Here is a 70,701-nt window from a genome sequence, read left to right as displayed (position 1 = left end):
TCCAGTCCAAAGGTGCAGCTAGAGGAGCAGAGCCTTCGGAGGAGGCGTTTGGAGGCACCCAAATTGGCATTTGGATGATGATATCGGGGTTACCTGTCCAAACATGAGCTCAGCCTTAGCTTGTTCTGCTGCCTGGTTAGGATTTGGGGTTTAAAACACCTTCATGGGCTCATGAGAACCTCAGGAGAGGGAGGAAGATGAGCAGGGGTGTTTGGGGAGGTTCTAAATGCCAGTGGGAATGGCCAGGGTGAGCTCACTGGATTGCAGGGATCTCTGTGATGAAGCTGGCAGGAGAAGCTGAATGGGATTCCCTGAGAAGAGCAGAGGCACAGAGATCCCCACAGACAGAGCAGTGTTCCTACACTTCACTGAGTGCATGAGGTGATGGAAGGGCTGCTCCAGCACTCACACCTCCCACAGAAGGGTTGGGGAAGCCTGGGCAGTCCCTGCTGCCCTTTACCCACCCCTCAGCTGCCTCCAGAAAATAATAACAATAATCCCCCATGGCTAAAATTCCCTGTGGTGTGCTGAGACTGCTGCTTTCCCACCTCAGGGTCCATCTGATGGGGCTGACACAGCTCCTGGCACAGCAGTGCCTGCTCCTGGCCTCGACTCAGCCTCTCCTTTCCCAGCTGCTCACACTGACAGCTTTTGGGGCTCCCTAAAAACAGAGGCCAGACACAATTAAGGCAATAAAAAGCAGTTCTGTTTACTGAAGGGCCTTCAGGTACATTTAGAGCAGACAAAACCCCTCAGGGGCTGTACCCAAAATGGACAATGGGTCACAGGTTTTCACACTTTTATAATTTTGGTTCATTTGCATATTGGGGGTTAATCTTCCAATTCCAGCTTCAGGTAACGAAGTCATTTACCCCAATTTGCTCCTCCCCAACTCATTTTGTTTAAATCTCTCAGGGCCTGAGGCAGTGAGGTGTCCTTGACCCCCAGGCCTGGAGAGGAATTGCTGTGTCTGACCAGAACTGGGAGCAGCAGCTCACACCATGTGTGGAGTTTAGAATTACACACTGAAGAACTGCAGGATTACAAATACATGAAAAATATAAAAGCTAAAATCCTGGGGCATCAACAGACCTCTCACTGAGGCCTGGTGAGATTTTACCTTTCTGATATCAGGCCCACCCTCTCTGATACCATGTTTTTATCAGGCCCACCTTCTCTGATATCATGTTTTTATCAGGCCCACCTTCTTTGATATCATGTTTTTATCAGGCCCACCTTCTCTGATATCATGTTTTCCCTCTGTGATATCATGTCCCTCTCTCATATCATGTTTTTATCAGGCCCACCCTCTCTCCTATCATGCTTTTATCAGGCCCACCCTCTCTCCTATCATGTTTTCCCTCTCTCCTATCATGTTTTCCCTCTCTGATCCCAAGTGCAGCCTCTGGAACATCAGCAGAGCTCATCCCTGGCAATTCCCCATGACCGTGTGTGCCTCTCTGCCTTAATGTTTGCCAAGTGCCCGGAGATGCCAGCAGGGAAATTGCATTCCAGTGAAATATTAAAGGACACAGATCCCTACAACCTTGCTGGTAATCACTCAGTGACCTGAGAGGGTTTTGCTCCTCCCCAGCCTCCTGGTTTCTCTGTACAAGCCACGGTTCACTGGGCACAGGATCATCTGCAGCTCAGTTGTAAGGAATATCTTACAGGAGGAGAGGGCAGATAATAGAATGTAATGCAAAATCTTTTCATTGCTCTGCTTGTGTTTCTCATCAATTCAACTCCCGTTTACAGATGCAAAGAGGGAACCAAAATGACTCTCTTTAAAAAAATAGATATTGGTGGAAACAATTCTGGGCATTGTTATTGCCACTGCACTCTGCCGTGTTCGTTGTTACCCAAATGTTCCTGTGGAAATCTTCGGGGCTATTTCCACAATTCATTTCTGACACAAATTTGCTGGGTTGCTGCTTTTGCAGTGGATTTTCCTCCCTGCCTTTCCTCCTGGGCGTGGTGTATTGCTTCCTCTGCATTCTCACCATCCCAGGAGAGGTACCTGTCCATCCCTCCTGAGAGCAGAACTTCTGCACATTCCAGGCAGCTGTGGGCTCAGGAATTCTCAATTTATCCTGAGGGACTGCAGCCATTCCTGTGTTGCACCCTAGGTTCTTTCAGGGTTTATTAGATTATGTTTTATTAGGTTATGCTGCATCACAAAACTCTAAAAACCAACATTCTGGGGGGAAAGATTTCTTACATTTTCTAACTAATGAGTTCTACGTGAAGATTTCCAATTGTACATCGCTAAATGAGGTTTGTGGCACTCCTTGGAGATGTATAAATAGAATTATTACCACTTTATGGGTAGGGAATTCAAATTATGAGGGGGAGAGGTGACCAATCTAAGGTCATCTAGAACTACCTTGAAGAGGATAACATGAAATCAGCTATAGCTCTGACCTCCTAAACCTCACTTCATTAATTTTAACCCTGAATGATGCATCCTCCTTATCCAGAGGGCTGTCCATGGATGTACCAGCACTGGAGCTTTTTCCTGTGGATCAGAAAGCCTGTGAGCCACACTGAGCCTGGCTGGAGTTCTGGCTACTTAATGGTTCAAAGCACAGAAATCAGCTTTCTCTGTTTGAAAGTGTGATTTCTCATGTAAAGAACACCGAGTCACCCCGAAAATGCTTCTTTTGTGCATTTAGTGAGATGTGAATGTTGTGTCTGTGCTGCCCTGAGATCTCTGAGAGCTGGGGTTACCTGCTCAGGTAACCCCAGGCTTCTCCTTTGAACCCTGCAGAGCTGAGAGCTTGTTTGTGTCCCCAGAGTGACTCAGTGCACTTTAATTCCAGAGCCATTCCTTTTGTGTCCACCTCTTCCTAACCTTCAATTATGCCTTCATGTTCCCTCTGTAATTGCCCACAAATTCAGTTGTGTGGCCCAAATCAAAGGCAAAGGCAGGAGCTGTGTTAAGGTCAATTATCTCGTGCTGCCATTCTCCTGCAAAGTGAGCAGCTTCTGGTGAACTCTGTTATTAAACAGGGACTTATTCCATGCTAAACTTGCCCTAACTGGGCTTTTTCCTCCAAGGATCACTAACAGGTCATCAGGATCCCAGAGGATTTCAGCCTTGGAGGCAACAATCCCATGGATCAGGGTTGGGAATTCATTAGAAAGGAATAGTTGATGGTTTTATCTGCTTTGCAGCCACTTCTTCTGGAGGGTCTCACATCTGAGCCTATCAAAGCTCTGTAATATTAATTAAACCATCTAATACCCTGTCAAATTAGTCAGCATTTCCCAAATGAAAGCGAAGCTCTCAAAGTCCAGTTTGTCCAAAGCCACTCTGAACATCAGTGGGCAAAGATCATAAAAGCCAAGGGAGGGGAAAAGCCTGTGAGAACATCATTGAGTCACTCCCCTTTTAATGTAGGATTATCCTCCAAGAATAACAGGCTGCACTGTAGGCAGCAGAGGTTTTTAAAACTCCTTCCAACAAAAAATTTAAAAAAAATAAATTAAAAAATAAAATTAAAAGCCTTTGGTTGATTTTTCTGTGCTGCCAAGTGGGAAATTGATCTGCACCCTTGTTTTATATCTAGAAAAATGCCCTAGGAACAAAACCTCCTCATAAAGATGGGGGACTGTGGGGTGATTAGGGAACTTCTAGACAAATCCTCCCTTCTAGACCAGCAGGGGTTTCAGCAGCCAGCAGAGGATTTCTGGGTTGCATTCCTGAACTGCACCAGGTTTCCATGAGAGTCCCAAAGAGGAGCCAAACCAAGACAGATCCTCATATTGACCACAACACCCAACAACCCCAAACCCCTGAGCTGATGGTTTCCATCCCCACCAAGCCCCAGTCGTGAGGAAGTTTGTGGATTTTGGGGGAATGAGTGGTCAGGGAGGTGCTGGACCAGCCAAGTGATGGTTTCTGTCTGAATTTGGGTCAGTTTGCACCTGTCACAGATATTTCTCATCTCTGCTGGGTTTCCAGATGATTTTCCTGAATGTTAGAATCTCTTGCTGTGTGTGGCCAGGCAGTGGGGTTTATTTATCAGCTGGAAGCACCTGCAGGGAGCAGCTGCATTTCCCATTCTGCTGTGCTGGGAAGTATTCCTCAGATTTATTCTTTTTAATAAACATCACACAGATGGGGGGAAATCCACATGGAAAATGCTGCTGTTTTCATTTACACAGCCCAGTGCAGCAACTTCTAAGAGAGAGATAAGGAAATTGTACCACTGTGTCAAAATCTACTTGGTAACGGAATCAGAAAATAATCACAGTTTAAGGAAGAAGTGCATCAAATTCCTGGAATAAAGGGCACCTTTTTATGAGCTGAAGGTCTCTGAATAATCCATTATCTGGAATCTGCAGAGGATTCAATAGGAGAGCCATTGCTGTATTTCCTTTATGCTTACTGGAATTCAATTTCATTTTGTATTCTTCTTTGACATTAAAATATTGATGTTTACATCACTACTACACCTCAGTGCCAGAACTGGGAATGGGAAGACAGTGGACTGCAGATAACATGTAAATTAGGGGGAAAATAAATTCCCTTCTGGGAGATTTATGGCTCCCAGTGGTTTGTACTGCTTAGAAAAGGAATCTCCTGTTTTTACAGCTCAGGATGGGAATCTGTTTAGGATTTCAGACCTTGACTGAAAGAGCCTTGCGCTTTCTTTTTAATTTCCTTGCAGTCAATGTTTCTGGTCAGGATAATCCTTGAATTGACAGGGATAGAAAGTGTCATTTTTCTGACAGAATCATTCAAGTTCTGTGTGATACACATCAAACCTCCCTGCCAGCTCCCCCAGGCACTTCTGAGTGCTCTGAGCCTGGCTTCACATCCCATCTTTCCAAGGGATAACCTGGCAGAGTGGGAGGTGGCCCTGCCCTGGGATGGTTTTTGGGGTCCCTTCCAACCCAAACCATTCTGGGGTTCCCTGAGCTACACCCAGGTCAACAATTCCTGACCCTCAGCCCGAGCTGGGAATACAGCACATCAGTTCACCTCACCCTGATTTAAAACCAGGATTTCCTGACTATCTTAATCACTTGTTGCAATGGCAAAGTGCCCTGATTAAAAAAAAAAAATAAAATTTTATATATATATATATATAATAAAATAAATAAATAAAATATATTTATAAAAATTAATTTATAAAAATAAATAAAAATCATTGATAATTCTATTAATTTTGCTAAATTCAACTGCCTTTGCCTGTTAAAGGATCCTCTTGTATCAAATGTTCTCCCTGTGTAGGTACTCACAAACTGATTAAATTGTCTCTTAATCTTCTCTGAGTGAGTTTAATTGAACATTGTAATATCAGTTGAATCTCCCAAAAAAAAGGCTACCTCTTGATAACTGATTTTCCAAAGAACCTTAAAGCCACAAGGGCAAGGGAACTGTCCAATTCCTCCCTCTTCTTTTTTAATTCTGGCCTCTACCAAATAAAAACAAAATATATGGCAAGGAATTTTTCTTGTTTCCAAGGCAGGTTGATGATCTGAGGAGTCAAAACATTGGAAGTCCCCCAGGGAGCCAAGTTTGGCACCGAAATCAGAATGAATCAGAAAAATGAGATAAATGGAATAAATTCTGAGAAATGTGGATAGGAGATGTCCTCAAAGATCTCTGGGAAGAGCCGTGCAATGCTAACTGTGTCTCTGTTAGCACTTTCACACGCGGTAATTGCTTTTCCCTCTTTGGGGCTGTTTGAAGGGATCTCTGTCTCCCTTTCCCGGTGGCAGGAGAGCTCCTGCCAGGCTCTGTCTCCTCTCTGGAAAATCCTCCCTGGGTCCTGAGCTCCTCTGAATCCCTCCCTGGGATTTCCTGGGCAGGAATCGCTGCTTTGGCAGTGCCAGAGCGGGGCTGAGTCTGCAGCAAACAGAGCTGGAGTCGCAGTTTAATCCCAAATTTTGTGATGTGCCAGGAGCCCACACCTGGTATTTTATGTTCCATTCCCTCAAGGACTCACAGGTGCTTTTTCTTCTTTTTATTTTTTCCCTCTTTTTCCCTCTGAGGTCTTTGCAAAAGTCTCTTTTTTTTCTGTTTGCACTTGTAAGAAACTCCAAGGCATCAAATGCTGGGTGTTGCTGCCTGTGCAGCTCCAGGTTAAACACTCGGTGGGATTGAAGGAAAACACCAGGACAGGTTTTATTCCCCAGAGAGCCAGCAAAGCTCAGGAGAACACAGCTCCCAGACAGTTTTGCCAGGTGTTTTATTGACACCTTACACAGAGGAGCCTCAGCCCAGCATCCTGCTGACCTCTCCCACTGAAACCAATCCCAACCCCAATCCCGCTGCTCAAAGCACGGAATCCCAGGATCCGTGAGGTTGGAAAAGAGCTCCAAGGCCATGGAATTCCACCTGTGCCCCATCCCCAGCACTGAGTGTCACCTCCAGGGATGGGGATCCAACCCTCCCTGGGCACTTCCAGTGCCTGAGCTCCCTTTCCATGGGGAAATTCTTCCTGAGGAAGAAGAATCATCCCTTCAGGAGAGTCCCCAGCCTGGCTGTGGGGCTGCGAGCTCACCGTGCACGAGCACAGCTGCTGCAGACATCTCCCTCCTCTCTTATAAGACTCCTTTTTCAGTTTTAAATTTAAATTTTTTACGATTTTCTATTTCCAGTCTCACAGCAACGCTGTGAAACGCGACCAGCACCGACTAAATCAGGAGCTTGGGAGCAGCGCTGAGCTGAGCCTTCACTGCCAGCTTCGCTTTGCTGCCTCTTCCTCTTTCTCCAGCCGCTCTGCCGAGGTGACAAAAGTGACAACGCCAGTGGATGTGTGAAGTCACACATCCTCACACGGCCCTGGCTGGCTGGGAAGTGACATTTCCCTGGGAATCTGCTTCCCTGCCAATCCCTGCCCTGCTGCCTCAGCCAGCGCAGGGCTTGGAAGTGGGATCACAAGGCAGATGGAGAACTCCTGTCCTTGTCCCTGGTGTTGATCCTCTGTGTTCCCAGGGATTGCTGTCACCAGATTTTCCTGCTCCTTCAGCTCTCGCTGGGTTTGGGGTTCTCAGTTCCACAGAGCATTTCCCGGAGTAGCCAATCCATGGAGTTGTTGGTGTTTTCCCATCTTTGCTCCTCCCTAAACCTCTCACACAAATTCATCTCCCAAAAAAAGCCTCTTGCACTTCCACCCCCACTTCCATGTACCAGCAGCAAAATAAAACTGTTTCTTTATTTCCATGTTTCTCTCTAACTTTATTTGTCTTTAACTCTTTTTTCTAACTTTGGTTCCATTTCATTGGAATGTTCTGAATGCCAGAGCCTTGATGGAAAAGAAGGTGGGAGCTCGTGGAAGTGCAGGTCTTACATCTCTGCAGCCCCAGCTGGCTTTGGGGGCCTTACAGCCGGGAAAAACAGCTGTAAACATTGAAAAACTCAAAGATGTGCTGCTCTGAAAAGTTGGGGGATATTTAGAATAAATTCAGGAACATATCACTGCACACTAGTGTCTGTTTTCCCTTGCTGATATGTTCCTCACTGCCCATTCATTTCTAATTAGTAAATTGGTGGAATAAATCCTTGCTTCCAGCAGCTTGGTGTGTAGTTCTTTGGACAATGGTCTGGAAATGCAGCACAAGGCTGTTTGTCAGCTATTTCCCATTCTCTGGCAGACAAAGAAAGATTCCTGGAGGTGTTCTGTAAAGTTGTTGCCCATTTTTTGGGGATGTTTGAAGCTCTGAATCAGCCCTGCTGTGCCTGACTGGGCTGTTGAGGCTCCACTACTCATCCTTACCTCTGGAAATATTGATTATTTATACCCCAGCTGCCTTAAAACTACATCAGCTGAGAAAGTGAGGGGGAAAAGCAGGATTCCCAAGGGAAGGGCTGAGACAGTTCCTTTACACTGCAAATGTCCTTCAGGAAATGAGGATTTGAATCTGTTGTTCTTGAGGGAAACACTTCATCACAAGCTTAAATGCTTTGCTGGGTTTTCTGACTGAGGGGGGAAAAAATAAGGTGGTAGAAAAGAAAATAGCACCGAGGAGTCCAAAATAATAAAAGGAAAAAAAATAATATCAAGGATGACACACAGAAGAAGTAGAGAGCTGCAAGGAGAAATAAAATGTTAGGTGTTAAATTGGGAGGAGGGAAAGGAGAATTCAGACATAATTGAATGAAAATAAGAGCAGCACAGGCCAAAAAACACTGGGAATCAAAGACAATATATCCTGTCTTAAACATTAATTAATATTCTGGTGAGTGAGAATAAATTATTTGTCCTCCACGGCTCGATTCATGTTCTCCTGATCCGCACCCGGAATGCCCAGGATTGTTTTTGTTATTATTGCCCTTGGTAGGAGGAGTAGCTGCTTTTGGGGTGGGACTGGCACAGCAGAGCTGTCCTGCCCCTTCCTCCTTGGTGCTGTGTCTGAAATGAAGCCAGGGAATGGAAGCAGAGTGTGGATTTCAGTGCCCCTGGTCCCTGCCCTGTGAGGTGTGAGCTCCCCCAGCTCTGCCCCAAACCATTCCCAGCGAGCTGGGGGGCACTGGGAGTGCTGGGGGGCACTGGGAGTGCCACAGAGGGGATGCTCGGGGCTGTGGGGAGGCAGGAGGAGAGAAAACGCCCTGTGAGGGAATTCTAGAATTCATTAGAGAAGTGCAGAGTGGTTTGGGTTGGAAGGGAGCTTAAAGATCTTCTCATTTCCACCCTGCCATGGGCAGGGACAGCTTCTGCTACCCCGGGTGGCTCAGAGCTCCATCCAGCCTGGCCTTGGGCACTGCCAGGGATCCAGGAGCAGCCACAGCTGCTCTGGGCACCTGTGCCAGGGCCTGCCCACCCTCACAGGGAAGGATTTCTTCCCAAAATCCCATCTCAGCCCAGCCTGGCAGCTCCTGGGGAGTTGCCTGTGTTGGAAGGTGAAGCCCATCCAGAGTTTTCTGGGAAACAGGGTCCAGTCCCTCCTCTCTGGGTGCTGTGGGGCAGGAGTGCCCTGTCCTGCAAATGCCATCATTTCAGACACTCCCAGCGTGGTCTGGGTTGGAAGGGAGCTTTAATCTCATCCAGTGCCACCCTCCAGGGACACTTTCCTCTTTTCCAGGGTGCTCCAAACCCCGTCCAGCCTGACTTGGGGCACTTCCAGGGATCCAGGGACAGCCACAGCTTCTCTGGGCACCCTGTGCCAGGGCCTGCCCACCCTGACAGGGAAGGATTTCTTCCCAAAATCTCATCTAACTCTGCCCTCTGTTAATGTGACGCCCTTTTCCCTTGTCCTGTCACTCCATCCCTTGTAAAATCTCTCTCCATCTTTCCTGCAGCTCCTTCAGGCCACAGTTGTGTGACCCCAAAGCTTCTCCTGTCCAGGCTGAACAATCCCAGCTCTCCCAGCCTTTCCTCCCAGCAGAGCTGCTCCATCCCTCTGCTCATCCTGGAGCCTCCTCTGTGCTCTCTGCAGCAGCTCCAGGTGCTCCCTGTGCTGTCCTCGCTCCCAGAGCCAGGAGAAGGGGCTGTGAGAGGATCAGGGGGGATGTGCAGGCTGCAGGTGGGGGAGCAGAGCTGATTCTGGGAGCTGAGCAGGCTCAGGTCAGCACAGGGGGTGAGTGGGGGCAGTGTCCTGTGGAAGGAGAGCTGTCAGTGGAACATTTCCAGGCTGGAAGCTGCGGGATGCAGGTGGTGGAACAGCGAGGGAGCCAAAGCCTTCCTGCAGGACTCCTCAGCTCCCAGGCTGCAGCACCACGGGCAAGGGCAGGCAAGGGCACAGAGCCCTTCATCCCAGCACCAACCTGAACCTCCTGGGCATCCAAACACACCCAGGAGAGCAGCAAACACAGGAGGAGGAGCTGATCCCAAAGTCTGAAGCACCAGCCAGGGCAGACAAATTCACACAGGGCTCTTTGCCCCCAGGGAAGGAGCAGAGAAGGACAAAGGGGAAGGTTCCTCTCAGCCAAGAATTTAATTACATGCCATCTTTTGAGCCTGTCCCATGCCCTGCAGCCTCAGGGGCTCGCTGATTTCTTTCCTCACTGAAGCTAATCCCGAGCACTTTGTTTGGAAGGTTTAACTCCTTGGCTGGTGCTGCCAAAGGGCTGCTGGGCTCTGAAATTCCTGCTCATGACAGAGGAACCCTGGTGATACAGACGATTTTCCTCAACACACAAGAGCAACTGGGAAATAAGGAGGACCCACCAAAAGAAAAGAGCAATGCCAGATGGATTGCAGAGCTGGAGGGCGGACTGCCCATGGATGTCTCTTTGTCCAGAGGGCAAAGCTGGAAGTCAAGCCCAGGGGTGTTTCCCTTCCTCTCCTGGGGATTTGTTCTCGTCCTTGCACAGCTGAACTCCTGCCAACAGCACCAGGAGTGGCTGTGGGATGTGGCCAGAGATTCACAGATAATCTTTGATATGAGGGAGATCCTTGGTGGTGCCTCACAGCCAGAGCCCGGGGCTGTCCCCAAGGAAGGAGGTGCAATTCCAGCTCCTGTGGGAATGCAGGTGATCCCCCTGATCACCTCACTCCTCACAGGGACGCTGTTTTGGTGCAGTTTATGTCCAGCAATCCTCACTGCAAACTCTGCATCACCACAGCTCTGTCCTCGCTTTGGGTTAAAATGCACAAACTTCAGCTCTGCCCAAAGGAAGGAATCACCTGGGGAATTTTCCTTTGGGATCTGTTTGTGAGCCCTTTCCAAGCGATGTTTTGGGTGGATTAGTTCCCAGCTAATGTCCTAATTAGTGTGAGCTGGCTTCCTCTGGCCCTCCCAGCTTGGTCCTGGCTGTCCCTCCGTTCTCCTCTGCTCAGTGCAGAGTTTTCATTACAGTCCTGGCGTGGGCTCCGGCTTTTGCTGGAATATGAGAAGGGAAACACCAAAACTGATATCCAAGGGCCAGGGAACATATGTGACCTCTGCATTTGTCACAGCTGCTTGGAGAAGAGGCTGCTGTTGGCTTCATCACTGTGGCAATCTCCTGCACAGGTGGCCAAAACCTTCCTCCAGCACAGGAGAGAATAATTGGATAGCCCCCTTTTTAAACTGTACGTAACCAACCATATCAAATTTATCACTAAATGTCACATTTTATCATAATATAATCACCAGAGAGCAAGAAAAATGGGCAGACTTGTCTCCATCAATAAACAAATGATTACTCAGACAATAACAAGGTTTATTTTCTTTATTTCTGTAAATGTTTGAAGTCTTATGAAGATGCTCTGGAGAAAGGATTATTATTTATTTTGGCATCCAGACAAAATCCAGTTCAGTGATGGGAGCTTTAAAAAAGCTGAAGATGTTGATTTAGAGAGGATCCTAAAAATCTCACTCATTTTCATTCTGCAGGAGGAATCTGGGACATCAGATTATTTATCAGATTAAAAATGCACTGCCTGTTCCATCCTGCAGCACGCAAGTTCTGTGCAGAATGGCATCCCTGGAAAACCAGGGACAAGGGAAGAGCCAAAATTTCTACTTTAGTTTTTGTTTTTAAGATCACACAGCTGTTCTCTTGCCAACTGGCCCTTCTTCCACGTCCCAGTTTTGGAAGTTAAGTAGCATCAAATGCTGATGTTGCCAAAGGCAACCCCGCCACTCACAGCAGGAAAAAATAGATTTGATCAGCATCAGGAAAAAAAAAAATTGAATTATAAAATATGGCCACAAGTCTTTTAGGATGTTCTAGAGTGAGGAAAGTCCTGGCTTGTCCCCAGAGGGGTGACAAAGTGCAGCTCTGGTGGCTGAGCAGACCTGAGGCCACCTCTGCTGTGGAATTTCACACCCACACACGTCCCCTCTGTTCCCTTCTGGGAAAACAGAGATGTCAGGGAAGGAAAAGCATTTTCCCGGTGATCTGTGTCCCTCAGAGCCATCCCTCACACCCCCAGGCTCCAGGGAACCTCAGGTGGCTCCAGGGCCCTGAGGAGGAAGAGTTTGAGGAAGGATTTTTGTGGCAAAAAGAGCAATTCATCAGCTGGGGTGAGTGACAGGAGATCAAGACTCGCTTTTCTGGCTCAGGTGGAGACACCAGTGACAGGGAAAATTGGCCAAATTTGGCTCCCAGGGTGCTGGCAGGGCATTTCTGCTTAGGGAATCAGGGAATGGCTGGGGTTGGAAGGGACCTTAAAAGTTATTCCTCTTTACCCACAGAGGGTTATGAGTCTGAGAGCATTTATATATATATATATATATATATATATATATATATATATATATATATCTCCCCTCCATGTCCTTGGAAACACAGAGGAAACCCCAGGAGCTTCTCACCCACTCCAGTGCTTCCTTCTCACTTCACAAGTTCTCTCTCTCCTGCCCTGAATTTTGAAGCTTCTTGAGAGGAATGAGAGATTTGTCTTTACAAACAAGCTGCGAAAAAAATAAAATGAAATAAAACAAAGTAAAATAAAATAAAATAAAATAAAATAAAATAAAATAAAATAAAATAAAATAAAATAAAATAAAATAAAATAAAATAAAATAAAATAAAATAAAATAAAATAAAATAAAATAAAATAAAATAAAATAAAATGCTGGTAAATAAAACTAGCACTGAGGGATAAAGGAAACAATGGGAAGGATTCCACTGGTTGATGAATGGAAGAAACATTTTTGCCTTTCCAAACAAACTGCAGGTTTGCTGGTAAATGAAATTGGATATTGAAAGATGAAAGAGACAATGGGGAAAAACCATAAATTCCATAAGAATTAAAAATTAAGAGGGAGGGTTCTACATTAGAGGGGAATCTTAGGTGTCAGGCATTCCGGGGAGTCTGTGCCTCTCAAGTACCTCAGGCAGTGGGGAAAGAGAGAGGGACATGGCCGGGAAATTGGGCTAAAAAGGAGATAAAAATCTGAGAGACCCCAGGGGAATGGTCCATGGCCTCTCCCTTTATTGGAATAAAGTTACAGGACTCCTCTGTCTCCTTTTTGGACATAAACCCCTGGTGTTTGTGGATTCATTTCTCTGACACTCTCTAGACATGAGATCCCAGCCTTAGATGGGGAAGAGCCAAAAAATGACTCCTCCCTGCTCTATTTTTTTCCTATTTCAAATCTAAGAAGTTCTTAGCAACAAAAAATGTCATTTTCAGTGCTGCTCTGCCATAACAAGACTGTTCTGGGTATCTCCTCCTAAGGTTTTCTGGAATTTACCATGATTTTCTCTGGTCTTCCTGGAAGCACTTGAGCTGGAAAAGAGAGCCATTAGTCCTTAAAAAAAGGTTAAATTAAAACTGGGGGCAATTGAAATCTGGGTCTAGAACAGGGTCAAGATTCATGGCTTGGGTCTGTAGCTGCTGGGGATCTTTGAAAATGACTTTTAACCCCTTTAAAATATTCATTTTAAAGCTTCTGGTACCTGACATTTCTGTGATAACATCACTGCAAAATTTCTCCTAAACAGCTGCTGGCTGCTCATGGGTGACCTCAGTGCTGGTTTTGTGCAGCCCTGACCTGCAAACATCAAATGCTCTGGGTTATATTACAGATTATTATTATTATTATTTCCTAGTAATTATTTCCTAGAAGAAGGGAAGGGGAAATGGTGACAGAAGAGGGGACAGGAGGCAGTTCTGTCCCAAGAAGCAGAGTCTGCACCTCACCTGGGCCAGCAGAACAAAGACCAAGAGGGTTTTTGTTTTCCTCTTTTTAATTCCTTCATGCAAAATGAGCTGAATGTCCATTTGATCTTCCCAGGGAACAATGCTTTTTAAAAAAAGCAGACAGTGCTTTCTTCTTGCCTTTTTCAATTAAGTTTACAACTATTTTCTACTGCATTTACAAACTACTTCAAAAGCTTTCTTGGAATTCATTCACCCCAGAGTCGTTTGGCTGTAGTACAAACCAAGAAATCAAGTGAAAAAAGTGCAATGAAAAAATAATTTAAAAAACCCCAACAACTTGCAGGTTAATAAGATTTCAGATGGTAGAAAAAAGCAATAGCTCAGAGCTGCTGTGTGAGAGACTTTGGGCCTATTTATTTCTGTGCTCTCCTTTCTTATTTTAATGCATCAGAGCTGAATTAGCCTTGGCAGAATTTACAGCTCTTTTGGTTTGCTGAGTCTTTAATGGCCCAAGTGATGCTGTGATCTGGTAATTACCTCATGGCAGGAAAAGCTCTCCAGGGCTGCTTCCCTACCAGAATTCTTTGTCAGGACCAGATCCAATCTGGGGTCCCCTTTTCCATGTGGAGTCAAATCCTCTTTCCCTGCCAGGATTCTCTCAGCCCTTTGCAGGGTGGGTGAAGAAAATGTGACCCATTAGAGAAATCCATGCTCCCATCCTTTTAACCACCCGTGCAGGCAAGTGCTTCACATTTTGCATCCCATTTTGACATTCCCTCCCTTTTCCCCTCTTTTAGGGCAGTTCTTGGCGCTTGGCTCTGCAGGGAACAGCCTGGAGCAGCTGAGGCAGTGAAACACCAGAGTGAAACACCTCCTGACACAGAGGGACTGCCACGAGCAAAGGGAGCTTGGGGATGGGGGCTTTTCCCGTAATGGAGAGTTCAGAGAGTTCCTGTGCAGAGACAGTGAAAATGTGAGGGGCTGGAGAGTGTCCAGGGCAGGGAACGGAGCTGGGAAGGGCCTGGAGAGGCTGAGGGAGAAGGGAAAGGGTCTGGAAAAACAGGAGAGGCTGAGGGAGCTGGGAAAGGGTCTGGAAAAACAGGAGAGGCTGAGGGAGCTTCGGAAGGGCCTGGAGAACCAGGAGGGGCTGAGGGAGAAGGGAAAGGGTCTGGAGAACCAGGAGAGGCTGAGGGAGATGGGAAAGGCCTGGAGAACCAGGAGGGGCTGAGGGAGCTTTGGAAGGGACTGGAGAACCAGGAGAGGCTGAGGTAGAAGGGAAAGTGTCTGGGGCACCAGGAGGGGCTGAGGGAGCTGGGAAGGGGCTGGAGAATTCCTGAGGGAGCTGGGAAGGGGCTGGAGAATTGCTGAGGGAGCTGGGAAGGGGCTGGAGAATTCCTGAGGGAGCTGGGAAGGGGCTGGAGAATTCCTGAGGGAGCTGGGAAGGGGCTGGAGAATTCCTGAGGGAGCTGGGAAGGGGCTCAGCCTGGAGAAAAGGAGCTCAGGGGGCCCTTGTGGCTCTGCACAAGTCCCTGGCAGGAGGGGACAGCCGGGGGGGTCGGGCTCTGCTCCCAGGGAACAGGGACAGGAGGAGAGGGAACGGCCTCAGGCTGGGCCAGGGGAGGCTCAGGGTGGACAGCAGCAGGAATTTCCCCATGGAAAGGGAGCTCAGGCACTGGAAGTGCCCAGGGAGGGTTGGATCCCATCCCTGGAGGTGTCCTAGGAAAAGCTGGAGGTGGCACTGTCCCCACCCCAGGCTGTGTCCTGTCCATCCCTCCCCATCAATGGGGTTAAATGGGAGAGACAAGAGGATATTTGGGGCTCCTCCCATTTAAGAGAAGCACAAATGCTTTTTAAATATCCTGGATCTCATCCCGATATTTATCAGGGCTCACACAGACTCCGCCAGGCAGAACAGGCTGGAACAAAAGGCAACCACAAGAAAAAAATAAAAAATAAAATCTCTTTTTCCTACCCCCACCCCGCTGGGAGTGGGTGGAAGTGCTAAACTTTCCGGCACTTGGAAAAAAGGGAGAACGGTGATGTGAAAAGGAGAGTGTCAAAGAAACATCCTCCATCCCCAGCTCCTCCCCCGACTTTGTACCCCCTTCCACCGCCTCCTCCCGCCGTGGAATCGCTGAAAACTTTCAGGCTTTTAAAAAAAAATTAAAAAAAAAAATAAATGAGCTGTTCTTCTAAAAAAGAAGGGGGAAAAAAAAGTAGTGGGAGGTTTTCCCGCAGAATTTCCCTCAAGTGCTGGGACTGCACATCCTGGTTTGCCATGGCTCCATAAATTTGGGATTTTCACAACTCAGTTTGAGGCTCTGGTGGCTGCAGAGAACGGAGCAAGGTTGAGGGAAATGTGTCATTTCAGGCCTCATCAGCAATCCTTTCAGTGCACTTTCCCTCTGGAATGCCAGAGGTTTAACCTTGAACATTAATGCAATTAATATGGGATCAAAGCGTTTGTTCTGCTGCCTTGTGTTGGTATTTTCACAAAATGCAGGTGCTGAGAGCAGAGAATAAAAAGCCTTTAATGAACAGGAGGAATAATTGCTCTTTATTCTAAACCTCTCTAAGTTAAATCATTTCCTTTCAGTTTTCTTAGCTCTCGAGGAGGAAGATTGCAGAAAATGGACAAAACTATTAAAGAGAGTTATAGCTGGCACAAAGGGACCTTGGAGGGCAGAAATGATGGGACTGTATGAGGAAAAAAGATCTGAGTGCAGCCCAGTTTGGGTTTACATTATAATTTGCAAAAGCTGCAGGTGACTGCAGGAATACAGACAGGGGAAAAAATCAATGGTGTGAATTATTAAAAACCAGAGGGCCTGTTCCTCCATTAATATGAATTCACTTGGTCCTCAGCATTGCTAGGATACACAGAGAAATACAAGGGGCTTTAGCAAGACAATTTTGAATGGGAATGCAAGAATGAGACAAAAAATTGTCTCATTGTAATTTGGGGTGAGCACGGAATTTGTTAGCAGGGAAGCTGGGAGTAAATCATCCTGACTCTTACAACAAGCTGAAAATTTCCTTCAGCCACTCTGCTTCATCACATACATTGTGTGTGGCACCAAAAACAAATTTGAAAAATGTTTTATAAAACTAAAAATAAATCCTGGGTGCGATTTGCCACAAAAGCCTGCAGAAAGGAGCCAAAGAAAAGCATTTGAAATGCCTGAAATGACTTAAAAACCTTAATTCTATACCTGAAAAATCAGCCAGGAAGAAATCTGGGGGGTTTTCAGTCAATGGAGGATTTTCTGCTGATCTCAACACACCCAGGGAGAGGTGGGGACCTGGCAGGGGAGCTCCTTGGGGGGCTGAGACTGAAGGGATTCTCTTCCCAAGGGGTTCAGTCCCCCCTGGCAGCAGGACTGGTTGTGGCTGTTCAGGTCTTCTGAGAATCTCAACACCCACTTCAGAACTGTGGGGAAATTGCCTGGAATTATTGTGGGGTTTCTTGGAGAAAATTCCCCGTTTCTCTGGTGAAGGGCTGTTTCTCCCCCACCTGAGTCACCAATCCAGCAAAATTACCAACACCAGGACAAGGGGAAATGGCTTCAAACTGCAACAGAGGGCAGGGCTGGATGGGATTTTGGGAAGGAATTGTTTCCTGGGAACAGGGCAGGCCCTGGCACAGGTGCCCAGAGAAGCTGTGGCTGCTCCTGGATCCCTGGAAGTGTCCAAGGCCAGGCTGGACAGGGCTTGGAGCAGCCTGGGACAGTGGAAGGTGTCTCTGCCATGGCAGGGGATGGAATGAGATGAACTTTGGGGTCCCTCCCAACCCAAACCATTCTGGGATTCTGTCATTAATATGTGCCCACACAAAAATCAACAGCTTCTCTATCATGTAATGCCAAAATTTCACTGGAAATAAAAGGGCTGGAGATCCAGGCATCCCTTTTTCATAGGCAGTCATGGCTGTGCTGTGCAGATTGGGTGCAGCAGGGGAAAGCAATAAACCCGGAGCTGAGTAAGGCACAGAAGAGATTTTTCTCTCCTTCTTTGTTTATTTAGCTTGGGGAGGTTAAAGTGGCATGTCTTAATTGGTTTTTATTTTAAGAAAAAGCTTCATTGGTGTTTTTTTAGGCATGGCCAAGGCACAGGAGGGAGCAGATCATGGGGTGGGCTGCAGGGAGGGGTGACAGCGTGCACAGATTAATGCAATTTGTATGAGCCAAAGACTTTAACATCTTAATTACTCATCTGAAGGTCTCTGTGATTATGCCAATTGATCAAAACCACCAGGAAAATGCCCTCTCAAGGGATGACATGGAGCAAGGAGGGAATGCTGCATCTTTAAACATGAAGTGACGGCAGCACCTCGGTGAACTGAGTCAGCTCAGCCGAGCTGGAGCCCCCCGGGACCCTCTGCTGCTGACAGAGCCTTTTCCTCTGCAAAAATCCCCAACCCCTCCTCTCCCTCTGTTGGGCTCCTCCACACCTTCAGCCTGAGGAGGAGTGGGGAAAAAAAAGAGCCCTCTGGAATATCCTTTACTGGAGGCACTAAAAATCTGCTCCGATGAGTTTGTGCCACCTGGGAGCTGCTGGGAGCCTTTGGCACCTGCCAGCTCAGGCTGTGCTTGAGCCCTGCGTGAATCCCTGTCCCAAATCACAGATTCCCCATGGATCCACCCCAGGGCAGGAATTCAGGAGCAGCCCTGGCACCCCCAGGGTCAGGGCAGCATCACCGTGGGGGGACGTGGCTCCTTTACAGCCCTGGGTGTGTGAGGGAGCTGGAATTTGCTCAGGGTAGAAGGGGAAATGAATGAAGGTTGGGAATGTTGGTGCTTCAAATGTTTTTGGGAAAAGCCACGTTCGGCTTCCCCTTCATATATGAATTTATGGAAACATAACAAAAAACAAAGTGGGTTTTTTCTCACTGTTTGGGTACTTTCATTCCTACCACCATCATTTCAAAATTCCTTTCACCTTCATTATTTTTTTTTCCCCTCAGCATTTTTACTTATAAATTCCTAAAGATTCTTCAGCTCCAGCACAAAAATCCTATTTTTAGCAGGAGAAATCTTCCTCCCCACTGCAACAATTCCTTTTTTTTATTGATGGTAGGCAGAAGTTGTTTTTCCAGCGAGCCAAAACTCCATAATTCACCCACTAATTCTGCTATAAAAGTAGCCCCATCTTCCCAGTGGATTAAGCTCTCTTGCACACCAGACCAGCCAGTCCAGACTGCTGCCAAATGCTATATTTACATTTCCAAACTAAAATCTGTTTCTAATACATTTTTATGGGGAGTTTTGACCCTTTATATTTATTGTTAATGAGCTTTCATCTCTATAATAGCCTTTCATCCCAAAGGATCCTGAAGAGTAATTGTAATAACCTGGCATAGAAAATACACACAGAAATCAATTTACCCAGCACAGAAACGTGGCCACGGCTGGAGGGGCTGGCAGGGAGGGTTGAGCTGGCAGGTTTAGGATTTAGGGAGGTTTTGCTGCTGCCACCCAGGTGCCAGGGACAGCTCCTGGCCTGGGCTGGCTCTGCCCCAGGTGAGCTGAGCCCTGCAGAGTGTGGAGAAGGAATTTGGTGACTGCAAGGTTTGGGAGCTTGGATTTTGGGGCTCCAAGGCCATGGGGAGGCACTGACCCAGCAGGGACACGGCACTGATGGAGCTCCAGGTCCTGCAGGCACTGGGTGCCACCTCTGCCCTCACCAGGGGCTGGGATCTGCTGGAACTGAATCACAGAATCACAGAATCACAGAATCACAGAATCTCAGAATCACAGAATCACAGAATCACAGAATCACAGAATTACAGAATCACAGAACCACAGAATCAGAATCACAGAATCTCAGAATCACACAACTGCCTCTGGCATCCCCCATTTGCCCCATTGTGCTGCCACTGGAGCAGCCTCTGGCACAGAGCTCGGGGCTCCAGGGCTTGCTGGGACTCTCAGCCCCACCAGGGTGGCTCTTGGTAGCCCCAGGGACTGCTGAGGCCTGAAATTTGAGCTGTGTGATTTTCCAGCCTCTGCACTGGTGCAGAACTCTGAACTCCACACAAAGTGGCAGCAGGGTCTCCTCACAGCTCAGGCACACACAACAATCCTTCTCCAGCCCCACAGCCAAGGACACCGCTGCAGCTCCAGGCCCAAAAAGTGCAACCAGCAGCGAATTGAGGAGAGCAAGCTGGGAGGATGGGACTGCATCACCTGCAGCTGGAATTGCACAATTCACCCCAAGGTGGAAATGGAGCAGAACTGATCCAAGAGTGAAACTCCTGAGCCAGGGCCCATCCTGGGTGCAGCCAGGGCCGGGCTCTTGCAGTGCCCAAGGTGCGTCCTTGGAAGGGCTTTTAATAAATCCCTGCTTTATTCCTTTAACCCTGTCCAACCCCTGCTCCAGGAGCCTCTCCAGGCATTACTGTGGGGAGCTGATTCTGGCCACTTGTGCTGGAGGACGCTGTCCTTGCACAGCCTGTGAGGATGGAGGGACAGGGAGCAGTGAGGGACAATGTCACCATCGCTCCCTGATGTCCCTGCACTGGTGATTTGTCCCTGTCTGTGTGGGGTCAGTATTTTCTCTGTTTTCAGGTTCCCACTTGTGCTCACCCCGTGGGGCTCACACTCTGTGTCAGGGCTGCTGTTTCTGCCCTGGGTGGAGGCAGCACATGCAGGACCCAGCTGGGATTGGGATCCTGTTGGGGCAGGGCAGGGCACTGGCTGTGCCAGGATGAACTGTGTATCCTGCTGCTAAGAGGCTTTTCCATGTCCTCTCTGCTTTTCCCCACCACCATCTGCCTGCTGCAGGACAAATCCTGCACTAATCCTGCCCAGCCTTCCCCAGCAACAGCGGTTCAGCCACAACAGAGCTGCACTTCCCACCTTCCCCTGCTTCCTGTGGATTATTTTCCATGAGGAATCAACCCACAGCCTCTCAAATGGCTTGTCATCCACCCTCCCTGGTGAAGTAACATTTTAAATCAAAAGGATTTGACCTCTTTTGCCCCTCAAAGGGCACCAGTGGGGGTGAGAAGGGGAACTGAGTGCCAGAGACCCCGACCCTGCTGGGCACTCCTCCCCCAGTGGGATCCCTGCAGTGCCCCTGCCACTGCTGGTGTTTTTAAAACTCAGAGGCCAAAGAGATGGAAGGAAAGAGCCTTTCCTTCCCCCATCTCCTCCTGTAAGTCATTCTCCCTGGCCTATTTTACAGGAACTGAAAATCTATTAGAGGAATGGCTTAATCCAGTTTGACTGTAATAATTAGGGTGCTTTAAAAACCCCTGACTAATCGTATAAAATGTGATTGTAGACAGCTCAGTGCACGACCCTTACACTTATCACTGGAGGTATTATTACAAACCAGAAACAGCTGGCGAGCACGGGGGAGGATAAAGGGAATAAAAAATCACATGCAAAGGGACAGGGACTGTTCCTTTTCTGATCTCAGGGCAGCGCCTTGAGCTGTGTCTGGAATCCAAAGCACAAAGTCACCTCCAAGACCCTGGGCAGACAGAGCTCAGCTGTTGGTGCCACTGTGCCCTGCCTGCCCTGTGGGCTCCTCTTTTCCTCGCCCTGGCTTTGCAGGGAGTCCAAGAGGATTGGAGTCAGTGCTGGAGTGATTCCCCTCAGGGCACTGCAGATGTTTGGAGAGGCTTTTCCAAAACAAGACAGGCTCCATCAGGCGAGGAGGACGCGGTGGCTCAGGGTCATGGGGTTACAGCAGAAAAGCAGCTCCTGCTTCCACGCCTTGGCTGGTGCCAATCTCCTTTTCTCTTGCTCTCCATCTTTCTCAAGCTCCAACAACCACGGCTTTTTCCTTCCCTTCTCTTTCTGGGGCTCAGCTGAGTTCCTGCCATGCCATCACCACACCTTTGGTGGAGCTGTTTTTTCCCACCTGTTCCCCAGGATTGCTGCCTGTCCAGGATGCCCTGGGCCCTGCTGAGCTCATCCCTGCGCTGCCAGCTCTCCTTCCACCCTTCCCACCACTCCAGCAGGACAGACAAACAGCCCAGGCACCCATCCCTGCAGGACTGACAACTCTTCCAGGCCCAGGGGCACACGAGGGAATTTGGGGGGGGAGTTCAAACTGTAAAGCATCAAAAAGGACCATTAAAGGAGATCACCCAAGGAGATTCCTGCTGCTGCAGGGTAGGGCACAGAGTGGGAAGCTGGAGCTGATGGATTTGGCCATCACAGAAATGTTGGGAGAGGCACAGGGAGAGGGCTCTTGTTCCTCAGGTCACCCAGGGCTGAGCCTGAGCTCTCACCCAGGCACAGCTCAGGAAAACTCTGCTCTCCAGAGCCCCTCCAGAGCTCCAGGCTGCACAGAGAGCCCACAGCCCTGATGAGCCCGGGCTGTCACCAACACACTCTTTAATCAGAGCTGAAAACTCATGATCAGCCTTGAAGGAGGCTTTTAAAGACTGAAATAATAAGATGATGCACTACAATTCCAATTTTCTCCCTGTTCCTGTGGTTAAAATATGTGGCTGAATCTTGGAAGCTCGACTGCAGCTCGTACAGAAGCTGTAATAACAATATTCACAGTGGTGGAACTTGCAGCAGGAGCTGAGTGCTTTGGTTTCTTTTACTTTACCCAAGTCTTTCTTGGTTTGTTTTTTTTTTTATTCTGCTCTACACAGATTTTGATCTTCCCCTTATTAAATAGGAATGGTTATCCCCACTGACTCACTTATCTAGTAATAGCTAGAACCCTTTTAATTCAAGTGATTTGATTCCTGGGTTTTTCTGATTCAAGTAAACACACAGAGTATTACTGGGGAACTGGCAATAGAATTCCATGGTTAAATTATCCTGTGACTCAATCCTGCACAGCACTGGATCCTTTTAATATATTTCACAAGTACTCAGCGCTGACCTCTAACACCAGAGTGGTTTCTCTCCTGTGGTAGCTCAATTTCACAACTCTGAATACACTTTTTTTTTTTTTTTTTTTTTGGAAGGAAAGCTATCCAAAGGTTTTATAAAATGTTCTTTAGCCTTTGGGAATGAGTCAATTTAATGCCAGGCTATCATTCCATTTCAAAGAGCCGAAGGATTTGAGGCAACACAATCTGCTTTCTGAAGCATGTGAGATGAATACAGCTGTGGGTTTGTTACAAATCAAGCTGGAAAGTTTGGGTACAGAGCTCAACTTTCCCAAAGTTCAGCTATGGCCCTTGGTTTGTCAGCTGGATTTCCTTTAACCCCCCATTCCAACAAATGCTTGCATCAGGAAAAGATGGTGAGGGAGACATCGCTGCCAGGAAAGGTTCCTGTAATCCATTGGTTTTAAAATGGGAAGTCCATTGGAAGGAATTCCCATTAAAATGGGAATGGAGGTCTACTGTAAAGCAGGAGAAGATAAGCTGCAGTTTAATTGCTATTAATTAAAGCTACAGTTTAATTACTGTTTTCCTATTGGAAATGGGTGAGAACACGGGGAATAAAATCCAGGCATTAAAAGGGGAGAATGGGAAGCTCTGGAAATGCCTCCTGAAATCCAGAGTCCCCTTGGGGCTGCTGCAAGGTGCAGCCTCTGCCTGGCAGCACCACACAAATCCCACCCAGCATCTCCCAGCCCAGGCCACGAGGTGCCAAGAAAACCCACGGGAGCCACGCTCAGTCACATCGAACTTTATTTTAATCCCGTCAGAAAAGTTCAAGAATTACACCAAAAAATACTTCAGTCTCTGCTACCTACTGACAAAAAATACACCACAAAATTATAAACTGTTCAGTGGTTTTGCTGGAGTTGGGGCTGTTGGTGGAGGGGGTGGTTTGTACATTTTGAGTGAGAAATGAATTTACAGGTGGAAAGGGAAGGGAGGAGAGGGAGTCAGACGATGGCGTTTGGCACTACAGTTTTAGCTACACTATACAGTTATTTATCATGATGCCTGCAGGACTGAGGAGTTCTGCCCTCACACACTGCCCAGGGTCTCTGGCATGGAGGACAAAACTGCCCAATGCGAGGGAAGAAGGGGCCAGTTCCTAATTTCCATCCCAGTCTAGCCAAAAATCTGAAAAAGCAGCTCAGTCCAAGGTGAACCTTGCCCTGCCTGTGCACTCTGCTCCTGCTGCTCAGCTCTCCCTGCTCTTGCAGCTCTGTAAAAAAGAGAATCCTTGGGGGTTTTTTAAAATCCCACCAGCCTGCAGTAATCTCATGTGCCATTTGTGGGGACAGGATGTGTTACCCTGGGCAGGACTGGATTAAGCCTGGGGTCTGCTCGGGGTTTGCAAGCAGAGATTTGATTTGTACCTCTCTCCAATGACCTGGAATGACAGGAAGTGCTGAAGGAGCTGAAGCTGAAGGAGGAAGCAGAACCATCCCATTTCATGGGAAAATTAGGGGCTGAAAAGTTAGAGGCTCAATACTAGCAGCATTTTTGAGAGGCTCTTCTGATCATAATGGCATTTCTTTGAGTTTTGGTGACCCTCAGGAGAGAGGACCCAAAGGATGAAGCCTCATGGAAATTGCCAAAGCTCATGCAGAGAATATATGCCAGAAGTAGAGTCCTGAACTCCTGACTCTGAGTCCTGTGCTCAAAAGTTTATTCAGAATTTCCCTCCAGCAGCCTCTGCCTCCTCCCATCCTGCTCCATCTCCAGGCAGCAGCCTGGATTTCAGCCTCAGAGCCTGGCCAGGACCAGCAGCACTCTGGTGGCTCATTAGGAATGCCAGGAACTTTCTGGATTTCCTTGGGGCACCATGTAGGGTTTGTATCTGCACATGAGCACGTTTGGGGAAGGAAGGGATGCTTGCATTTCTCTATCAGTGAATGAACACTGACACTGGATTCAATCTGACAGCAAAATATCTCCCCTTTGGCAAACCAAACAGCACCACAATGTCTTTGTACCATGTTCTCTACCCCTCTAGAAAAGATTCCAGCTCTTCCTTCACTGCATGTGGAGCCTTTGTCACAGCTTTCCAGCACTGACAAAACTCGGTGGGATTCTCTTTGCTGCTTTAATCCTCTCTGGCTGTTTACCTAACTTGCTTTTTTTGTTTTTTAATTTATTTTTCTAACAAATAGTTAAGCAATGATTTAAAAATATTTTTACATCGTTAAGGTACAGTCAACATCAAACATGCCTTTGTACAAGAGCTCGACTCGGTTACAAATCAACGAGAACAACGCACGAAAAGAAATATCCATGAAGCTGATCCTGCACTTGGGTCGGATTCGCTCCTGCCCCGCTGGGAGCAGGGCACGCTCAGCACCGCGGAGCCGTCCCCCCGCCCTCCCGCTCGTTCCCTTTAGTGACCTTCTGTCTTGGCAGCCTTGTTGTCGTGGCTGGCCGAGCCCGAGGGCAGCCAGGGGGACACGGCCCGGGAGCTGGTCTGCTTGGCCATGCTGTAGTGGCTGATGACGGTGTAGAACCTGCCCCGCGAGTTGGAATCCTGTGCAGAGTAGTAGGCGTCCAGCGAGGCGGGGATGCAGCGCTTGTGCTGGGAGGGAAAGCGAGAGAAGCAGAGTGAGGCCATCGCCTTTCACGGGCTCCTGTTTGCGCTCACTGTGCCCTGGGAATGCACCGAGCCCGGCCTGGCTTCCAAAGCTGTTGCTATTGGCAACCCCGATGGCAGCGGAGCTCGGAGCCCGGGATCTCAGGGACCAGGGTTCACTGCTGGGCTGGCTCAGCAGCTCTGCCCCAGCTGCTGGGCCAAAAGCTCCGCAGGGCCCAGGCCAGAATGGATCCCCAGACAGGCAGGGGACAGGCAGAGGCAGCAGGAGCTGCTTTGAGCTGCTCTGTTCAAGAGTGTTACCCTGACCTGTGGGATGAGCAGCTGCTTGGGGATGGCAGGAGGCACAGCCCAACCAGTCAGCTCTTTTCACTACTTCAGCTTTGGGTTTGATTCTGGGATTCATGACTCTATGAAAGGACCTCAAAGCTCATCCCTGCCATGGCAGGGACACCTTCCACTGTCCCAGGCTGCTCCCAGCCCTGTCCAACCTGGCCTTGGGCACTTCCAGGGATCCAGGGGCAGCCACAGCTTCTCTGGGCACCCTGTGCCAGGGCCTGCCCACCCTCACAGGGAAGGATTTCTTCCCAATATCCAACTAAACCTTCCCTCTGTCACTCTGAAGCCATTCCCCTTTGTCCTGGCACCCCAGGCCCTTGTAAAGAGTCCCTCTCCATCTTTCTCGCAGCTCCTTCAGGTACTGGAGGCCACAGGTAGTTCACCCCAAAGCCTTTTCTTTTCCAGGCTGAACAATCCCAATTCTCCCTTTCTATATAACCTAAAAGAATAATTCACAATTATTAATACACCAACATCTTACTCTATTTTCCAGCTCACATATTTCCCTGTGAACAGACTCCTGTGAATTAATGAGTTTATTCACAGTCAGAAGTGAGTAAATTATGTTGAAAAATATATTTTCTTTTTATCTCAGCAGACCAGGCAAACAGTTCTGTGAACATTCAATATAAAATCACTGGGTTTTAGCAATTGTTACATGGTTTTGTTCTTGACAGAGGCTTAAGAGCATCTAGAAGTGAACTACTTGGGCAAATGTGGATTTCTTTCACAAAGGACAGAGTGTCAGCACTGCAGCAGTTTGCTTTGCATTACATTGTATGCCAGTAAACATCAGTTACTTGGGAGTGTGGGAAGCAAGCAGGATCCCAGCTGCAATAAATCCATTCACAAATATGAGGGATTGTTGCTGAACATCTGTCTGTAGTGTTCACCAAATGCTAATCCCAACAATTACACTGTAACAGTAGCTGATGGAGTCAGATGAACGTCCACATTTCCCAGAACACTTTTTCCATTTCAACACATTCCTGCCAAATGTTCTGTTTGGCCTGGTCAGAAAAAAAAAAAAGCAGCCTGGGCTGTAAGCATGCAGGCAATTAGAGCCTGTCATTAGCTCAGGCAATTCATCCTTCTGAAGTTCCTTACCTTATAAACAAATCCATCTGGGCAACTGTGGTCGTAAGTGAAGGCTTTGTACACCACAAGGAACACTATGCAGGCAAGGAATGCAAGAGCCAGGCTTATGAGGATGGTGACCTAGAAAAGAGGGATAATGTTACTGTACATATGTTAAAATGGCATATGAGCAACCTCATAATTAAATGACTTATAGGAACAGACATTCTAACAGACTGCAGCCTTCACTCCACCGTGCAGTACTTAACTAAGCATGGTAATTGACTGAATGCTGGATCCAATATCCTGGATTCCCACATCATTCCCATCCCCCCCCGGACTTTCAACATTCCTATGTTTAACCCCTTGCAAATGTATGGATTTTGCTGTAGTATTTGGTGTTCTCAGAGCCTTTGTGTGCCCATGCTCTGAGCTCTGGCCCAGCAGCAGCCAGAACCCAGATCCCAGGTCTGACCTGTGTGGATAAAGTGCCCTCTGAGCACGGCAGATCCCACTTTTCTGGGAGCACAGGCAGGTGAGCAGGGAGGAGCAATGAGGTCTTTGTAGCTCACATCCCTTTGTGCCTCCTGGGCACTTCCACCAGGATAAATTGTGCCCTGCAGGAGAAAGGGGATCCCTCTCTATTTCTCCAAGCTGTAAAAGGACAATATCCTGACTTCTGACAAAATCCCACAGCATGTCCAAGAGCAGGTGCTGCTGCTGGAGGTACCAGACACAATTCCCTCTTTGGGGCTCAAATATTCCCCCTCTCATCATTGCCCAGCACATGTTTTGTTTCTTTGCTGGAGCTCCCTTCTCTCCAGCTTTTCCAGGTCCCTCCTAAATAGTTCATCCAACATTTTCTGTCCCTACTCCATGTCTGCACTGAGGCTCTGATCACTGATTTTTGCTGAGCTGTCTATTCCTCAGGGACTGAGCTGTCAAACACTCCCATCCTCCCCTTTCCCAAAGCTTTCTTGGTCCCATAATTCCATAAATGAAGCATAAATGGCTCTGGATTCCAAGTGTCTAAATTAGAGCCGGCTGCACCAGGATTTTGCAGGATCTAAGCATCCTATGTATCTACAGAAGATTTAACTTGCAGGAGAGGTGATGGTAGAAACCTAAAGCAGAGGAGACAGGCTTGTCAGGAACAGCAGCTAATAAACAGCAAGATGGTTATAGCTCAGAATTAATCAATATAATCTTATTTTTACTGTATTAATACTATGTAATATTAGTAATATCACATCAGTAAATATTATTAATTGCTTAATATTGGTTCACATTGAAATCTGCTCTGATTCTCTCCTTCAATCATTCCAGGAGCTGCAATTCTGAGACCAGTGGGATTTGCAATCCTGCAGGGACTCCAGGGGCCACTGGAATTGCTGGCAGGGCAGGAAAAGCCTTCCCAGCAATCCCCCAGAAAGATGAAATGCCTGGTGAGGGTGTTCCTACACAGCACAGCTGGGATTACTCCTGGAAGATCCAGAGCTGAAAGTAAATTTGTATCCTTGGTGTCCAATCTTACCCATCACATCCAAAACTCAGGGAAGAGAGAGCTGTGGAGACTCTTATCTAGCAGGAGAGACTCCTAAATTCATTGTTAAATCAGAATATTTTAGAATAAAGGGTAAAAAGGTGAGACTGAGGCTAAAAGGCTTTGCCAAGGACGTTCCTGCTTGGATTAACCTCTCCTTGGGGCCTCATCTCATGCAAAATGGGTCAATTAAGCCAAAGGCAGCAACAGAGGGAGCAGCATTTACTGCTGGATCTAGGAAAACATTGTTAGGGAGTCCTGGAGTGCTGGAGAGGGATCAGGCACAACACGAGTGCAGTTGTATGAACTGCACCAGTCTGACCAAGACAATTTGGGATCCAGCTCCTCTCAGTGCCCAGAGGGGTGAACAGAAGTATTTCAGAGCAGCCTTTGGGTTCCCAGCCTGGGGGAGTCTGTCTCTTTTCATGGTGATAAAGCTCAGCTGGATTCAAGGCAGATGTAAATGGAATTTGACATGATTTGTGTCCCCAAAAGAAGTTGTATTACGCATGAAAAAAATGACAAAACATTAAATCCCCTTAAAATAGTAAAAAAAGAGAGACTTCCTGGATTAAACATGCTCTACTTTTTCCAACAGGAGACCTGGGTAAAACAGATCCCTCCCCATAAAGAAATCCCGATGACAGGTCAGTGTGGAGGAACATTTTCCCCTGTAGAACACATGTCCATCAACTCCTCCTCGTTTAAAAGAGGAGCCTGCTAGGCCTGGTACTTGCTCTAATTCCAGTGTAGGTACTAAACCCACGATGACAATGACACAAGAGTCCTTTGAGGTTCATTTGAAGGCACTAGGGCAGGATGTACATCTTGTTCTACCAAAACCAATGCTGAGGGGCAGCCCTGGCTGGAAATTCAGAAATAAGAAATGCTCAGCTCTCCAGTTTGGCTACTCTGCCCCAAATTAAATGTGCAATGAGAAAAGAAATGTTGCTTGAAACTCAGCCTTCAGAAGAAGAGAGAACTGAGCTGTCTGGAGTGAGAATAAATGGCTCTTCTGCTAAATCCCACGTGCATGCACAGCCTATGGAAAGAACCACCAGAACTGCAATTTGAGGGGTTCTTTCCTCTTGTCCGCCCACTGAGTCCCTAAAAATAACAAATTCCTCTCTGCTCTGGCCAAGTGCTGACACCCATTTGATTATGGCCCAGGAGCAGGTCCCTGTGCTGAGCTCTCCCCTCCCTTCCAGTGGAACATTTCACTGAACATGTAACTGAACATTTTCACTCTCCTGCCTCTCCTGCGCTCGCAGAATTGGTGTGACAATATTACACCTGCTGATAAATGGTGGAAAATTGCTCCGGATGAAATGTCATGGAAGATGTTAAAACCCAAAGGAAAGGGAAGAAAAATCCACCCCCGGATATTCTGCCATGCCAGAGCTAAGATCCACCTCTCCAGCTATTCCGGAGCATACAAAGCTTCATTAACATTCAAATGCTAAAGAATCACAGAGCTGCAATACCTAATAAACCTCCACTTTTTTTTTTATGATTAACATGAACCTTGACAGTCTCTAAGCAATATAAACACTCACAGAGGGGAAATAAAATTTAGTGAGCAGATAAAACCTAAAAGTGCTGCAGGCATGAATCTGTCACATGTGACTGCTCGAGTGGGTGAAAAAAGGGAGGGATTTGCCTGCCCTCTCCTCAAAATCTCACATGATTCCCAAAGGTTCCCTTAAGAAGGAACAGAGAAGAGAGAACATCATTACCACACCAAAACACTCCCCCCATCCTCCAAAAAATGTGGGAAGAGGCCCTGAACATCCGTGAAGGATGATGTCAAGCTCCCATCAACAGCAGCACACTTGGGGTGGTTCCCCCCTTTTCCCACAGATAAAGAACATTTTTTGCATTTTCACACAGCAGAGATGAATAAAAGGATCCATCCTCAGCAGGCAGCAGGACATCAGGTGCCAGCAGGTTTTGTGCCAGGCAGAGGATGTCTAATTGCTGTGGTGTTCCAGCTAACCTGGCTTTCATGCAGCCCATGGAAGCATCCTCCCTGCTCTCTTTGATTTCATCAGCTGCCCAGGATCTCCTTTTTCATCAAAAATTCCCTTTTTCCCTCTCTCACTCCAGTACAAAGCCTTATTTAAAAGGCAGCCAGAGAACAATGGCACATCCAAACAGCAGGGCATTTATTTAACAGCTTTTTCCATTGCAATGTTTTTTCAGTTTTATTTCTTATTCAAATAATATATAACATGGAATGGCTTGGCTTGGAAGGGACCTCAAAGATCATCTCATTCCATGGCAGGGACACCTTCCACTATCCCAAGGTGCTCCAAGCCCTGTCCAAGCTGGCCTTGGGCACTTCCAGGGCCTCCCACCCTGACAGGGAAGGATTTCTTGCCAACATCCAACCCAAATTTCCTCTTTCAGCATGGCTGGCACTTCTTAGATATCAGGCATGATTTTATTTGTAGACTTGGTAAATCAGTGTTTGACTCTGGACATTTTCCTCCCTGCTTATATATCCTTAAACCAGGAGCAGAGGAAAGAAGATGCCAACCAAGAAAAGCCTTGCTGCCCACAGGAAAAGCAGCCAGGTCCAGAGAAGAGATAAAGATCATTTATCACAGAAAAATCCCTACAAAATTCTGCACCATTTTCCTACTCTCTGCAGCTGTAATGTGAATTAGGGACCTCAGAAGCCTCTGCTGCCTATTTTTGTTCTTGCACTCTTCTCAGCCTCTTCACAAAATTCCAGTTTATCAGGAAAGAATCCCACTGCTGCTGCCATGTCTGCTTCTACAAGATACCTTCAGTGTTGTTGGGCATTGGGAAATTTTTTGACCCTTTAATAGGCAATTCAGCTGAAGAAGGTCTCTGGGTTTTAATTTTTCTCTTTGTAGAGGAAAAGGCAAAGAACAAGGCAAAATTTGTTATGAACAAAACTGGCAGAAATTCTGTCAAGGTTATTTCAGAGAGGAGCTTAGGAGTTGTGCTTGGCGAGGCAGAAAAGCTTTTCCTATACTTTATGGCAATTCCATTACACCTGAAAACCCATTAATCCCTGACAACCCAGTTAACTTGCAGAAAAAAAATCACAAAATCATCTAAGGGCATCCAAATACATCCATGCACTCCTGAATCCATTATAAGGATTTCTGCTTGACAATGAAAAATTCAGGAGGGCAATTTTTTCCCCTTCATCCTGTAACTTCTTCTGGCTGATAATGAGATGGAAGATTGACACCATCAGATTTCCACATGGAAGGTCCAGTTAAAGGATCAGGAGCTCCTGGATTCAGCCATCCTGGCGGCCTCTGTGTATTCCAGGATGGAATCCAAGCACAAACCACCCAAATCCAGGTTGTTTTTATGAGACTGGGGTGTGCTGGCAGGGAGGGAGCCACAGGCTGACAGGACACGGAGATGGATCAAGCAGGAGATGAGATAACCCCCAAACACAGCCCAGGAAGAGCTGCCCCACTCTTCAAACTCTGCCAAAGAACTGTTGTGATGCCTTGCCCAGCACCCAGATCTACCCTGGCAGTGAAAATGATCTGACTGCACTTCTTCAAAAATGTCATTTCACTCCCCACTGTTAAAAATATTTCTGTAATAAGTTGCTGATTTTGCTGATCTTCTGGCAACAGCTTCGCCTCCGAAATTTTGAAAGGCTAACTGCAAAAAAAAAGTGACACAATTGGGTCTTCAGATTTGCTTAGTACTGCTCAAGAAGATGTAGGATTTGTTCTTTATTATTACAGAACAGCTTTATTCCAGATGGTGTCCAGCAGCATTGTTTAGGAGATGCTTTGTAAGAGGAAAATGTCCTTAGTCATGTCTCTACATTTTCAGGGCTACAGGAAAATACTCCTTAGTGCTGCGAGGTTTCTTAATGAAGTTTTAGGGTGGATGGGATTTTTTGTCCTTTAACTTACAATTCATAATCATAACCAATAATAATAATAATCATAACCATAATCATAATCATAAACCAGTTTGGCTCCAGTTCTCATAAGGACAGATGAGGAGGATGGGATCATCCTGGGGACCAGAAACTTCTCCCATCTGCTCCTGGGCTGATCCCCCAGCGTGGGCAGCAGGGAAGGGGCTGGGATTGTGTCCCTGTGCCCTGCTCAGGTGAGACCTCACCTGCAGAGCTGCCCCAGCCTGGGGCCAGCACAGGGAGCACCTGGAGCTGCTGCAGAGAGCCCAGAGGAGGCTCCAGGATGAGCAGAGGGATGGAGCAGCTCTGCTGGGAGGAAAGGCTGGGATTGTTCAGCCTGGACAGGAGAAGCTTTGGGGTGACACAATTGTGCCTTTTTAGGGCCTGAAGGAGCTACAAGGAAGATGGAGAGAGACTTTACAAGAGGCTGGAGTGACAGGACAAAGGGGAATGGTTTCACACTGACAGAGAGTAGGGTTAGATGGGACATAAATATTTCCTGTGAGGGTGGGCAGGCCCTGGCACAGGTGCCCAGAGCAGCTGTGGCTGCTCCTGGATCTCTGGCAGTGTCCCAAGCCAGGCTGGATGGGGTTTGGAGCAGCCTGGGATAGTGGAAGGTGTCCCTGCCCATGGCAGGGGGCTGCACTGGATGATCTTTAAGGTCCCTTCCAAGCCAAACCATTCTGGAATTCTCTGCTCCACTATTCCATAGGTTCCTTTCAGCCCACACAGCCCAGCAATCAAAGCCCAAAACACAGAGAGGCTCATTTATCCAAGTACCCCAAAGCCACAGAAGAATCCACTTGAAACAGCACTGGCTGTCTCTGAGCCAATTTCCCATCCCAGCCATGTCCCCCTGGGCTCTACCCATCTCTGCACACTCCAGCCCTCTGTGACAGCACCAGAGAACCTCTCCAAGTTTGCAAATTTTAAAAAAGAAACATCATCCCCAGCAATTCCTCTGCTCTGCGCCTCCTAAAGCTGTGAGAGCAGCACGAGTGTGGAAGGAGCACACCGTGTCTCTAAGCAATTTGTCAAATAATTAAATTATGCACACAATAACTAGCTGGCTCAATTATATTAGCCAGTCTCCATCATGTAATATAATTTCTAGTGGCTGTTTAGGCACTAATAGCCTCAGATCTTTTTAACAGTGTCTGGTGCCAGCTGTGGGCTGCGTGACATCTCCCTGTGCCAAGTCAAACCCCTTGGATGGAAAATTCATGGCTCCATTTCCAAGCCCCCGTTCCTTATGGAAGTTCTAAATGCCATTTTAAATAAAGCTGCTTCACCAATGAATTATAGGGGGTTTTTCCCTCCTCCTATAAGAATATTTTCTTTTTCAATTGTCACCCACTGGAGCTAGGTGATTTTTCTGGTCCCTCCCAGCCCAGGCCATTCAATGATTCTGTGTCTGTTATCTCCAAAAGAAATGGAGCAGACCCCCAAATTAAACAAGTGGGGTGACTCCAGAACTGCTCAGAAAGGAGCTTTCCTTCCTAAAGCCACATCCTGAGAACACCTGGCAGCCCATTTCAGGAGCTGAGCAGTGCTGGAAGAGGCTTCCTTCCAGATCCCTAATTTGAGGTGTTTTTTCAATTAGTGGGACTGCAGCAGACAGAAACATCCTCTCCAAGCCTTCCTGACGTGCAGCCCTTCCCCACTGCCCTGGCAGAGCCTTGGCTGTGACATTTCCTCCGGTCACTCCACGTGGGACATGGCAATGGATGCCTCAGCTCATCACAGGCCCTTTTTAAATGCATTAACAGGAACACAAGATAAATCAAGTCATCAATAAACTGTCTCCTTGCCTGCCCTTTGCCTGCCAAGACTCAACCTCTGCACAGTCTCATGAATGTAAAATCGTCCCCTCTCCTCCCTGATGTTGGGATTTGGTGCAGGGACAGCTCTGGAGCCCTGAGCAGGAATGGATTCAGGGATTTGCTCATGGCAACACACCTGGAGCTGCAGGTTGTGTTCCCTGCTCTGCTACTGCCTTTTCCTGACACCTGACATCCCTCCAAAGCCAGCTCCAGAGCTCACTCCCCACTCAGACAACCCCAGCGAGAGCCACCCAAAGCTGAAAACATCTAAATTCCCCAAATCTTGTTCTTTTCTGAGGCAAAGACCACCACCGTGCCACAGCCTGGCTCTAGGGAAAAGCTGAGGTGCATTTGCTTTGTGAAATTACCTTCTTCCAAAGGTCAGGCTTGCATGAATCAAAACACCTCTGTTCAGTGCATTCTTGTGCCTGAAGAAAAAATCACTTGGAAGTTTGTTCCTTCAAGAAGGGCAACAAATTCACCTGTATTTCAGCATTTAGGTCTCCCATCATGAATGAGAAATAATATTTCTGCATTCATGGTCCAGTACACCCATTTCTCCTTAAAAACTTATTATGTGGGTGCTTTATAGGAGAACAAAGTGAGGACTTGGTGAGCAAAGTGTCCCCTGGGTAACTTAAGAATTAAAAGCCTTTCCATTTTGAATTAGAAAGATGAAGCCTTATTGCTGCAAATGACTTACAAGAGCTACTCTTTTAAAAGCAAACAACAGAAATGAATAATCGAGGTGATTATGCTGCCTGCAAAGGCACGAGGCCAGTTCCATTAGCTGTGGATCCGACCCAACAGGCTTTAATACATCTGCAAGTACCAACAAGAGGCAGCTCAGCTCTGCTGAACATTCAATCACAGCCTGTGCTGCTTTAGCAAGAGTGAAACATTGCATGGAGAAATTTGTGTGAGTGAAGCTTTGCACTTCCTTGATTATTATTATTTTTTTAGCATTCAGTGGTCTGGCTACAAGATTCCAAATGCACTTCCCAACAGGCAATAAACTTTGCTTTGGTTTCACTCAGCTGAAAAGTCTTTCCTGTTCCTCCATCCTGCTGGGTCTCTTTTGCTACAGTGGTCACACCACCATTAAATATCTTTCATTTCACCTCAAATGCTGACAGGAAAATTTCCCAACACTCAGATTTCCTGTGGTGTGGCAAAGTGCAGTGTTAGAGACAGAGATGCAGTGTAAGAAATCCTCCAGGCCCAATGGGAACTGCAATTACATCCTGTAATTAGCGCCAGGAGAATCTCCATGTGGTCGCTTATGGAAATTTTTTCAAGCATTTTGCTCCAAAGCCAAGGGTCAGTTGAGGTTTCTGCTCTGTAAATTTTTCTTCCTTCAATATATCCTGGTTTGAAGGATAAACTTTCAGCAGGTGTACCCCACAAAAATTTAGGCATGTGAATATTCTCTGTGTCTTCTACTTTTAGAGATTTTCTGCATAATGATTCACTTTCTTCATCTCTCCAAGAATCAATTAAGTAGGGAAAAACTCAAAGCAAAACCGAACAAATGCCTTTAGCTGATTGGTCTGTTAATGCTCAGAGATGGCAAAAATAAAATAGAGTTGAGAGGCTTTTCCTGACTTTGTAAAACAGTATCAATGTGTGTAAAACTAACATAAAGCAAGAATGCACTGTAAGGAATGGTCCACTTCCTATAAAAAACCCTGTATTTGGGGTTTTTTCTTTGCTTTGTTTGGTGATCCCTAAGCCAGTAGAGAGCATTCTACTTAAATCAAAACAGATTTTTCTTTTGTGTTTTAGACAGACATGACATTTTTGGGCCCCTGCCTGTACAAAAAAAATTCAGGAATTAGCTGGGAGTTCTTCACAAAACCCCCAGCCAGGGGATACCTTGCAGGGTTTGTAGCAGTACCTGGGGCTGTGATCAGACAGATCTGCTCCCTGGCAGCTGAGCCACAAATCCCCGCTCAGTTCAATCTCCCAGCTCCTGATTGTCACTGATGATCACAAACGGCTCCATCAATCTGCCTCCTGCAGCCTGGGAGAGCCACTGGGACAGATGTGACCTGTCCTCTTCTCAGAAATCCTCACAAGAAGGATTTCTGAGCTCAGGCAGAGAGATGAGGAGCACCATTTCTCACCTGCTTGCATGCACACCGCCAGTGAGAGCCTGAAGCCGAGTTTGCATCAAGGCCAGGCGGGGCTGGGCAGTGGATTTTTGGGAAATGAGAACCTGTGACCTTCTGCACTGCACTGGAAAATATTCAGCATCCAAAGAGGCAGCTTTGGCTCCACACTCAAATCATCCACCACAGTCTGGAGAACACTTAGGTGCAGTGAGAGCTGCCTGACACCCCTGCAGGAATTTGCCCACCGCATCCAGAGGGAAAGGAGATTGCCAGGTGACAGCTGGGAACTCCAAAAGGAAGGATATTCCTCCAAACGAGTCCCTGGGGACTGAACTCAAGCCTTTCCCACTGACACCTCTCCAAGCCCTGTGTGAGTGCAAGGTTCAAGAGAAAACCCCTGTTCCAGCCCCAGTGCCTGCTCCCCTGTGCCTGCCACATTTCTGCTTTTCCTCCGCTTTGTCCCTTTTCTCCTGGATCCTGAAAACAGCATCTGAGCCCCAGCAGCAATTCCCAGCAGAGGGAGAAATCCCTGAGTAGAGCCCCGGAGCAGGGCTCCCATTAGGGAGGGTAATGGGATCCTCCAGCGGCCACTCCACATCCCGATATCCATGGGATGTGGCAGTTACCATGGTGACGCTGGTACTGATAGGATTAAAAAGCACAGGAGTCCTTTCACCAGGAGTTATTCCTGCCCCCTGGGAACTCAACAATTAAAGGAGACTTGAAAATTTATTTACCTGTGAATGGGTACAATGAAAAGCTTTTCTGGGATTTCTTTGCAGGTTAGAGGAAGAACTATCAGCATAAAGCAACAGCCTACAGGAGAAAGGGAACATCCCAGGAGGAGTGTGCAGGATCCATGGCGTGGATGGCAAGTTTGGGAAGAGGGATCAGGAATGGCACAACTGGAGCTCCATGTGTGCAGCAAAGTGTGAATTCCCTGGGGATTTGATGGCTCACCTTCCAGTGGGGAACCAGGGGAGCATCTTCCATTTAGCAAAGCTGTTACCAACAGGAAATTATTCCCTGGCCCAGAACAATCTTTCTTAATTGGCAGGCAAGCATTTCAGATATTAGCTTGGGTTTGATCATGAACAATTCTTGCATCACAGTCTCTTTTGGAGGGTGTGGCTGGAGTCAAAGCGATTTTGTTCTAAATCTCTCACATTTAGTCAGAGGAAAATCATTGTTCCAGTATGAGCATTTCAACAACAGAAGCATTTGAATGGGTTCCACTACATTTTAAGGACCTGATGAAAAGTGTGGGCAATAATTACATCCACTGATACCTGAATCTGAGTGTGTCAGAGCAGTTTCAGGGTGGAGGGAGGAGAGGGATGATCAAGGATAAGAAATAATTGTCATTGCACACTCAACAGGGACAAGTGACACAGCCAGTGACTCTGAAAATGCAACTTGCCAAATTGCAGCAAGAAGAATGAAGTTCCCAGTCTTCATCGATACTTGCAGATGATTTCTCCAGGTAGATAAACTGCTTGCAAAAAACATCTTCAATATCTCAACTTCTCCCCCATACACCCACTCCCAACTTGTTCTCTTAAAGACAAGTACTGAGTTTAATTATTCCAACTCTGAAAACATAAACCTTTTCAAGAAACTGATCCATGAAAAGGAAAGAACTGTAGAAGACTTGAGAAGACAGATAACTGTGGGAGGTAACTATCCCCCAGCTAATAGTCAATAAATCATTACCTTCCTGAAAATAATTAATAGTTCCATGGCAGTGGTGAGAAAGGGCTCAGACTGGTCTAACAAAGAGACCAGTTTGTGTAAAACCAGTAAGGGACCAGCACTTACAGGTGTCCACCCAATGCTCTGTAAGCCTACACAGAGAGGCCACTCCAGCACCTCTTCTGGTGCTATCTGAATAAATCAGTGCTGCTGGATGGTTTCTGTGCTATCTGGACTGGTTGGAACAGAAAAGGAGTCACTGGAAACCCTGTTCTCCAGAAGTAATGATTTGGTGGGGAATCTGCTTCAAAAGCAAAAGGGGTTCAATCTCTTTTCAGTAGTGATAGAAATCAGGGCAGAATGGTTACTCACATAGGAGAGAGGTTGTTCTTAAAAGCAGTAGATGGGGTATCACTGGTGAGGAGGAGCAGGAAGCCTCAGAGCTGTCACCCCACATCAGGAATCACTTTTACAAACCCTCTCCAAGGCACCTCAGTGCTGTCATGGGATGGCAAAGCACAGGAAAAGGAGCTCCCTTCAAAGCACTGCAAATGAAAGGCAAACAGCAGCCACCCTTCCCCCTCAGCCTGGGAAACCTCAGCTCACAGAGCTACTGCAAAACAAGATCTCTGCAGCTCAAGAACTTCCTAGAGGAACACACTCCAAAAGCAGAAGCAGTCTGGAGAAGGCAAGGTCTATAAATCACTGCCTGTCAGCTTAGAAAAATGTTCTCTTTGCTTCTCTGTGGAGGAGTAAAATGAGAAAAGAAATTTCTTTTCTGTATGGATGGCTCAACCATAAGGTTATTTTAACATCATTTTCCTGTAACCCATCTACACACAACTATTTAAACAGTTTTATAAAGGATGTATGGGCTGACTCATGCAGCTGAAGAATCAGCCTAATTGGTCAAACTTCCAGGACACTGTGTGCTGAGCTGGAGAGAATCATAATCTCATCTATTAGGGGATGTGACAAGAGGCAGGAGCTATCTCAGGTTCCTGGAAGAGCTGGTGTGAAATAAGAACCGTTGCCTAGGGACAGTCTCTTCTTTATGATAATTAAAGAGCTCAGATCTGGGCTGTTCTGGATGGATGAAAAATATACAAGCATAAGCTCAAATTCTGGCCTGGGCTTGTTCATGTGAGAAAGTTGTCTAATAATTCATTAGTTTCTTCAATAAAAGATACCCAAAAGGCAGGAAAAAGGGCATCTGTGGACTTGGCTGGCAGGTTCATGGGGTCTCAAAATTTTTTCCAGACATTCTGATCTTCTGTAGCACAAAATCACAGAGTCAAAGTCTCTTTTTCCAGGCAGCCAAGCCCAGGACAGGAGGAAATGGCCTCAAGCTGGGCAAGGGGAGGCTCAGGGTGGACAGCAGCAGGAATTTCCCCATGGAAAGGGAGCTCAGGCACTGGAACTGCCCAGGGAGGGTTGGATCCCATCCCTGGAGGTGGCACTCAGAGCTCTGGGCTGGGGACAAGGTGGGGATGGGGCACAGCCTGGACTCGATGGTCTTGGAGGGCTTTTCCACCCTCAAAAAGGCAAAAGGGAATATGATGATCACAGTTGTATCATCTTTTTTAAAGCTTTTAAAAATGTAGCCAAACAGAGATCATAAAAGTTAAATATTTACTGTGATTTCCTCTTACAAAAAACAAATGTAAGATGATTTCACCAGTACCAGATAATAGGGTAGCTTATAACCAGAGGGCAGGGTTTTTAATAACTTCACTAAAAACATGCACTGGGACAAAAATGCGGTGCAATAAAAAGTACAAAAGGTAATAAATATTAGCTATTATCTCAGCTCATTTTGTCAGGAAATAATACTACAAATTTAATGGGATACATGGAAGCCTTATGAAAAGCAGGCAGGGAGAGGCTTAAGAGTCTTATCCAGTATTAGAGCAGAGGCTGCCTGATGAATAAGTTGACATTGAAGAGCAGAGAATGAAAATCATATGGATTTTAGGGAAAGGAAATAGCTCAAAAATGAAACTGTGATGCTGCCAGGCTCTGTAGGAAGAGGCCCAGCTCCCACCTCTGCCAGGGCTCCCAGCTGGAGCTGTGAGAGTGATGGGAAAACTGCACCAAAAGCAGCATGGGAAGAGGAAAAAGTGCATGGAAGGAAAGGTTTGAATGCAACAGCAAGCTGGGAATTTGAACAGGAAAAACAAGATATTGAGTAGGAGTAGATTAAATAGGATCCATCATGAGCTATATATTAACTCGGTGTGTACAGAGGAGATGTTCTTGAGAGCTTTTTTAAACAACAAAGCCAGATTCCTTCCGTGGTTTCACTCTGCCTCTCACACCCTCCAGGGCTGCAGGATGGAGTGTTAAATACCCAGTGAGGCAGCAGCATTTACAACACCAACAAGGCCATTTACTGAGGGTTACAGCCAACACATCAGTCCAGGAGACTCGAAATTTATTGTTGGTTCTCAGGCACATCGTGTCCGGTTCTGATTTGTGTGTGACACTGGAAATGTCTGCTGTGGCTTCCAAGACTGGGGTTTGATTCACTTTGGTACAACAGAGAGTTACCACTGGTGGTAAATAGTTACTACACACAATAAGCTCAGGGAAGAATTCAGTAAATATCAACAGCAGGTAAGAAATTTTAGATCCAACTGTGATGTCCAATGGAAAAAAAAAACCCAACAACCCAAGAACCATAAACATTTATTCCCACAACTCCTAAGAATAAATTATGCATTGGAAGGAGCAAGAATGTCACCAGGCACTGCCCACTTTCTCTGTTTTCTACTCAAAATTATTGGTATTTCCTCTGACTTTGAAAATGAGCAATCAGATCTCACATTTCTATCACTGCCATGCTCTGTGGTTTAGAAAAAGCACCAGGTCTTCCCAGTGAAAAGGGAGGAAAAACTGGCAGCTACACATTTGGAGTCTAATTTTAGGAGGAACTGAGCCATTCTAATGTGCTGCAGTCAACAGGAACCGACAGCACTCAATAATTCATGAGTTTCTTTCCATGTTTGAGTAGAGCCTGTTGAAAATTTCCCAACAAAACATCTTCCATCAGAAAATTCCAATTCCTGTGAAGCAAAACTGCTTAAAGGACAGGATATGCTTGGATAGTCCTCTCACATATTATTTCTATGCATTTTGAAGTAGTTTTTAATCTGTAGTAATATAATAATTATAACAAAGTATTTTAAATATGAAAAGGGTTGTCTAGCTATGAGACAAAAGGTATTTTAAAAGGCTAAACAAAATGTTTCAATCAATCTTCACCAGGATTTTTAAAAATTCTTTTTAAACATCAGTGTTTGAGAAGAAAGAGGATTCAAACTTGGTTTATTTTCAGTTTGGGCTGGAATATATTTTCATCATTTTCTTGGGAAAGAAAAGCATTTTCTACTTGAGATGTAGCTAAGAAGGTATTCTCATGCCTGTCCTAAAAAAACATCTTTACACTTGTGCAGATAAACCTCTCTTTGACCCTGGTGATGAGTGAAGTGTTAAATTTGTTATGTCTTTCTTGTCACTTTGATTCAGCTATTTTAAAATGAATGGCATTTGCATCAGAAGGCAGCAGAACATCCATTTCTTACCTTTAGTCTTTCTGTTACCCCATCAGTGAAACTGACTGTGAATTCAGCAATTTTGGGCACTCTGAGTTTTCCTTTGTTCTTCTGGTCAGGCTGATATTCTGTTCTTGTTTTCACAATTACCTGGAAAATAACAACACTTTTAAGGCTTCTGCCCACAGCAGAGATTTTTGGGATGTTATCAAAGCTTTTCTATATAAACCATCCCCTGGACCTACACAAGCACCATAAATGAACACAAACCCATCACCCCCTCAGGAATAAGAGAGGCAGATAAATCGGCAGATACACAGAACTAGGACAGAGAGCTTATCATACTGAGCATTAAAATAGCTGACAGCAAAATGTTTGACACCCACTTTTGTTTAGGAGCATTTAATTTTTATATCATGCTCAACAGGCAGAAGAATAGCCCATCCTAAAGAGCCTCACTAATTAAAAGCTCTGTCCAAACAAGTTCTGCTGAAGACAATTTAAATTTAGGCCATTTGGTATCTCATTCATTCAGGCTCCAGATCATCAATATTTATCTTGTATTATCACCTTGGCTTTTCCCCTAAGATTTGTGTCTGATTAATCCAGGTCCTACTAATCTTATAAAACGAGGTGATTTACATCAGTGCAGAAGACCCTTCCACTTTCTGGCTCCCATTTCTGAGCTGCAGCCTGGTGGAAATGAAAAACTCCAGGAGTGGAGGCTGCTCCAGATGAGAGTGACAAGAGTGATCCTAAAGCTCTTAGTTAGAAACAAAACGGTGGTGAAGGATTGGAACAGATTAAGTGATGCACAAGGTTGAGTTCCCAGCTAATCAAGGACTTATTTCTAAATGAAGACAGCAAAGTCTGCTTTGGACCAAAGAGAACCCCAGGTATTTAATCCTCCTGCATTTAATGCATGTGGAAATCAGAGCAAGAGAAAAGCAGTGAGGAGTCATAAGCCAATTTTCTGGATTCAAATGCAAATCGTTAAAGACTGATGAATATTTACATCCTCCAGCAAATCCCTCTCAATAGTATTTATTACAGGAGCATTTGCAATATTAATACTTGGCGAGAAGAAGGGACAAAAAGCCACTCCAAATACATTTCTATGAGCATTGGGAGCTCAGGATTTGTGATGCCACAACACAGAAGATGGGAAATGATCCACGGGCAGAAGCTTGACTGGGCAGGTTTGGGCTGAATCCTGACCCTGCTCTGGACCCACTGGTGAATCAAACCCCATTTTTCCCACTCTGCCCTGCACATTGTGGGCAAAATAAATCAAAGCTCCCTCTGCAGCCAAGGGCAAAGTGACCCAGGTCAGCTCTGAGCTCCAAACAAGCAATAACCTCATTTTCTCCCTCAAAAGGAGGCAAAGGCACCCAGCCTTGTGCAGCTGGCCAGCCTTCAGTCTTCTCCCTGGCCTTTTGTAAACCCAGTACAGTAAATTATAGAGCATCAGCCAGCAGCACCTGCCAGCCACTGTTTAGAAATTGCTCTCTTTCTGTTTTCAGACAATATCCAATTATCCCAAATTCATGCTTCCTGCTTGATATAAATCTTAGCTGGAGACAATTTTTTTTAATTTTTATGAGAGCTTTTCCACAAACTGCAATACTGGGTCTTAATGAAAGACCATGAAGGCAGAATATGAGAAAAAAAAATCAAATTAAAAACTTTCATTGTTTCCAGCTATAATTAAATTTTCTTCATCATCAACACCAATTTTGTTATGGTTATTTTTTAACTATTCCATTGCACCAATAAGCAGGAAAGTCTGAATCATGCTGTCTGTAGGGATACAGAGCCTGAAAATGAACCCACACAACCCTTCCTTCACCAGGCATCAGATTCAGGTCCAGCAGCAATTCTATCACACCTGGGAATAAATAATCAAGCTCAGGCCCCAGCCAGATGAGAAGGTACTTGAAACACAATGTGCTGACTGTGCCAGCAGTGAAATGAGTGTGCACAGAGCCAGAGTCACCCTGGGCAGCGTTTTGCAGAGGTATCAAAAAGCTTTGGTAGAGGAGGGAAGAAGCACCTTTGCTAAAGGGCTTGTAGCATGACAAAAGTCCAAAACCTGCTCTCCAGAAGTGTCTTTGTCAGACACCTGCTGGAGTTACTCAGCAGAAGAAAGACAGGGCGGGCAGTGAAATCTCCTCTGTAGAGGAGAGCACAGAAATCAAATGACAAGGGTCAGACTGAAAACCTGCAGTGGGGGGGATCATTCAGTATCGTGGCAGCAACGATAAAAATGCAATTTTGCTGAGGGCATGGGGTGTACATTGAGAAGAACAGAGCTCCTTCTTGCTCAGTCCCCCACAGGCTAAATAAATCAGCCTGAGCATGGATCCCACTCTTGCAGAGTTAAAAGTGCAAATTTAGAAAAGGAATAATCAATCTTCTAAAGAAACCTTTCTGCATTTTTAGCCTTCCCCCCCCCTTTTTTTTTTTTTTTTACTTTTTCTGTTTTCACTTTCCAGCTTTCTGATTTGAATTGGGTGGGAAAGATTTGCCTTCCCCCATTCCCTGCCATCACTCCTTTTTCACCTTCTTTTTCCATTTTGTCAGTGAGACAAAAAAAAACCAACTAAAAATTCCTGGCAGTGAAGTCTTCCAGAAATTCTCCCCAAATTGCTGTAGAACATGGAGTAATAAAAGGCTCCTGACTCGGCAGTCGGGGCAATGATCAGCGCTCGTTTATCAGCGGCTGCCCCCGAGCAGTTGCAGGCAGCCCAGATCCCACTGTTCCCATGCAAACAAGGAACATCCATCTCACACCAGGACAGCTTTCCTGGGAGAGCTGCTGCACTTTATTACAACCCACAGCAACAGAACGCTCCCTATCCCCTCTCCCCGGCTGTTCTGCAGCGGTGCTGGCTTGGGAATTGTTCCGGATTCAAATCAGGGAAAGGGAGGGGAAAATTGGGGTCCTGGGGAGGCTGCAATGCCAAGGAAACTGAAGGGAAAGAAATGTCTCGTCCTTCCCTCCTCTGGGATGTTGGCACGTTGGAGAAGAGCTGCTCTAAGGGGGAACTTCCAGATGGATTTAGCTCAGGGAATCTCCCTGCAGATTATCTTGCTCCAGTGATCTGTTCTTAAAGTTTTCACACCATTTCCCAAGGATACACCACCTTAAAGTTGCAGGAACGGAGCTGCTCATTGCAGATGCACTAAAGGGGACACCAATAAATTACCTGAGACTTTCTTCATTTTACATCCAAAATAAAGCAAAATAAAGCTGTTCTTTGGAAGTTGCTTCCTAGATGGGGTTTGCAGAGTGATTGTGAGAATATCAGAGGAGGAAAAAAGGCTTCCATAGACCAGCAAAAAGTAATATTTAATTATAGGAACCCACACTGCAGTCCTTGCAGCTTCCTCCTTAACCAGGTTTGTTTAGAATTTGAGCTAATTAACCACCAATTCAGCAAAGCACTTAAGCATGCAAGTAGTCCTATTAACATCAGCGGGATGAGCCGGATATTTCAAGTTAAGTGTGCATTTAAGGGCTTTGGGCTATCGGAGCTGGCTTCGGGCTCCTTCCCACAGCCAGTTCCATCACGGATGCTTGGGGATCCTGGGGAATTCTTCATCAATTGCTCAGGGGCTCTGCACACAGCATGACCCCAACATCCCAGATTACTCACGGAGGAGTAGGGAAAAAAGACAAAAAAAGAATCGCAGTAATGTGCTGAGTCCCACTTGGTGGCTGGGTCAGGAGTTCACACCTCGGTTGGTTCACTGCTTACAATTCACTGTTTTCTCAGACTTTCATTAATGAGAGGGAATGGCAGCTCCAGCAGATTCTCCATATAACTATCACATTTTTGGGATTAGGGGCTAGCAAAGGATGACAGGGTGGGAAGGCAGTCAGAAAACCTATGGAAAACGGCAGCTCTGCAGAATTGTCCACCTCAGCCATCCCAGGTCAGCAGATGCAGTAACATTCTGTGTCTGGAAAGGTTTTGACATTCTGTTCTCTTCCTTGGATCTTCTGGTTCCTCATTGCAGTCCCTCAAACACTTGTGAAGAGCTGAGAGGAGCCTGCAGGGAATGGCCTGAGGAAATTGTGAAACCCCACCACAACAGGACCACGAGCCACATCCATCACCCTGCTCCACACCAGCTGTTTCTTACGATGCTGTTTGCTAATACATTTATTGAATCCCAAACCTAAATGCTCTTATTATTCCAGGCTTAATGCCAGTGCCACGGCTGGGATCAATAGGAAATCTTTGCACAGCTTTAATGGATGCAGGACCATGCACCCTCTCTGTAGTGATCCTTTGGAAAAGTATAGGTGTGCTGAGGTGAGAAACAACAGATCTGAGTCTGCCTACACCAGCAGGAAATCCATCATCGACAACCTTGAGAAGGTAAACAGTGGGAGAGTGCTGGGAAATCCAGGGATTTGGGCTGCTGAAAGGGAAAAAAAAGCAAGCTTCTAACCAAGCGGGCTATATTAAAAGCATTTGCAGTGAGGAGGAAGGAGCAGAGTAGATGTGAAATGTGACAAATTGAAAAATATTCTATTAAGCATGGAACCTTGAAAAGGATTTTCCAGCAAAGGGATGAAGTAAGTGTTTCAGAAAATGAACTGATATGAATTCTGAGCCTTGTCTCCAACTGGCTAAATGTAACATCATTTATTGCCACTTTATATTTGCGTTCGAGCTCTATGGTTTTCCCTGAAGAAATGAGTAATAATATTTAACATAACTGGCACTGTGAAAACTTTAAATTATTCATTTGGAAAAGGACATGCAGCCCTGCTGTAATTCCCACTTCACTGCCACGGTGCATGTAATATATTGTGGTTCAGGTGCTGCAAAGCGCAAATCATAAAAATTTAAAATACTACTTCCTGGGATGATTAATAATGAAGAGTCTCTCAGTCGGAGTGGCTGTCAGATTGACAGGAGTGATAAACAAAATGTGTTGGTGCTACCAAGGAGAAAGGTTCCCTCCAAGTTCAAAGCTGGACTTTGTAGTCCCACAAAATGGTTGTAACACCCCCTCCTGTTTGCAGGCAGATTAGTCAGGCTCACTTTTAAATGAAAATGAGACTCAGCTTCCTTCCATTCCACACCTCTCTCCATTCCTTGCAGACACAGAAGGGAAAATATCAACTTCTCACTGGCACCAGTGCCGTGGTTTCCTTTGCCTCTGTTACAAAGCATCAGCAGCTGAGCAGGACCTCAGGGTGCAGCAGGGCACAGGTGACAGCACAAGGTGTCCCCAGCCTAAAGCTGCCACTAAACCTGCTGGGACTGGGGCAGGTTCTCCCCTCGTGTGCTCCAGACCAAGCAGTGGCCAGAATCCACCACCTGCACACACAATCCTCCAGCTTAATCCTCACACACAGCCAGCTCCAAAGAGCAAATGAGATGTGCACACTGCCAACAGCAGCTCAAGTTAAAATACTTAGCACTAAAAGAATAGAGGAAAAGAGATGGGAAAATCATGTTTCAGGGTTTAAAACAATCTCTGGCCTTGCAGGCTTAGGGTGAAACACTGATAGGCAGGCATGAGCAGCTCCATGCAGCATCTCCTGTACCTCCTCCTGGACTGTTGCCCTGGCTACTGCCAGAAACTGGGTAAAGTGGACAAATCTCAGATTACCTGGCAATCCCCATGCTGCAAATTCCCAGATTTTTAGAGAATTAGGTTTTAAAACTTCCCCAAATGGTTATGGCTGTGTCCCATCCTACAGGAATGGCAGCTATGCTTCCAAATCTATAGGATGGACACATCTCAGCAGGCAGACTTCCCAAAGGCTGATATTAAGATTGGCATTTGGGATGTAGGTAATGGCATCCTAGTCATTATTTGAATAAAGTGCCTGAAATTTCAAGCAGCAAACAAAGTAAAAATATGAAAATTTAAATAAAAAGATGCCTTGGATCAAATCCATAGACCCTGGAGAAAGCCAGGGTCAGCACTCTGTTACCTTTTTACCCTGTATCAGCTCATCTAATGGGTGTTGTGCTGGAAATGAGTTTCACAGAGGGTGGTAGGAAAAAAGTGGTCTTCTGACTCAGTGCCAGGAGGATATTCCAGGCATAAGGAACATCGAAAAAGGACAAAGACAGCAAATGTAATCAGCCCTGGCATCAGCAGTGAAAGGCAGCACAGAATGCAAAGGCTGCACTGGGAGCTGAAAGCAGCTGAGAAGGGCAAGGCACAGCCCCAAGAACAAAAGTGGCTTGGAATTTATTCAGCCAAGACTCCTGACAAATCCCTGGGTGCCCAAACCACCAGGAACCCACAGGAGGAGGTGGGGTGAGAAAAATTGCTTTCAGTAGGTTCATCCAGGAGAGGGTTTAGTAAAGCAGACAAAAGAATCAATCACAAATGGGCCAGGGTGAGCAAAGCTCCACTGACTTCCCTTCAGCTGCCCTGATTTACAGCAGCCAAGATTCCTGCCCAGTCCTCCTTTCCAGACCAGTAAGGAACTGGTATGTGGGGTTCACTTGACAGTCTTGCTGAAATCACTTCCACGCTTTCTTGGTAGAAAAAAGAACCAGCTCAGCCACAGCCCAACACCCATTCCCTGTGTCCATTCCTGCTGTTTCTGCAGGATGCAGCTCCAGGAATTGCAGGGCAGACATAGCTGGGCTTTAGAGAGGTAATGGAGCTCACAAACCCAGGCAGCTTCAAAGCCCCTAATTCAGGCACTGATGGCAGAGCAGTTAAGGAGGGAGATTTCTGCCCAGGCTACACAAATCCTGGGATGTTCAGAGTGAAGCCCTGCTGCAGCAGCACATTCTCTGGATGATGGGAGGCTGCAGGAAGCTGCTCCAGGTCCCTGTGAGCACTCTCTGAACAGCCCTAGTGGAGGGATTGGTGTGTGAGAGGAATGCCGGCACACAGTGACATCCAAACAGGAGCAGGAACTGCCAAGGACACGAGCAGGGCTGTCCAAAACGTGCAAACATCAAGGAGGCTCCCCAAACGCTGCCCTGCCCGAGTGAGATGCTGCAAGGATTTATTACAGCCTAATGAGCGGGGGTGGTGTTCAGTTCTAACACACACCCAGAGGACAAAGGAATTTGCACACTGTAGGAGGGGGACGAGAAGAAGGCTCAGACTTTGTGGGGATGAGGCAGAGTATCCCAAGTGGAGAAAGGAAAGGATGGGGAAAGGCAAGACAGCCTGTACCTTTTTATTTGTTATACCCTTCCTTTGTTTTATCCGTGTTTTCTTTCCCTTTGCATCCTCCTCCTCTCTCTTCCTTCCTCCCCCTGCCCCATCCCTCCTTTTGCCATTTGCTCCATCCCAGCAGCCGAGGAGCAGGAGCCGCCTGTCCCAGGCTCATCCAGAGCTGCTGCAGCTTCCCAGGAATGCCCAGCCGGGAATGCTGAGCTGCCTCCAGCCCCAGCACGGGCAGCAGCTCCCCAAAAGCAGCCCTGACAGCTCGAGCCTTCAGGCTGACACCGGTATCCAGGACACAGCTCCAAGCAGTCCCCGGGGTACAGGAGCACTCATCCAGCTACTCTTAATTATTCCTGCTCAGCTGGCCAGGACCAAACGTTATTTTCTGTTAAACCAACAGGGACAGGCTGGGAACACCAGGGACCCCCCTGATCTCCAGGAGCTCTTTGTAAATGCATGGCCTCAGCCACTCAGAAAGGGATGTGGCCAGGGGCAGGAGCACAGGGTGGGAAAAGCTTTTCAAGAGAGATGTTATATCTGTGGTTTTTTTTCTTCCCTGGGCTGGTGGCAGGAATTTGCCACTAGAGAAATTAATTCTCGAGCCTCCTGATGCATTCAAAATAAAGAACAATGGACCACATGATAAGCCTTCTGCAGCCTTTACCACAAAAGAGGTGCCGGATGTTTTTTACAGCCTGACAAGAGCTTTCATGCACTTTTGTGTTATGTAAAATTAGGATTTTGCTGCCAGAACAGAGGTATTTCCTGCTGGATTATAGTGAAGCGAGCCAAGAGACCAAGGGGTCCCCAGTTGTTGGTCTCATTTAACATTTCAGTGAACAGAACAGTCCCTGAAAAGCTGCACATCTTTCAGCATTATCATTGCAGGGACACAATCACAGCTGAAGCTGTTTGTCTATGCCTTGGAAAACAAGGCAACAGCTCCTCTTTTTCCCTTTGCTCCTAAAAGATAAAAGACTTCTGTTGGGTGTTTTTTTTTTTTCTTTTTGAATCAGAAGAAATGAAATTCAGAGACATAAAAAGCCAGGTCAAGGGCTTGTCTTTGTTGATGGGGCTATTATTGCTGTTACATGGATGGATTTCACCAGAAAAGCCATGCAAAAATTATTTAGGAGCACCTGACTCTGCCTTCTGCTCCAGCAAGGGAACAGGGGAAATGCTGGAAGATTGTCAATAAATTTAAATGCACAGCAGGCTTAACACCTTAGGGGGACAATTCCTCTCCTGAGTCCATTTGTGTCCCTGCAGCCACACAAGTGCTGACAGAAGGATGGGAATGCTGATGCTGCAGGAGGAGCAGCATGAGAAAAAAACATCCTCCTTTGGTGGGAGAAGGAAGAAGACATTCCAGTGGCCTGCAGTTTTTAAAAAGAAAGGTTTTCAAACTGAAGCCTCCTGAAATCCTGCCTGCATTTTTCCAAGAGCCAGCAGGAAGGTGGATGTCAGAGGGAGCTGCTAAGCTCTCAGTGCTTTGCAGAAGAAGCCTGTTAGGAAAGCACCCCCAAAAGGACAGACAGTAAATTTAAGCACACCTTTAAGAGTTTTCCTTTCTCATCTCCGTATGATTTCTTCAAGGAACTATCTGAAAAGAGCTGGACTTCAAGGGTTACATCACATCAGTAAAAGCCTCATTTTTATATTCTCCATATCCTTTCTCTGACAGAGGAGCCAGACACAAAAAGCACTTGGCAAGAGACGATGGAAGTTCTGGTGAAACACCTACATAGGTTAATGCTGAGAGTCACTTGGAGTGACTCTCAAAGTGATTCAGCTACAAAAATGTCCTTAAAATGAAGAAAAAAAGTCAGGAATTTAAGGTCCTTCAACCACAATTTTTCAGTCTGTAGATTCCAGAGGCTTTGTGTGGTGCTTTTAAGGATCCAACAAACAACAGGTTTGAAGTTCTTCCACTTGCATACAGGTATCTAAGCCTCAACTGAAACAAAACGTCTATAAAGGAAAAAAAACTTGCAAATACACACCAGGTGAAGGTATTGTAGGGACAGCAGCTGGGCTATCCAGCACAAGCCTTGTACACTCTTGGATCACTCTCCAAAGCTGTTACTACTCCTCCTCCAGACAGAGCCCTGAGCTGCACCCAAAGCTCCCTGCCCTGCTTTTGATGCACCCTGGATTGCCCTGACCGCAAGGTTAGACCCAGTTCAAAAGCTCAGAGTTTCCTAAGTGAAGATCCTTTCTGTCAGCGAAGAGAAGGGAATACTGAGCAGGGTTGGATTTATTTTTTTTAAGGTTTCACTGACAGGGTGCTGCCAGGACAATGCGCTCTGTGGAGTGCGGAGGATGCGGTGGCGGAGCTGGGCGGCAGCATCGCCTCCCGTGGCTGCTGGAGAGCCCCGCGGAGCTGCCGCTGTCCCGCTCTGCTCCCTCCCCAGCATCCCAAACACGGGGAAAACCTCGCCTCGCCCTCTCATTCTCCCCGGCTAAAAATCAACTGCTCGCGGGTTTTAGGAAGAGACGGGTAAAATGTCAATTTTAGGTGTTTTATTAACCCAGACTCCTGAGAGCAAGGCAAGTCCAAACAAGACTTGAAATCCATGTCCACTCTTCCTCAGGGGGACAGGCTGCCTGTATTCAACAGCGGCTTTGTTTTCTCAAGAACAAAGCTGTAATTTGCCCCTCTCACTTAACCTCTGCCCAAAGCTTTTCACCCGAGGCTCAGCTCCTTATTAGCAGCTCTTTAAACAGCCCCTCTGCCCTGGGGTGAATTCACCCCACCAGAACCCCTTCTACAGAGAGCAAAGGAAACAGGTCGTGAATTATTTTGCTTTTATCATAAATAACTTCTCCTCCTGGTGAAGGGATTTCCAGCCCGTTAACTCCGGGCCTGCTGCATGGAGGAGATGAACCACAGCCTGAAGAAATCAATAGCTCTGACTCTAATGAGTTCTGAATCACGCTCAGCACGCCTGGAGATACATCCCACACTTCCAGCAAAGAAAAATATGGATGTCGGTAGATGCACTGGCAGTAATATATGCTAATGAAGGTAATGTAACCTAACAACACGTGAATTATTGATGTGGGCATGTTTAAACAGAAAAATCAGCAAGGAACCACACCACACGGATCCATGCCACTGTTTGTTCACCAACAGGCATTTGGAACTGTGGCGGTCCTGAGAACACTCGTTACCGCTTGATCAGCTTGAAAAGATCTTTGTTGAGTAATCCGTGTCTCACCTGCTCCACGAGTCATTTAAATTCCACATTGTCATGTGACAGGGGGTGATCTCAACAAGCCCTTTGTACCGGCATCAAAGGAGCGACTTTTACACACCTACAGTTTCCCCTGAGCTTTTCAGACATTTATGACAAATCATATTGCTCTGCTCGAATTATTTTGTTTAATCTTACTTATCAGAGTCACAGATAAGGGCTGGCTCAGCCTCTGATTCACAATTCATAGAACTCTAACTCTCCTGAATGCAGCCGAGTTGCTCCTGATTGCCATGAGGCACGTGGAGAATGGAACCAGTTCCTTTGTCTGGCGCAGCTCTGGGTCCCAGGATGTCAAGGCAGTTGACTCAGCTCTATCCTAAAATAAACACGGTTTGTCTACCTAGACAGGTTTATCACATCCATCACCATGTTCTCCTAATGTATTTAGGGGAAAATTCATTTTGTACCACGGTACAAGCAGGATATACGTTCAATAACCATCAGTGTTAATTTTGCTGTTATTCCATTATCCTGTAAGATCTAATCATTCTGTCTGTACCTTGGGGTGGGCTGGCTCCACCTCTGTGGTATCTGGGAACTACATTGCAGACAGGCTTTGTTTTGGTGAGGGCTGTTGGGGAATACGGATTTTTACAGTCTCATCATGTCCTCACCAGGTTATACTGATACGCATCATCCCCACAGGGATGTAGACAAAAGATTTCCGAGTTCACGCTGCAGCCAAAAAATCCCAACACAATCCGCAGCCAATCGCACATTCCTGGGCGTTTTAGTGCTGCATTCAGGTGTGAGAGTTGAGAGGGCAGGGGATGAACAATGTCCCCTGTCCGGGGCCAAACGAGTCCCTGGGCTGTCCCTTAGGAACTCAGCGACTCTCCCCAAAGAAATCAGCGTCCTCAGTGCCCAAATCAGCTTTGCAAAGCCACAGAGAAGAAAACGGAGCTTAACTGAGATAATTAAAACAGCCGCTTATTTCGGCAGACTTATCACATTACCTCCTCTCCAAGCAGGCCATTAATCTTACTGATAATAACATATTGCACACCGCTCCTCAGTTTCCCCAGCGCTTGTAAGAGAAACACACCAAGCTTTTTTTCCAGTTGTATTTATGAATATTTGGGGTTCTTTTTTAAGGAGAGAGGGCACTGGGGGACTGCTGCGTGTTTATTTGCCGTGTTAAAAAAAGATAAACACGCAGTAAAAGATAACCCCTTTTTATTCATTGAATAAATGTGCCACAATTCCCATCACCAGAGCCCAGGGACAAGCAAGGGGCACGTACGTGTGCGCAACCATGCAGGAGCACATTCTGATTTTGTTTTACCTTTTCCGGAGCCGGGAACTGCAGGTGATTTACTTCCAAAGGCGTGATCAAAGGAACTGTCTGAAAACCATCTTCGTTGGATGGTTGTTTGTTGTTCTTGTCGTTCAAATTACTCCCCAGCTTCACCATCCTTGCACCCGGCTTTCCAGACCTGAAAGCGGGGGAGATGAGCAATGTCACCGGGGCAGTGGGAAGGGGACAATTCCTGCCTTGTCCTGCTCGGTTCGGGCTCAGGTGTCGGTCCCTGGGTTTCAGGGAATGTCACTTCACCAGATCATTTGCCTTACGCAGACATCCCCCAAACACCCTCTAAACCCCACAAACAGCCTTTAACCCCCTCGCTGTCAGCCCGAACACGGCAGATCCCAAAGCGCCGGGAGAGCCACCAGCACTGGTGGGAATGCCACCAAACACGACCGGGAATGTCACCAAACACGACCGGGAATGTCACCAGCAGCACCGGGAATGTCACCAGCAGCACCGGGAATGTCACCAGCAGCACCGCCGGGAATGTCACCAGCAGCACCGGGAATGTCACCAGCAGCACCACCGGGATTGTCACCAGCAGCACCACCGGGAATGTCACCAGCAGCACCGGGAATGTCACCAGCAGCGCCGGGAATGTCACCAGCACCGCCACCGCCGCGGACACGCGGTGGGACACGGGGACACGGCGCGTCTCCCACCGAGCCCAGAAGGGTTTTTGATACCCCTCTCCCATTCTTGCAGCCCCTTTGAGGGTTCAGGACCCCCCTCCCTTGCCAATCCCCCTCCCCAGCTCCCCGGGTAGCGGCGGCGCCGGAGGTCAGGGCGGGGGTTCTGCGGGCACGGCTCCGTTACTTACTGCCAAGCAGGCGGCGAGAGGAGGCGGCGGGGCCGGTGTGGAGCCCGCGGTGTCCGCGGGGGGAGCGGTGCTGAAGGGACAGCGCTGCTCTCGCTGCGGCTCCGCCGGTGACTGAGGCGGGCGGGGCGGCGGCTCCTTCCCCCCCCCCCCTCCTCCCCTCAGCCTCCCCGGCCCACAGAGCCGCGGCCCCGAGCGCCCCCTGGCGGCCGCGCCGCGCGCACAGCGCCCCCTGCAGGCCGCGCTGAGGGAGCGGCCGAGCCCCGCGGCCCGGAGGGGACAGCGCGAGGCTCGCACGGCCCTGCCCGGGCACGGACAGCACCGGGCCCGAGGTAATCCCGGGAGGCTTCACGGGGACAGAGCTCTGCTGTCACCCTCTGGCTGTCGGTGGCGCTGAGCGCCGTGTGCCGCACTGGGGTGTCGCACGTGGGACTCAGGAATGGTTTGGGTTGGAAGGGACCTTGAAGATCAGCTGGTTCCCCCCTGCCATGGCAGGGACGCCTTCCACTGTCCCAGCTGCTCCAAGCCCTGTCCAGCCTGGCCTTGGACACTTCAGGGATCCAGGGGCTTTTTCTGGGTACCCTGTGCCAGGGCCTGCCCACCCTCACAGGGAACGATTCCTTCCCAATAACCCAACCTAAATTTTCTCTCTTTCAGTGTGAAGCCATTCCCCCTTCTCCTGTCACTCCAGTTCCTGAAGCCGAGTCCCTCTCCTGCTTCCCTGCAGCCCCTTCAGACACTGGAAGGTGCTGTGGAGTCTGCACACAACCTTCTCCAGGCTGAGCATCCCTAATTTTCTGACCCTGTCCCCATAGAGAAGGTTTCCCAATCCCTTTTTCAGCTTCCTGGCCCTCAGTTGCTCTCCCCGGAGCCCACTCAGACACCTGAGAGGAGGCTGGAGCCAGCTTCACCTCTCCCAGCTAACCAGAACAGAGGCAGCAGCCTCAGCTTGCACCAAGGCAGGTTTTAGACTGGATATTAGGAAGGATTTCTTCACTGAAAGGTCAGGCAGAGGCTGCTCAGGGCAGCAGTGGAATCACCATCCCTGGAAGTGTTCAAAAACCACGTAGATGTGGTATTTACAGTTTAACAGTGGACCTGGCAGTGCTGAGTTAATGGTTGGACTCAATGATCTTGGAGTTCTTTTCCAGCCCTAGGGATTCTGTGATTCTCAAATTCTGGGAGGGCAGGACAGGACCACAGCCACCATCCCCTGCAGCACGAGGCTGAGCACTCCTGTTGGAGACACAGGATACTTTGGGATGACTTCAGCCTGATTTGTTTATAAATTTAGAATTTGCCTCCAGAGCTCGCAACTTGGCATTTTTCACGAGACCTAAATATATTCCTTGAAGGCGTGAACTATTTCCATAATAAAGCCTTTTAGAATTGACTTGTGAAAACTCATTTAAAGCTGCATTTTGGCAGAGTGAGGGGAAGTGCTGACTGCAGTGGTAGAGCTTGTTCACAGTACAGAGGGAAGAGCTGAGAGGAAAGGAATAGAGAAGGGCAGCTAAAACTTCCTGCTACTAACATCACCTTACAGGGCCCATTAAAGTTCCTGTTTCCAAGAGTTACACCAGTTTTTCATGCTTAGGTTGGAATCTCCTCTATCACATTTCTGGATCAGGCCAAACTTCTACAGTAAATTTCACCCAAGAGGTTTTTTTCTGGGTTTAAGAATAAAGTTGTGCTACAGATACAACTTAACCTTGAGCAACTTTCGCTTGGGTGTGTTACAAATTTTTGGCAGGTAATTTTTTGATGTTCTCAGAATATCTGGGATAAAAAAATCAATCACATCAGAAGGTTTGAAGGAGAATTCAGGAAATTCAGGAAAGATTTCTTAAGCAGGGATTCTCTTAGATCTGATCCATGAGAGCTGTGTTTAGCTCAAGACTGAACAAGATTTCCACTGAAATTACAACTCCAGGCTACTGCAGACCAGACCAGGGAGAGATACCTACAAAGAAAGCTGGCAGGCTGCATCCCACAGATCAGGGAAAATGTAGGATTTAGGCTCTGTAGGTCTGAGGAAGCCCATACAAAACCCATTCACTAAATATTATTGATTCAGTTATTACAATATAATGTTTAAATATTGCAGGAACATCAGAAATCAACCATCCATGCCCACTGGGACAGGATCTGTGCAGAGATACAGTAAATTTTACACCCTGCAAAGTCCTTTCCTCACATCCCTGTCCTGGTTTGGCCCAGGATGATGATTAGGAAGTTCAAGATGTGGGGGCTGTAAGAAAATCCAAGAGCACACACTTTGAAAGTGCTGCCAGGAGCCCGGTGTCACCGCAGACCCTGAGCCAAAGCCCCAGAGGCTCCTCAGAGCATTTGGTGCTGCTCGTGTCCAGCACCAGCGAGGCTGGAAGGAGCCCTGGAGCCCTGAGGACTGCAAGGGAAGGATGCTCAGGGCTGTTTCCAGCTGGGCTTTGGATTAACTCTTGTGGGTGGGTGTTGCTGTTGGACACAAAGAGTGTGGATTCAATGTGACAGGCAGAGAGAGGATGACCAGAAGGGTTTTATTTCTGAACTTTTCAGCTTTTTTATAGGGTGTTACGATGCAGGTTCAACGTGATTGGTAAGGGGGACACCACCTCTCTTGTCCCATTGGTGGAACAAGAGAAAAACACACTCAGCACAGCTGTACAGAATTGTTTTGAGAAAAATGAAGTTATTTACAAAACTGGTCCTTGAGAGAAAATGTTCTCAAGAGACTTCCCCTTGGGAACAGATCAACCACTGACAGGCTGGGAACTCTCTCAGACTCAGAAAATCAGGTCCACAGGTGGAGACACAAACACATTGGGAAACCTGTTCCAGTGTTCAGTCATCCTTACAGTAAAATCGTTTTTCTCATGTTTAAACCAAATTTCCTGTGTTTCAGTTTGGGCCCTTTGTCCCTTTTCCTGTCACTGGGCACAGCTGAGAAGAGGCTTCTCCAGCCTGAGCAATCCCAACTCCATCAGCCTCTCCCAGAGGGGCAGATGCTCCACCCAAGACAGTGCAATTACAGCAGCTTTTTCCCCAAATTCCAGTATATTACATTATAGGATCAGAAGTGATTTGACCATCCACAAAAATTAACAGATCTATACTTACCTCCCACTGAACATATGGATTTGAACTACTCTAGCTCCTCTGTCAGCAAAATGGCTGTTTTTAATGGAGGCAATAGGAAATATCATGAAATAATGCAAAGGAAACATTGCATTGCAACTCAGTGAAAATGGCATTGGGGTTTTCCACCTTTATCTGGTAATTACCAACTTGAGGGCTGTGTTGAAAAGCAAAGTGATGTCTTTCATAGCTTTCAAATGCATCCTGTGATCTAAAAACCAAATAATTTCATCCACGTCAACACTGGCAATGAATATCCTGCTTAGCCAAAATATTACATTAATGACACCTAAGCTGATGCTCTGACTTCAGAGAGGTCTTAAGCAACACTCCACAAACATGGTGATGTGAAATCTCCAGAGTCACCTGTGCAAACCCATGGGAACTGGGGTTGCATCATGAAAAAATAAGGTTGCAGATAAGGCTACCTGCTTGTTCCACACCTCTACTCAGTTCAACTCAGAGAGTTTAATATATTAACTTTTTTTGGGTATGCCTGAATACTCTTCATGGTAACAAACCTGAGGGGTAAGGAGGGGAATCCTCTTCCTTCTTGTGCATTGCTTTCACTGTAGAACACCTTTCCTGTGGCTGCAAATCTCTCGGTAACTAACCAGAGCTCAACTCTGCTGGAGATATTCCATGTGACCCAAAGAACCCAGCTCAGCACGGCCAGCACTCCAGCACTGGCACCAGGAACCACTTTCCCCCCAAAAGCCTTCTAGTTCTGAGTGCCAGCAGCAAGAACCTGTGAAAAATGAGCAGATGCTGCTTTTACCTTTTGCCTCTTCATGGTGGAAGCACATTTTAAGCAACGTTTTTCAGTGGCACCATCTGAGAATTTTGGCAGTGGTGGAGAGAGATGAGCAGAGAGATATCCAAAGCCTCCCTTGGAATTACATCCAGTAACTTCCATTTCCTCCACAAGACTGAACCAACCCTGTGACTACTTGGGGTCAGTGTGGCCCATTTCAGTTTGAAAATACTTCTTTGCAAATTCCCTCTTTCACAAACAAACAAAGAGACTACCAGGAGTAAATTTACTTTGCAGGATGCTTCATGGCAAAAAATAGATGTCTGAAGTTGCCAGCAAGATCCCAAAAGTGAACATTCTGTAGGGACAACATTAAAGCAAGCCCAAGTGAGTATGAGAAATCAGAGTAACACACAGATTTTCTTACAGAGCCAATTCAGAGCCTGACATTTCCGCCCACACAGCACAGCTCAGTGACAGGCAATAAGACACAGCAGCAATATGAGCAACATGAGACTCCAGAGGAATAAACAATATATTTCTTCTGTCAACAAAAATATATGCCTCTCTTTATTCCTTTCATAAGTCTCACACAATTATTAATGCACTGGGTTTGTGTGGCAGGGTGGCTGCAGGGGTGGCATCTGTGAGAAGCTGCTGGAAGCTTCCCCCATGTCCTACAGAGCGGCTGCAAGGGGGTAACACCTCTGGAAAACAGATTTAAGAATGGGGGTAAAACTGCACAGCTGCAGGCAGGAGAGAGGAGTGAGAATATGTGAGAGGAACAGCTCTGCAGACAGCCAGGATGGGGGAGAAGGAGGGGAAGGAGATGTTCCAGGTGCCAGAGCTGAGATTCCCCTGAAGCCCAAGGTGAAGTCTAAGTAAAGCTGAGCCTAGGAAGAAAGGAGGGTAACAGGTCTTGAGTATAAACATTTCACTGTATTGCAAACTCTGCAGCTTGTAAACAAAACATCAGTCACAGCACAGTTCAGCCTCTCCCCACTTCAAGCCTGAACACATAAATCAACTTCTCTTCAATGTTAATGAATATTATTCTACTCACTTGCTCGTTGATCTATGAAACACTTATTGTCTCACTTCATAAAATACATTTCCTGCACACCAAGCATTTTTCTCTATAACATCCCTGCTCATTAGTATAAGAACAGTATTTTATCTGTTTTCATGTATAGAAAATCTGGGACCAGGCTTTCAATGAAAGCACTGGAAAATGTGTGAACGGGAAGTAGGGGTTACTAAAAACAGAAACAACAAAAACTGAGTGAGGACAAAGTTTCAGGAAGTCACAATAGTCATGACAGGGCAATGCTAGGAGTAACATCATCCACCTCAGACAGTTCTGCCATAATATCATGTTTGTTTCTCAAACATTCACCTGAGTTCCTGTCAAAATTAGTCCAATACAGCAGTGAAAACCAGTACAGTGTTCTTTTCCTTGGGAGATAACAGACAACTTAGCACCATACCCAACATTTTTTACCCTTTCCGTAGCTGAAGGAATTTAAATACAAGGAGGTGTAAAAAGTGACCATGTCTGTTGTAAGCTGGGTTTAACTACTCGCAGTCACTGCTGGGAGGAGTTCATCCATTGCAGAGTTCCTGTCACACACAGTAAGAACCAGAAAACAATCATACAGCAGAACAGGGAAAAAACTAAAAGCCGTGTTAGTTTATTATTCACTTCAAAATACAGGAGATTACAAAGATTCTGGAAGAGAGGGAACATTTGTCAGTGTCATCCTGAGCCTTCCTGCACAGCTCTTTCAATCTGCCTCTGTTCCCCCTCAAACAGAACTGCCAGGAGTGCAATAAATCTCTCACATTCCCAGCTTGGAGGGATCCTGTCATGACCTCTGGGAGATGACACAAATCAGATTTGTTCACAGCCCAACCCAGCAACATCCACAGCTCAGCTGAGCCCCTCGGGTGAGACACAAATGTGGAGTCCAAATTTAGAGAAAGAAGAAGAGATCCTCTCTTAATCTGCTCCACATATTGAGCACAAGAGATGTGATAAAAGAGGTGCCACAGTCACTGGGAGGTCAAAGCACTCAGCATCTTCCAGGAGGTGATCACCCTCCCTGGATCAAGGCATATTCATTTTTTCCTTAGGGGCCTGCATAACTTTTCTCCCAACAAAATGAAACTGCAGCTACCCACATTAATTTTCCCTAGGCTGAAGCTTTCAAATGTGAATTTTTCTGCCTCAGATCAGAGGGTCCTGATGCCGTCACTAACTAGTGAGAAACTTCCTGTGAATATTTATTAAAAATCCACTGTGGCTTAATATACTTCAATAAAACTAGCTCTTTTCCTCCTAAAGTAAAATTCCTCTTAAACCATAAGTTCTCCTGCTGCTTCAGTTTGCTGGAAAGTCCATGATGTTAAACCCATCCATGGCTGCTTCGGTTTTTATGCAAATTCCAACCATCAGAGTTATATAAGGGCTTATGCAATGAAAAGAAATATAATACACCAACCTGCCCATGTCACTGAGAGTTATTTACAAGAGCTATAATCCAAAGTTCTGCTTTGCTTTATATTTAAGGGCCTACTGCACAGGCAAAATGTCATATATGCCCAAAATTTGCTTTCAGTCACTTTCCCCTCCCAAAGAAAAAGAAAACTACAATTCAGCTGCCTGCTGAAGGCTATTCCTTAGTCAGAGTCCATGCAAAATTGTATTAGAAGCTTTGAAGTTAAAACATGAACATTGACTACCAGGGAGGGCCCTAAAGACAAAGACATTTACTGGATGTAAATGTTCAGTGAAGACAAAGGTCACCTTCTACTTTCCCAAAATCAAACCATGTTGGAAACTCCACATCCTGCTTTCAAGTTTTGCTTCAGAGCTGAAATCTTTTCATGGAAGGAATCAGCAGTGAAATATTATTAACCTTGGTGATTGATTATGTTGTAATGGCCAAGTTATGATAACCTCAGAGGCCATGGGACTGCAGAGCCTCAGCTGGTGGGACACGGGAATCTGATTCATCCCAGCTCCAGAGCAGATGGGGCACGAGCAGAGGAGCTGCTGGGCAAGCCAAGCCTCCACCCTGCAGGAAATGAGGTTTTATCTCAATTGGTGACTTTGGACCAAATCAAGCAGGAAACAAACCCTTTTGAAAATGCCCACAAACTGGAAATTCCCAGAAAGATCACTTCAGAAACATCAAAAAACTTCCAGAACACCATTCCCAAGTTCCCAAGGCTGCAGCTGATCAGTGACATCGTCTCTGGCAGCAGCAGCAGCAGCAGCATCTGCACACAGCAGCTCCACACAGTAGCTGTGGGAGCTGCCGAAGCTCCCTGGCTCCTGTGCAGAGGATGCTGAGGACACCCTGGGAATGCTGCCCAGAGCCACAGCTCCACTGCAGGGAGTGCAGGAGCTCCAGCAGCCCGGCCTCAGCCAAGCTCTCAGTGCTTCCAGACACAGAAATCACTGTGGAGTTCAGGCTCCCAGCACTTCCCTGCTTTCAGCTTTGGAAGGGGTAGCCCAAGGCCACCAGCTGGAGTTTGGAGCCCCCAAGCCCTGGACAGAGAGCTCCAAGGCAGAATTGCCTGGGTTGAGCTGCTCCAGGAACCAGGCAAGTACTCTTCAAATGCGGTAACTTCAACCTAAACATGTCAGGATGTGTCATTTCCAGCTAAACTTTGATCAATTAATCTCCAGCTAGCATGGAACAGTGATACAAACCCCAAAGGCTTTACTCTCCACTGCTTACCTTCATCCAAAGTCATTTGTATTTATGACAGGGAAAAGAGTTTATCCAGACCAGCTTTTGGATCATGAGATAAGCATCTGACAGCATTATTTACAGATAAGAGAAATTCAGCAGCAATGCCTTTGGCTACTCTCTGTGCCCTGGCTGCTCCCTTCCACCTCTGTACCACAAGGAGCCTCCTCAGATCTCCTGGCAACTGTTCACAGCTGAGATGAAGAAATGTCAAACTTTGAGAATAAGCTGGAGTTTGTGTTCAGTATAGAAAGGTAAATCATGTACTGAGAGCAAGGCAAAGACAAAGTGTGACCTCTGTATTTGCACATCTGCTTCAGTTCACACTCCAAGGGAGATTTGTTATTAAAAACTTCAGGTAACTGATCTGCATTTTGAAGAATGTGAAGGAAAAGCTGCCCAGGAGCCACAGCAGGAGAGTGGGACACTTGCTCTTGGTTCTGCAGTGAAGATTAAGGTCTTCAGAGAAGAATCAGTTCTTTTCTGCCTTTCTACTCAGTCATCCAGTGCCCTGAAGGTCCCTTATTTACTTCTCACTCCTTTTAACAGAGGGTTTCAATGAAGTTTTTCATGTTTCTCCAACCTTTTTTCTCCTTGTTGAGCACATTACTTACTTGGAACACGTGAGATATTTTAATGCAACACTGCAATTACATTTCTTTTGCATTTTACACTTAAATGATCACATGAATTAAAAAAGGAATGCACAGAGGTCTGAGTGGATGGGGAGGGTGGTCTGGTTTCCAGAGCTTGAGCTGGGGTCTTCTCCAGGCCCTTTTTTCAGCAGTTCACTGCTCTGGTGACCCTTGTTCCCAACTGTACCTTTGAAATCTGGTCACTACAGCAGAAAGCCGAACTTCATTACCCATAAAGTCAAAAATTGAACCTGAATCAGAATTTTTTCCCCACTGCAACAGCTGTTCTGGCCCAGAGTGATTTGAAAAACGTAAAAGCCTTTCAAAGTACTGCCAAATGAAAGTTCTTGATTAGTAGATCCCAACCAATTAATTATCCCATCATCACCACACAGATCCTTTAGACTGAAGGAGGTACATAGGGATGATTTAGGGCCATACTTACCTTTTATAATTCATTTTAAAACAGTCTCACAGACAGAGGTCTGTATTTATCCAAAGAATCTTAATGTGTTGGCTAAACTTAATGAAGAGATTTAGGTTAATGCACCTCATCTATCCTGTTAAAGTAGCAATTATGCATCTGGAAGAAAAGTGTTTCCAGGGCCCCTGAAGTCCGTGCCAGTAAAGCACCAACTGCAGCTGCAGTTTACGAGAAAAGAAGAACAACAACTCTACAATTTACAAACCAGGTTTATAGACTAAATATTCCCAATGCAGACATTTCATTGATAGAACTGTGGAGACAGGGAGATCATCTCATCTAGTAAAAAAAAACCTCAACCACCCCAAAATCTCACATGTGTCTCTAAACACGTGTTTTGAAAATACCAAAGAACTGTGACATTTTTGCTCTGCCAGAAAAATGATCACATCTTGATTGAATACTTTTCCTTCCCATTTCCTTTTCCAAGCTGAAATGTCAACTATTTTAAGTAAAATCCGAATATTACCCAACCACAAAGCAGAAGAGAACCTTGATGCCGCAGCTGTCCCTGAAAAGGCACATTCCAGTTCCACACTTGCAGTTTTACCAGGAAGAAAACAGAGATGAAACCTTTCCAAGTGCTTTGCTGCCTAATGACACAATCACCAGCATGTTATTAAAGCTCAACACCCTGACACTGCAGTCATTATATCTGCAAACACCAAGACATTATGGCAGGAGAAAACAATCCTTTTATTGAAAGCAAAGACGTCTCTTTGTGACAGGTGAATGTTTTACTCCTGAGATGAACCCCATATACATAACTATTTCTATGCAGTTTTCATGTTCTATTTACACAATTTGCTGGCTAAAATGGCTTTAACAGTCAATCAAGGGCTCAAGTATTAAGCTGCAGAACAGAAGAAAATTATATTGTGTTATTGAAGTCAGGTAGATAAACAACAACTCCTGATTGTGATGATACCATTATGAACCTCAGGATGAACAGGAGAGAGAAAACATTCACTTGGTTTCATATTCTAAATACTTGCTGAGATTCATGTATAAATAGATGAAAAAACAGAGAGGGTTATTGTGTAATATTTTAATATCATAAAGCCAAATTTATTCAAACCAGGAAAAAAGGAAAGTGGGGTTTATGTCTTGTGTGGAGTACTGCCTTACTGAATTTGTGTTTATTATTCTGACAAGCTACAAAAATAAAAGATATAAATACAGAGACAACAGTAAATGTGTATCTCTTCTTTTGCAAGCAAACTGTCACAATATTATGCTCATTAAAAAGCTTTCTAAAACTAATAGCTCAGTGAAACACCAGACTTAATGGTTTGAGATAAATATCTTGCAACAGAGCTGTTTAAGCCACTGTAAAAACAAACCTCTTAAACAGCAGAAGCACAAACAGCAAGCAAACAACAGAGAACCTGTGTTCCCTGAAGTCACTTTGCAGCTTTGCACTGACTCCAGGAAGAACTAGATCAAAATAAAGCTTTCACTTAGTTTATATTTCCTTTGGGGCTGAATCTTCCTTTATTTTCTTGCTAAACCCAGCCAAAGATGGACTCATCCTAGAGAAAAAAAAAGTGATAAAATTGAATTGGTCCATTCCCATTAATATAAAGAAAAAAGTGTCTGTATCAAGTGGGACAAATAAAGACTGTTCAGATTATTCAGATTATAATTTAGACCATCAGGGAAGGATTTAGCTCAAGCAGAAGGCAAAATACACCTCCCTTTTCCTTGGCAAAGCACAGACCCCTCCCTGTGAGGATGGAGCTGCTCTGGTCCCCAAATCACTGAAATCTTGAAAAAATTTGAGCTCAATGTCAGTAATACTTTAGAATATAACTGGCATTTATTATAATAACATTAAACAAGATCAATGCATGTTTTTAATATTATTAATTTGCTTATTTTAAGGTTTTTTGGCCTTTAATGGACTGTCTACATACCCTGTCCAGGTATGCCCCATTCTGTGACCTCTGGATCCTGTCAGAGCCTGCAGGAGAACATCAGGTGGAGGAAAATCATCATTTGCAGTCACATGGAATCTAATCTTAATTGCAACATTCCAAGGAGTAAATAGGCAGCATTAAAATTCAAGTAGACTTTTGTTCTCTCAAAAAAAATCTCTATTTATAGAGGTAATAAAATGCAGCATTAATTTTCCAAATTTATTAATCTAGGGAAAAAAAAAAGAAGATAAAAATAAACCCAGTTTATTCAGAGTTGTTGATCCCTATCTAAATATCTTCTAGAATTATTCCATTTGCTTCCTGATTAATGAAAAATTCAGATCAATAGGAGACTTATCTCCTAGATTTGATGTTGGGCAAAATCTGCTAATTAGAAAGAAGGTATTAGAGTTGATGGTTTTCACTGAAATACAGCTTAATAGGAGATTCTCAGTTAAAGCTCCTGAGAAAGGGGTAAAATTACAATTAAGGCTAGAGTAAGAGGGGAGGAGGAGGGATTGTTTGGCTGGTGAGGTTTTTCAAGTCACTGGAAATTATATATAAAGAAAATGATCTTTCTCTAAAAGAAATGACTGGCTGAAAAGGGGACAAGCCCTGTCCATAAATCCAAGGTGAAAAGCACACGGTGATCCATAACAAACAGAAAATCAGCCATTATGGGAAGATGGCAAAGCCACCCAGGAAATCCTATATAAGCAGGATTTTGGGCTTTATTTCTTACAATAACTTGAAATATAATAATCTATTAAAGATTTCTCCTCCTTTTTTCTTGACACTTGTTCTTCTTTCTCTTGAGATCAAGCAAACATAAATCCAGGAAGATTTTTTTTTTTTTTAAATTCACTGTCCTACACATCCATGGATGTGTGTGTCTTACACATAGATACAACATGGATATCTTAATGTATATCCAACATATACATGAATAGCTTTGCACAAACACTTCTGCAGTGATCTCAGCTGTGGGAGAAAGCACGTGGAACAGCTTCCATGGGAGGAGAGATTTATTAGATTGGAACTTCTTAGCACAGAAATATGACAGAGACCAATGGAATCTTGAATATGAATAGCACATAATGAATAATTAATGTCATATCATAATTCCAGAATTAATCAGGAATCGGGTTTCAAACCAACAGATTACACACAATGCAGAATATTCGCACAATAATTGTGGAGGAAGTTGTTGAAGCATATTTCAGTGGAATTTCTTCTGTTCAAGAACATCCACTGGAGTAGAAATCTCTGTTCTGAACCAGAATTGAACTTCTTTTGTTCTCACGAAGAAGATTTTTTAGGGAGTACTTTCTTGTCATGTGTGTGGAAATCTAATCCAGCATTTTACAAAATAAGGCACTGGCAGGAGTGGTCCTACATTTGGGATACACCCCAACATGTGGAAAACTTCCATCAGCACCAATGCAAGGGAAGAAAAAGTGCTGTGGGTGAAAGTGGCATTTTTTAACTTGCCTGGTAGCTCTTCATGGATTAGTGTATTCTTTTTCCTAATAATTCATCCAACTGTGAGGCCAGAAATTCCAATTCCATTTGTAAGCATACACTGTATTATCTTAAATTGTGCAGCAGCTACAATGCCTCTAATTGAAATTGGCTGAATGCAGAGCACCAGTTTTAATTCCCAAGTCATTTTCCAGTAATGAAAGAGCTGCATTCAGGGCACAGAGTGAGAACACGTTCGATGGTTTTGTTAAATTGTGTTACAGCAACCTTTGGGGAGCATGTAATTTATTTATTGTATGTATGAAATCAACCACTATTTTCCTACATGAAAAAATAAATTATTATTCATACTACTGCCTTGGACCCATCTGTGAATAAGTTTAATTACATATTTCACATGTTCAGAAAAACTTGCAGATGTTTTATGTGCATGTCTTTAATGTCAGGCTGTAGCAAACACTTCCACCATCCTTCCATCAAATTAACACATACAAGACCCTCCATGAAACAAAAGGGTTTTTTCCTAAAATCTGGTGGTGCCTAGAGCATGGAATGAATTCCATTTGTGAGCTGTAAAACCTACTACCCAAAACAAACAGCCAAATGGCCTTTAAACCTTGGGATCTTCACTTGTATTAACAATTTGTTTTCTCTAGTAAAGTAAAACCTTATCAGTTCATTTCCTACCTTCTCCATCAACCTGGCTGCAGGTCATCAGTCGACTTCTGAACCTCTCATTTTCCTCAAGCATTTTTGAAATCACTTTCCATACCTTGTGCCAGACTTTGGACTGAAAGATAAAGTGTGAAGCATATTAAAAGTTTGCATTAAAACATCTATAATACAGAACTTTGAATTCCCTACAATTACTATGAAATCCAGCTGGAGTTTTTTTTGTTGAAGACTAGGAAAGAAGGGAAGAAGTGAGAGATATATATATGTGGGATATATGGAAGAATCACCTCTATTTAAAAGTCAGAAACATAAATTCCTACATGATTTTTCACTTGAGATTTCCACCTCCTTTCTTGCCTAGAGCTATTGTGTTTATCCAGGACTAGAGAAGTGCCCTTCCAGATAAGCAAAACTCATGAAAACGTGTGCAGAGCCATTATGCTCTCTTCAAAATCCAAAACAGGAGGAGAAAAAAAAAAATTGTGTAGTTTTCCAAGAGCAAAAAGTTTCCCATGTGGTCCCTCAGCAGCAGCATAACTGAGGCCCCAAATTCAGATTCCAGAATAGCAATGCTCTTGCCTATTTCATATCAAATCCACATTAATTTGTTTTATAGATGTTGAAAAGCTCTACTTTAGAGGCATAAAACTCTGTCCATAGTGGGCACATTCCAAAATTGTTCATCAAAAAGGTGAAACTGGAATTGTGGACAAAAGCATTCAGGCAGAGGTAGCCTAACAAATAGAAATGGCTGTTGACACACTGATGTTTGGACTTTTGCTGGACCCCATCTGAGAAACTTGTTTAAATCTAAAGATAATTCCTTTCTCGAGAACATTTATTGCTAAAACATTCTATATATTCCTCATTGTTTTTGAAAACTATTCAGTGCACAGGAGAGCCATATTCCAGGATGTTATTAACTGTTCCTCTACAGTTGGTAGCATTTTGCTGTTTTTAAATCAAGTATCTATGACATGACTCTGTTCTAGTCCAGCTGATTACTTGTACTTCACACATTACAGAATCTCATAATGAGTTACTGCTTAACAAATGTCCCCCTTAAAATTTCAAGCATTTGTTGAACTACTGAGCAGGAACAGAAACACATTTGTGAAGCAGAAGGTAATTCTGCATTGCTCCAAGGATGGCATTAATAGCTCGGGTTCCTGCCTTCGCTTATTTGTAACACGTGGGATTTCTTTGTTTAAAACACGAGAGGAAGAGGAGCTGCAGAGCTTTTTCCTGCTGGGTTTCACCCCCAAGGTGTTCTGCACCCTGGCCCCAATCCAGCAAAGCATTTCAGTACAGGCTTTAAGTCAACAGCATACTCTCATTTTTCAAGGTAAGCACACACTTAAGTGCTTTATTGAATAAGAGCCAGAATTTTAAAGCCTCCAGAGAGGGAAGATAATACCATTTTTTCTTTTCTGTAAGTAAGGTTTTCAGTAACAGGCTAGCAATTCCATCTTTTAATCTCCCTCATGCTTTCACACACAGAGAACAAGCAGCTTTCTCAAATGCCAAGGCAGCTAATTGAGCTGCCACACTTTATACCTTTTTCTTCTTTCGTTTAATGACTTTATCAACGTTTCTTGAAGGGACGGGAAAGTCAAAAATGTCAGCCTTAGCCTCTTGAGGGTCACCTAGAAGGAGTTTAGAAAGCATTTTTTGAGTATTTACAGTATGTTCCTAAGGAAGATGCTGATCACTGGCACAGGGTACCCAGAGGAGCTGTGGCTGCCCCTGGATCCCTGGAAGTGTCCAAGAGAGGCTGGATGGAGTTCTTAACAGCCTGGTCTAGTGGAAGGTGTCCCTAGAAGGGGGTGGAACTGGATAACCCTTAAGGTGCCTCTGAACCCAAACCACTCTATAATTCCAGAGGGATCCTTATTTCTGGTCACCTTACAGGGTATCAATCCTTACACCCTGCAGCTTGTCCCCTTCTTCTTTACTCCAATACAACCGTGGGGCAAATGAGTGTCTCTCAAACGCCACAAAACAGATTTCAAAACTACACAGCACCCACATATTAGACAACAGACTTTTGGGAGCTTTTAATTTCCTCTCTTTCCGAGAACTGGATACAGCAATCGAGGTGTGACCTCATCAGTGTCCAGAACTGGGGAAGAATCACCCCCCCGTGTTTTGCTGGCCCCGCTATTCCTGGTACAGACAATCAAGACAACACTTTAGTCACCTCCAGCCCTCAGGGAGCCCGACACACGGGGGCTGTTCCCGGGTCTCACGTACCGCTGCTGGTGCGGCTGCCGGCTCTCCCCTCACCGCTCCCCGCTCTCCCCCCGCTGCCGCCCGGCCCGGGGCTGGGCCCGGCCCGCGGCTCCGGGGCGGCCCTCGGGGCCCCAGCCCGGCCCGGGGAGCTGTGCCCGGGGCTCTGCCAGCCGCCCCGGCCCAGGTGGATCACGGTGCTGCTGCGGTGCGAGCCGAAGCTGTTCACATACACGAACTGCATGGGCGGGCGGGCGCAGCGGGCGCGGCGAGCGCGCTCCCTCTGTGGTGGGGCCGCGGGCATGAGGGGAACCGGGGCTGGGCGCTGTGAGGGTCGCCGGGGATTGAGGCTTAGTGAGGAGAAACGAGGGTCGGTGTGGGGAACTGGGGCTGAGGGGAAGCGGGGGCTGAGAGGAACCGCAGCTGCGGGGGCGGCGAGGGGAGCTGGGGACCGAGGGGTCGGTGAGGGGAGCAGGGGCTGAAGGGCGGGGAGGGGAATCGCGGGTCAGTGAGGGGGGTAGCTTGGTGAGAGGAGCCCAAGGTTGTGAGACCAGCCGGGACTGAGGGGAGCCGGGGGTCGGTGAGACGAGCTGGGGACTGAGGGGCTGGATGTCCCCCTGTCCCTGGGCCAGAGCTAGAGTTTAGCACACATTGTGCTGCCCGAAGCCATGTATTGATAAATTTCATGCAAGTTATTGATCTGTTTGTACCAGTGGTAAGTGGACTCTGCGCTGAAGGTTGTTTGATGTCTTGTTTGCCTCTGCAGCAGGAGAACCGCTGGCATCCCTTTGGTGTGGGTGCTGCTGCAGTGCCTGCACTGATAGAAGGATTTCCTCTCCAAACGGTGCACCCACTCCAGCCACACACGGAGCAGTAATGAAACATCAAATACCTGTTTTGTCCTTCAGGCAGCGACAGCTGTGTGACACAGGATGCCTGGCGGGGTCAGTCTGGTACATGCAGCTCCTCATGGCTTTGTTGGATATGGATAGTGACAACTGGAATTCTCAAACCACTCAAGAGCTCAAGTCATAGAATCATGGAATGGTTTGGGTTGGAAGAGACCTTAAACCCCATCCAGTTCCATTCCCTGCCACGTGCAGGGACATCTATCCCAGGCTGCTCCCAGCCCTGTCCAGCCTGGCCTTGGGCACTTCCAGGGATCCAGGGGCAGCCACAGCTTCTCTGGTCACCTGTGCTGGGGCCTCACCATCCTCACAGAGAAAGATTTACATCAAATCCCACTGATGTTTTCTTTGTCACTAAAATACTGCTCCAGATTACTTCCCAGAGTTCAGTTTGTGCAAGGTTGTAAATTAGAAATAATAAATTCTATGAAAATACCGATTTTTCCTAATTGTTTCAGCAGCACTGGCAGCATGAATGGTGTTGCCCTCGGGAATGGATCCAAAGAGACCACGAAGCAAACTGTGGTCATTCCAGAGAAGGGTATGGAGCTGGGGAAGGGGCTCAGCCTGGAGAAAAGGGGGATCAGGGGGGATCTTCTGGCTCTGCACAGCTCCCTGCCAGGAGGGGACAGCCAGGTGGGCTACCATGATGAGAGGGAACAGCCCCAGGCTGGGCCAGGGGAGGCTCAGGGTGGACAGCAGCAGGAATTTCCCCATGGAAAGGGAGCTCAGGCACTGGAAGTGCCCAGGGAGGGTTGGATCCCATCCCTGGGGGTGGCACTCGGTGCTCTGGGCCGGGCTCGGTGGTGCCGGAGCTGTTTCCCCCTCAGCGCTTCCCGGGCCGGCGCAGTGCGGGCGGGCCCCGGCAGGTGGCGGCCGCTCCCGCCGAAGCGGCGCTGGCCCGGCGCGGCCTGCCGAGCATCCGCGGATTGCCGCTATTGTACACACTGCCGGCAAAAGGCATGTCCCCTATGCAGCTGCAAGCGAGGAAAAACAACTCGTACAGGCACAGCTTGTGACAGTTCGCCAGAGTAATTTGTTGTTTCCCAGTTATAAAAGGGCATCTCCTGCAGGCTCCAAAGGGTGCGGACGAAAAAGGAGGTTGCAGGTGTGACACAATCTCTGAGCCTTGAGATGGACTGTGACCTCAAATATCAATTGTGACCTC

The 70,701-nt window shown here is 46.3% G+C and overlaps 2 protein-coding genes across 4 annotated transcripts; both read right to left on the bottom strand.

Annotated features, from left to right (window-relative positions):
* Nucleotides 1-23,089: 23,089 nt before the first annotated feature.
* Nucleotides 23,090-53,629, bottom strand: NSG2 (neuronal vesicle trafficking associated 2). Its single transcript, XM_058848686.1, has 5 exons — nt 53,558-53,629; nt 52,714-52,864; nt 41,032-41,151; nt 26,381-26,491; nt 23,090-24,922 (listed from the first exon to the last, which is right to left on the bottom strand). The coding sequence occupies exons 2-5, from the start codon at nt 52,840-52,842 to the stop codon at nt 24,731-24,733; spliced, it is 552 nt and encodes a 183-aa protein (XP_058704669.1). The 5' UTR covers nt 52,843-52,864; nt 53,558-53,629; the 3' UTR covers nt 23,090-24,730.
* Nucleotides 53,630-58,025: 4,396 nt separating this feature from the next.
* Nucleotides 58,026-68,981, bottom strand: C13H5orf47 (chromosome 13 C5orf47 homolog). 3 transcript variants are annotated; one of them, XM_058849068.1, is made up of 7 exons: nt 68,650-68,981; nt 67,954-68,042; nt 66,409-66,511; nt 64,237-64,283; nt 62,790-63,852; nt 58,945-59,063; nt 58,026-58,336 (listed from the first exon to the last, which is right to left on the bottom strand). In XM_058849068.1, the coding sequence occupies exons 1-5, from the start codon at nt 68,927-68,929 to the stop codon at nt 63,826-63,828; spliced, it is 546 nt and encodes a 181-aa protein (XP_058705051.1). In that variant the 5' UTR covers nt 68,930-68,981; the 3' UTR covers nt 58,026-58,336; nt 58,945-59,063; nt 62,790-63,825. The 3 variants fall into 3 exon arrangements, with proteins under 3 accessions (XP_058705051.1, XP_058705052.1, XP_058705053.1); XM_058849069.1 differs by lacking the exon at nt 66,409-66,511; XM_058849070.1 differs by lacking the exons at nt 58,026-58,336; nt 58,945-59,063; nt 62,790-63,852; nt 64,237-64,283 and adding an exon at nt 64,293-64,466.
* Between the last annotated feature and the right edge of the window lie 1,720 nt (nt 68,982-70,701).

This window comes from Poecile atricapillus, chromosome 13 (assembly GCF_030490865.1).
Source record: "Poecile atricapillus isolate bPoeAtr1 chromosome 13, bPoeAtr1.hap1, whole genome shotgun sequence".
Lineage (NCBI taxonomy): Eukaryota > Metazoa > Chordata > Aves > Passeriformes > Paridae > Poecile > Poecile atricapillus.
The sequence above is the reverse complement of the archived record's forward strand: the minus strand, read 5'-3'. Positions and strand labels throughout refer to the sequence as shown.

Coding starts and splice junctions, on each gene's coding strand:
- NSG2 (XM_058848686.1), bottom strand. CDS start 52,842: ATGGTGAAGCTGGGGAGTAATTTGAACGACAAGAACAACAAACAACCA. Junction 41,152..52,713: donor AGTTCCCGGCTCCGGAAAAG/GTAAAACAAAAT, acceptor GTTATTTTCCAG/GTAATTGTGAAAACAAGAAC. Junction 24,923..26,380: donor CAGATGGATTTGTTTATAAG/GTAAGGAACTTC, acceptor TTTCCCTCCCAG/CACAAGCGCTGCATCCCCGC.
- C13H5orf47 (XM_058849068.1), bottom strand. CDS start 68,929: ATGCCCGCGGCCCCACCACAGAGGGAGCGCGCTCGCCGCGCCCGCTGC. Junction 66,512..67,953: donor TTAAACGAAAGAAGAAAAAG/GTATAAAGTGTG, acceptor TTTATCTTTCAG/TCCAAAGTCTGGCACAAGGT. Junction 63,853..64,236: donor ATGGGGCATACCTGGACAGG/GTATGTAGACAG, acceptor TTTTTTCTCTAG/GATGAGTCCATCTTTGGCTG.